Raw genomic sequence first — 72089 nt, 5'->3', positions numbered from 1 at the left:
AGAATTGCTCAATCATGCTTTCAGTGCAATGGTGTTGACGTGTTGAATGGTGTTCCTCCCTTTGTATCTGATTGTATCAATCCCTTGTCAAAAAATTCCTAGGATTCTGAAGTTCCTTAGCCCTAAATGTCTGTGATATTACATAGATTTCACGCAAACAGACTGAAGAGTACAGACATTAGGCTAGAGATAGTAATTCCTATGGGATTCCAATACTTCATTTAAGAATCCTTTAATGGGAGTTTAACTTTTCCTATATTTTCCAATAGAATCCTATGGGATTCTGAATTTGATAATCTGTCACCTCAAGCAACGGGGGTGAATAAATTAAGAATCCGCGGCTTGTGATTGGCTGAACGGAGGTCGGGAGCGCTCTGCTGTGTTGACCGTTCCCGCGTGGTTCTTTTTGGTCCTCAGTGGCACACGTAGTTTACGACAACAATCTCCGACTCAGTAAAAATCATGGCGGCTTCTACGGGCAGCAGCAAAGGAGCAGAGCTGTCCAAAGCTGAGTATCTGAAACGTTACTTATCCGCTGACGATGATGGCAAAAAATCCAAGAAGAAGAAGACTAAAAAGGGACAGACGATTACTGAAAAGCGGTGAGTAGCGGATTGTAGACAGTGCTTACGTAGACATGAAGCTGTGTGCATGCTAATCTACTAGCCTGGGTTCAGTGGTGGAAAAAGTACTCACACTTTTTACTCAAGTAAAAGTATCAATATTCAATACTATAATGTAGAAATACTCTGTTACAGGTTAAAGTCCGGAATTCAAAATGTACTTGAGTAAAAGTACAAAAGCATTGGCATCAAGTATCAAAAGTAAAATTACAACATGTTTGAAAATAGTAGATCTACAAGGTCACAACACGTCACGAGCTTGTAGATTGCTTATTTTCAAATAGCCTAGGGTATAAAATATGGCTAAAGTGGATTAATGTATCTTGTATAATATATCATTTATATCTGCTAAGTAACTAGTAACTAAAGTTTTGAAATAATTGTATTCTGGAGTAAAAGTACAATATTTGGATCCGAGATGTAGTGGAGTGCAAGTAAAAGTATTGGAAATACTCAAGTAAAGTTCAAATACCTCAAAATTGTACTTAGTAAGTACAGTACTTAAGTAAATGTACTTTACACCATTGCCTGTGTTGTTGAACTAAAGTTGTCAGCCCCGGTTAGCTAAAGGAAGGCCTTTCCTCATGTGTGTGTTCTAATGTCAGAATGAGAATAGTGGATGATGATTATGGCTGGAGGCAGATGGTCGCAGAGGAGGACAAGAAGAAGAAGGAAGAAGCTGAGGAGGAGGAAGAGGATGAAGCTCCTGTGGTAAGTTGATGCAGCTAATGCCATCTAGCTACTGGTAGATTTCTGCTATTTAGTTAGCTTTCTTATAGGAGGACTCTGGTCTGCTTTATTACAAACAGTCTTAATGATAGAGATGAATGATACACATGAAATCTGGTAAATATGTCAGGTTTGGAATAAACCAGTCTCGTATTACTTGCTACTAGTGTGCACCAGCCATACGCATTTAATGGTTAAAATATATCTGGCTGCTAGTGGCTACCATTTAAGGTGAGCCTTCTGGTTACCTTATCGGCGCCCTTGAAAATATACCATGTTGTTTCTTGTCTGCTCAGGTTGCTGACGTGATTGATGACCGGCCAGAGGAGGTGAAGCAGCTGGAGTCATTCAGAGTCAGCAACAAGTGGAGAGTGTTGGGAGGTAATAAAAGATTTATCAAGGCCCAGACATCACGCACACAGGACAGGACACGACACCATTCAACTATGTCTATTTGAGTGGCAGTTGGGGCAAAGATTGTGGCGCAAGCGGGATTCGATACCAGGCGGTGTGGGCTAATGATTAGTGAGCCAAGCCACTAAGGCTGAGATGGGGCATTTAGTCTGTATTAGAATATATAAAAAGAAAGAAACCCCGCTAATTTCTGACAGAAGCCCTTGACGGAAGATTTCTCCCTTCTGCAGACATCACACACCAAGCCTACTTGTAAGAACTACCGGCGACCACAGTGTAGGGATGCAACTGTCGATTCTTTTCTTAGCGATTATTCTATCGTTTACTTGGAATAGTCAAATAATTTCTATTGCAATGAATTGACACAAATTTGCCATACAACAGTGTCACACAAATATATTTGTAGATCGGTTCTTTCTGCTATTGTTCTACATTTGAAAAAAGAGAGACCTACTATTCTACTGTTTTACCTACTGTGATAGGAAATAAGTCTCCATATCAGGAGCTGGCAGTAGAGTTGTTCTGGTAAGGAATTCTTATTGCCATATTGAAAAAGCAAGGTGTCTGCAACATTGTCTGAAGAAGACACTCAACACTCAATGCTGTCAATTGACCAGCTCTTTCCTTTTTGATAAAATAAGTTAACTAATGTTGAGTGTTCTTTCTTCTTAGCTGATGAAGATGATAAAGCTACAGAGGACGAAGAGGGAGAGGAGGAGTTGAGCGTATCTCGTTCTCGCCATGACTCGCCAGAGGCTCCATCGATGAGCAGAACCAGACACGACTCGCCAGAGGCCCCATTGGTGAGAAGGACCAGACACGACTCGCCAGAGGCCCCATCGGTGAGTAGAACCAGACACGACTCGCCAGAGGCCCCATCGGTGAAGAGGACCAGACATGACTCACCAGAGGCCTCGTCGCTCAGAAAGGCGCGTCATGATTCTCCGGACATATCGCCTCCTAGGAGAGGTCGTCACAACTCCGGGTCTGGGTCTCGCAGCAAACCTGACCAAAGCTCCTCACCCCCTCGGTCAAACAAACATTCAGGGAGAGCTCAAAAGGGGCATAGCAGAGGTGAGAACTGAGTGATACAGTATATTGTGATGCTGAACTGAGCTTAATTACAATACAAAACTGAGACATTCATTGCAGTGCCTCAATGCATGAAAGGCCTGTTGGTTACGTTAATTATTTTTCTTCTGCAGATGTTTCACCTGTCAGGAGAAAACCTAAAGTGTCATCTGCAGGTCAGAAACATTCACCTGATTCTCAACGGTCACCACCAGCAAGGCGAGCTCAGAACAGACACGACTCTGACTCTGACATATCGGCTCCCAGAAAAAAAACACAAAGGGCAGGTGGTTCAGACTCTGACCAATCCCCTCCAAGGAGGACCCAATCTCCACCCAGGAGAAGGCCGAAGACCAGCCAGGACTCTGACGGAGACCAGTCACCGCCAAGGAGACGAATGCAGGGTGGAGGGGCATCGGGTGATGACCTCTCTCCTCCTCGCAGACCTGGGCAACCACAGGTGAAATAATGACACCTATTCAGTTAGAGGTGGAAGCGTCATTCATCATCGATTTCGGTGTGTAGCCTCTATTTTGAAGGCGGTAAACGGGCATTTGGCCAAAAATGAAACCCCAGCGCCGTGGTTTCTCCGAGTTGGCTCTGGCAGGCAATAAGTAATTTCAATTGGACAACACCAGACATTTTAGAAAATATTTAACCTCCTTGTTATTGCACCTCCCACGACCAATTATGTCTTTAGATATAAAAGTATGATGCACTGGAACAATTAAGTAAAGACTCTTTTTTTTTGCATCCAAAGAGCCTCAGTTTTTCATCCTTCAGTGTGCTAGCACTAGCAGTGTTAATTTCGTCTACTAAAACTATGACGAAACATGTTCGTCGACTACCTGTACCTTTCTTCACCGACGAAAACTAAATAAAAACTAGGAGTGACCTAGGAGTCAGAATGTATTGTATTGCGCCCTTGAAGTGTCTTTAGATAATTTCTAGTGAAATTACCTCACGTGAAATTAAAATTGATTTTCTTTTTCATCGTTTCCAGAGCCAGAGGATGCTCTCAGGAGGTGCGGCTGGTCTGGTTTCCATAGACATCCTAAGGCAAGAACAAGAGGAAAACAGACGCAGAGAGAAAAACAACGATGGACTCGCTGGTCAGCTCAACTTTCCATTACTTTTTTACCACTGAAACTTTAAGAACATTTTGATGGTATTCTCTATCCAACACTGTGTCTAATGGATCCCGCAAGGCTCAGTTACAATTATCTACCATCCTCGGGTGCACTTATGGGCTCTAATGAATGAATAATTCCTGTTTAGTCCTCCTTGATTACAAGCTCATACTGTAGATTTAGGTTTCATCCCATCAACAGCCCATTACATGGCCATTAGCAACACTGTATTTATGGCGTCTGGCTGGCGGAGAGGTCAAAACTCTCCATCCACCACTGCAGAGACCCTGGTTTGGCTTGGCCAAGCAATCCAACAAACACAAATTGTCAGTGTCGCCGGGTGGGAAACCAGCAAGGGGTTGTGTCCTTGTCGCTGCCCTAGCGGCCCCTGCTGGTCCGTCTGGGCGTAGATAGGGTGAACCTCTGCATGTTTAGCTGCTCTTGAGTAAAGATCTTGGACCCCAACCTGCTCTCTGATCCCAACAGTGTAATGTAATGTTACAAAGATGTCGACTTGTGAAGTCGAGTGACGTGGTCTATGGTGCAATATTTTAACACTCTTCCTCCTCTCCAGAGGATTCCCGCAATGCCCAGACTGTGTTCAGAGACAAGAGCGGCAAAAGAAGGGATCTGGAAACAGAAAGGGAAGAACAGAAGAGGAAGGCTGCAGAGAAAGCACTGAAAGATGAGAAATACGCTCAGTGGGGTAAAGGGTAAGATATATTGATACATTACCTCAAGTTGCATACTGTTAATTCTAATGATTCTACATGTGAAATTCATGGAACCATAAACTGTTGGTGTTATCTGCTGTTTTTCTAAACACTCTTCTAAGCCAGTGGTTCTCAACCTTTTCAGGCCACAGCCCCCAAAATAATCATTTTTTAACTGGGGACCCCCACACTTGACGAGCACTAAGAGTTGTGGCATTACATTTTGTATAACACAGTTCTATTGTGAAAATAGCTATCATATCTACATGCTCACAACGTTGTGAGCATGTAGGCTATTTTCACAATTTCTGCCTCTAATATTTGACAATTTGGTCAATTTTTAATTTGTCATTTTAGAGGTATTAAAAAGTCCTTAAATTGTCACTTTATAAATGTGCAGATACCATACACTTAAACGTTATGCAGGTTTGTTTACTGTTGAGTGAGAAAACAATGTTACACATTACGTTAATCCCCTAAAATAATTTGCACAGGTTGAGAACCACTGTTCTAAGTATAGTTCTGACTGTAAACCCTTACTGTGTGACCGTAGCTGAAATATGTGTGCGTGTGCATGTTTCTGCGTGTAGGTTAGTTCAGTCACAAATGCAGCACCAGAGACTGGAAGATGCGGTGCACGAGGCCCAGAAGCCTATGGCACGTCACCGTGACGACGAGGACCTGGACCGCATGCTGCGAGAGCAGGAGAGGGAGGGAGACCCCATGGCGGCCATGCTCAGGCGCAAGAAAGAAAGCAAATCCAAGGCACAGGGCAAAGGTCAGGGCACTAGAGTTTGTAAAACCAGGAAATGGTAACTCTTAAAAGTTGATGCAAGTCTTTTTTATTTAAGTAAATGTTTTAGTTGCACCAACATTGTTCTTGTGAAGTGGACAAACTTACTGTTTGTATTGTTAGCTCCAAGTAGTCAGACGGCAACTCCACACAGTCCTCTGAACAGTTAACAAACATCCACAAGCAGCAGATGAATGCCCAATGAGTATTCCGATATTTGGGGCCAAACTGGGTAGCCCTGAATCTTCTGTCAGTTTATCATATATTACTGAACTACGATTTAATCATTGTTTAACTGTAGGTATGCGCAGTGTTGATTTAAGAGTAGTTTTTTACCTTAAGCTACCACTGAAGATTCTGCAGTTCATCCTAACATTTAACACCATATTTGTATCAAAATCAACACACTTTGATAGTCTTGGATATGTGCTTGAATGTAACGTGAAAACGTATGCAAGCCATCATCAGCAATTAACTTTTTGCAACTTCTTGTGTTGTTTTCTCAGAGAGACCACGATACAAAGGTCCAGCGCCACCACCCAACCGATTCAACCTCTTACCCGGCTATCGCTGGGATGGGTGTGACAGGTAATGTGTGTGCTGTGTTTGTCAGAGTGTGTTTTTGTTTTGCATGCATGTATGCTTGTCTGTGTGTTGGTGTTAGATGTAACTGTATGTCTGGCTTTGTGACACAATGTTTAACATGATCCTGTTGGTCCTGTTTGTGTGCATTGCTTGGATGAGTAGTTTTGTAAAATAAACCTGGGTCTCCAAACATCCATAGATAAAAGTTGTGGGTCTGTTCCAGGTCAAACGGGTTTGAAAAGAAGCGCTACACCAGGATATCAGAGAAACAAGCGGTTGAGGAGGAAGCGTACAAATGGAGCGTTGAAGATATGTAATGAGACTGCAGTCAGAGAGAACTGATGGAAAGGTGTGTTTGTGTACATGCATGCTTGTGTGTGAATGATCAGAATCGACTTGATGCAAAAGAAAAAAGAAGCCTAAGACAAACAGAACGTTTGAAAACGGTTTAAGAATACACAGACTGGGCATACAGGTCACATCCTGGACAATATGGAGTGTTTGAGTAGGAGAGACAGAGAACATGTCATTTATCTCAGTGGTGCAGTCAATGTGAGTGTACAATAATGGATTGATTCAATAACAATATGACTACTGTACATAGAATATAATTAACATCTGTCCTTTTGTAATGATGGATTCAATGTGAATTCCATGTTTGTGTTTTCACTGGGTTATTAAATATATTTTGTAAAACAGTGCATCCTGTATTTCATTTTGGACACATCCAGTAGTGCTTCTATTAACATCTGTCTGTCTTTACTTACTTTCACTTACAAACATACTCTTACTATACTGTAGGCTATATACTGGCACATACAATAAGTGCAACGACAACCTTGTTGTCTTAACTAATTTAATGTTAACCTGACTGAATCCATTTTTACTGTTCGCTGTTTGTGAAACGTGCCATAACTTCAAGTTGCATGGGGGGGCCATAGAAAATATGCTGAGTCCAGCTGGTTTGGAAACGCATGCAATATTTGGCTTTTTAACTTTTATACAGCAGTGTTTCGTTGTTTCACATTTGGACAACAATGACGATTTAGTAGGTGGAACCTTTATCACAACCATAGAGTTATAATAGGTCACAACTCACCAGGCTTTACACAGTAGAGTTCTGTTAACAAAACAAGAAAAACTTTAAATGTAGATCTGCTATCTCCACAATTGTATTAATTTTATTGTTTTAGTAAAAAATGCAACGATATAATATAGGTGGGATCATTTAAAGATGCCTAATTAATTTAATTCACAGGTGAGCCAATCGTTGTTGTGTTTGAGCCCGGAACGTTTTATTTATTTTCACTAAGGTGCATTTGTTTCCTGACGGACCATTATGTTTCGACGCACTCATCAGTTTCCGTTTCGGAATGTTTTGTTGACGTACCACAATACCGATACTTCTCTCTTTGGAGTAACTCGCCTCCTACACACATTACACATCGCCTCTCTTATTTAGAGGAAAAAACGGTGGGGAGAGTGTTGGTTTAAACTCGTCCGTTGTAGTTAGAGAGACCATGAACGAATGGAGTCCAATAGCCAAGGTCTACGACCCGCTCAAAGCGGGCAGCATCGATGGCACCGACGTGGAGCCCCACGACCGGGCGGTGTGGAGGGCGATGTTCGCCCGCTACAAGCCCAACAAGGGAGTGGTGGGGGACCCGCTGCTCACCCTGTTCGTCTCCCGCCTCAACCCCCAGACGACGGACGACAAGCTGTACGAGGTGTTCTCCCAGTACGGAGACATCAACCGGCTGCGGCTGGTGAGGGACATCGTGACGGGCTTCTCCAAGGGATACGCGTTCATCGAGTACAAAGAGGAGAGAGCCGTGGTCCGCGCTCGGAGGGAAGCTAATAAGGTAATAATTAGAACACCAGAGGCAGCTCCATAAATCACATCCAACCCAGATTTGGCTCAAACAAAGGGTTAAAGTCGTTCTCCTGCTATGCCGCGAAAATGTGGGATTCCCTGCCAATGTCCTTAAAGGAGTGTAAATCCCTACCCTCCTTTAAAACCGTTCTGAAAAGTCACTTTACAGGTAAAAAAAAGACAAAGCATATCCTCACCTCCCCCTGACCTTTCTAATACACTTAATTGTATATGTTGTTTTCCGACTGTCTTATGATTTTTTTTGCATAGTACCGTGTTTTATTTGTCATTTAATGTATGGATTGAGTAGGCTACATGGCTACATGCAATGCAAACAAGCCTAAGGGTTTTCTTGTCTCTTGTGTTTCTTGTCTATCCTTTTAGTTGACCTTGTATCAGTGAACTACTGTCATGTACCTTTTCCTATGCGAATTTAATTAAGTTTTCAATCAATCAATCAGGTGGTGGTGGATCAGCATGAGCTGTTTGTGGATTTCGAGCAGGAGAGGACTCTCAAAGGATGGGTGCCTCGGCGGCTGGGAGGCGGGCAAGGGGGAAAGAAAGAGTCCGGCCAGTTGCGCTTCGGTGGGAAGGACAGGCCTTTTAGGAAACCCATCAACCTGGGAATGAACTGCATGCCAGAATGGGCCGCTGGTGGCGGAGGAGGGAGAGACTGGGAGAGAGGTGGAAGAGAGAAGGAAGACCGCCACAGCAGGGACACTGGGGAGTGGGGAGGCAGAGGAAGGAGAGACGACCGTGACAGAGGGAGAGAAAGAGGAGACTCATACAGAGACAAGAGGGACAGGAGCTCTGAAAGAGACAGAGATGATAGAAGACATGCTGATAAGTACCGACACCGAGACAGGAGATGAACACTACAACAACATGAGAGGAACTCATTTATAAATGAAGATTCAAAATAACTTGTTGACAGATACATACCGCCTTAGTAGCGTGCAGTACTCCCACGCCAGTTGTCTTATTAAAGATGCTGTCTGTGGTAATTATTATTACGAGTATTTTTTTCTCCACCTCTCGAGCTGAATTTCTCTCGACCTGGAGAATTTCTCTCGACCTGGAGAATTTCTCTCGACCTGGAGTACTCCAGGTCGTACTCCAGGACCTGGAGTACGCCCACGCCAGTGGTAATTATTACGATTATTATTTTTTCCCCCCATTAAATATGACTTTACCAGTGGATCTTTCCACCCTCTTCTTTTTTCAGGGGGTGTGGGGGCTCTAATGTGTCCTTCGCAAAATTGTTACTTTAGCTGACCTTACCATGCAGGAAGAGTAGTCGAAGTACTAGTCATGTTAAAAACCAGAATGCTACAATAAAAATCTATAGACCATTTCTATCACGGCTATCAAATTTCTAACATGGCAATCACATTTTACAAATGAAGCAAAGGGGTTTATATGATAATATAGTAGAATAATTACACGAAACGTTCTTTTTCTATATTATTTCAGGCACTTTTTGCTTTATTTAAACAGGACAGAGAGACTGACTGGAAGCTGGCGGTCTTTACGTGGTCAACTGATCAATTATAACTCACAGGGGTTGACACTAACGGTTGCCTGACTACACATGGCAAGTAAATAAAACGTTTGGGATGCCTGATGGGAAAGTGCGTTTGAATGGGGAGGCAACCGTCTTCAACTTCATTAATTATTATTGGTTATTCATGAGAGAACAAATAATGCTACCGTTTTACGAGTAGCATTATTTAGCAGTCATTCAGACTGTCAAAGTGACTGTCGCCACTCTGCAGTTATCGATTTAAATTTACTTTTCGGGCAAGCGGGCATGACTTATTTTGGCAAGTAGAATTTGAACTAAGTGCCTCTGAGACATTAGTGTCAACCCCTGAACTCACCGCAGACATCTGCATCATGTCATAAGTGGTCAATATGATTGTGCAAAGCATTTGTCATTAATTTGTCAGTGTTGGTCTACCATGGAGCAGCAAACACTATAGGATAAGACTGGAGTCATTATGGCGTTTCTTATTATAACCTATGAAAATACCCACAGAAAAGCATTTATTTTACAAGTACACTATATGGCCTTTACCAGATATTGTCATATCCAGAATGTTTGGAATTCCAAACTGTGAGGATAGGTTTCACCGTTGCTTTAAGATTCATAATTCATAATTGTGCTGAATGTGGACTGGACGTTGTACTGTTTACTAAGTTGTGAACCCATAGCCTATGTACACTTCAGCAAATGGCAGCCGGTTCATTAATGTATTAATATATTTGTTTTATTAGTTCTGTATCTGGTTGTGTACACCTTGGTTGGAAGGGTAAGTAATGTCAAATTTAGTAAATGTCTCCCCCTAGCATTCAAATATAAGCATGTCCTGTGTCTTCCCTCCTTTTCCTATCTCAAAAAATACATATAAAAAGAGATTTTTTTAAAATAACACTTTGAATACTTCAGTAGTTCTCATAAAATGTAATTTCTACAGAGATCACAAGAACATAAAAAGAGGAATGTTGTTTTGACAATAATTATTAATCAATATTCCACTTAAAAACAATTAAATATATCCAGTTCTGACACAGGGTCTATGCAATTTCTGGGTGTGGTCGTGTGGTTGTTGACTGTTGAATTGTGTAATGAACCATCTCTCAGGAGGTGTTTGGTTTTCCAGACCCAGTGGCTCTCGGCCTGCCATGCCCATGACGCGTGTGTTTGATCACAGGCCAACAAGGGTAAGTCTCCATCTGAACTGTTCTGAAGTCTGTCCTGTGAATTCACACAAACCCAGTTATTTGCACCCATTCTAGCTTAACGTTACTAGTGGACGTCCAATAAAAAGAAAAGACATACTATTAATGATACTTAATAATATACTTTCATTGGCTCTACCAATAAGACATTTGATGACACAGGAAATAAATGTTGATGTAATTTATGTTCAGTTTCATGATGCATAAAGTTGCTGCTTTTTGGCTTCTAAGTCATAATTGACAAATTAAAAAATAATCTCAAGGCCTAATCCAAACAGGCGAATACATTTCCTTGGGAGAATGCCACTGAATGTTAGGATTAGATTATTTCTTTTAAACGTTAAACCTGGTGTTTTCAAAAATGGTAATTTTTTTTGTTTCGTTTTTTGCCTCTAGCCTTGATTGTCCTTGTTTGTTGTGCTAGTAATAGCTTATAGAATCTACTTGACTTAAAATATTAATCACGTTGCTATAATGTTTAACATGGACCATATGCCGTACTGTTTTCAAACTGCCAATAAAGTATTCAATCGATTTAAAAGTTTAGGCTTCCCCTCAGAATGCAGGGAATTGTAGGAACCGTGAACATTTTCTCTGTCAATATGGGTTATATCATCTTCAATAACGTGGCTGATCAGATGAGTCTGATTCAACATGGCTCTGCTCATTCGGCAGCGGTCTGACCTGAGGGCAGGGTTGATGGCGATGTTGTCTGGCTGTGGGAGGGCGGGGGTTCTGCAGCGGGCGACAGAGTGAGCAGGGAAGTCCCTCTGGTACTGAGTCTGCATCGGCATTCTCTCCCGCTGACCTCTTGTTTCACTCGTAGTAGCTACCCTCACCTCTGCTGGACCTCTGCTGCCTCCACACTCATCCTCTCTCCGTTGTGCCAGGCTGTCATTCCTTTGTCCCGTTTGTTCTGAGGTTCTGGAGGCTCCTGAGGATGTAGGGGGGCTGCGGTACGCCTGCTGTGTGTTCTGGAAGGTCCGGTTTTGTCCTGTAGGATGAACATTACAGTACCCTGGTGAGATATTAATACAAGATGTTATCTCGTCTCATATTGCTTGATCTGGCCTTATACCTTTTCTTATTTAGGGTGTAGTAGGCTGTAGGGTGAATGTTGCATTGGCAAGATGTCTGAGTACTGCGACATAGCAGTTTAATAAAAACACACACACACACACACACACACACACACACACACACACACACACACACACACACACACACACACACATCCTCTACAAACCATGACATACACATACAGCTGATCTAATAACTGATAAACAAAGTATACCCACTAGGTTAAGTTACAATGCAGACCTTTGCCTCTCTCAGGCTGGGAACCTGACTTTGGGCAGAAGGCTTCTTGTGACGTGGTCTCCATCTTTGCCGGAGTGTCTGGGTAGAGGAGTAATCCTGACCAGACCAGAGAGTTGCAGGGAGAGGTGTGACACAGAAAAGGATATAAAGGCCCTGAAAACAACTGCCTAGTGCTTACAGTTCTGTAATTTAATACTGAGTATTAAAATTGACCTGTAAGGGTCACAGTGAATTGGACCCCATATGATACGATAACTGTGATGTCAACTGGCTAAACCACAGCGATGCCCCCGAGAGTAGCCTTGCAAAATACCAGTACAAACGTACCTGCAGCTGTTGGTAGCTCGCCCCTGTATGGTCGAGTACGTAAAAACAACATGTGATGGGGACGTGTCTGTGACAGGTTTGCATTTTGGATGAACATTCTGTCCACAGGATCCTGAGGGCGATGTTGGCTCATTTATATCACCAACTTTGTGTCAGTGGTGGTTACCGCCAACAATTGCTGCAGAAATCAGATTAACAAGTGTTAATCTTTGCAAACCCACTTGACCCCCTTTGCTCTTTCTGTGTGTTGAATCATTTAGACTTTTTTGTACACATAGCTTTTTATGCAGATAGCAATTGAATATAGAAGACAGGGCTTGACATTAACATTTTGAGGCACTTGTCTTTGGACAAGTACATTTTCCATTCACTTGTCCGGGTCCAGATACAAATTAGTCATTTGACAGTAATTTCTTTCTTAAATGCATACATAAGAGTCAGACATTGAAGGACTGTAACTATCCCCCTTGCTCCCTCCACTCCATACTGTAGTATGGGCAGTCCATATAGTCTGCATACAGCACAATGCTGCCAGGAGTGTCACAGAAAAAGTGAAACCAAGAGCCTCTTGTCCAACGGGCGAGTACATTTTAATTAACTTGTCCGGGAGGATTTATTACTTGTCCTGGACAACAGGACAAGCATTAATGTCAAGCCCTGTTGAATATATATTTTGTTTTGTGAAGGAACCCTAAGGTATTATTGTTATTGTCTTAATGAGCACTTCAAAGCCAAGGTGATGCAAATCTAGCAACACTTAAATCAGCTGTATAGGCCTATATTTCTTTACATTTTGCCACTAGATAGGCCTATACCAACAGTCCTGAATAGATTGACAGTTACAAAATAAAAATACTAACGTACCTCAAGACTTCAGTGCAGTTGAGAGACTGTCTACATTTCCTTAACCGTGTGTGTGTGTGTGTGTGTGTGTGTGTGTGTGTGTGTGTGTGTGTGTGTGTGTGTGTGTGTGTGTGTGTGTGTGTGTGTGTGTGTGTGTGTGTGTGTGTGTGTGTGTGTGTGTGTGTGTGTGTGTGTGTACGTACTGTACACAGAGGCTCTTTTTGGCTTGTATACTTCAGTTGTCATGGTGCTCCATTATTCTGCGCCGGTGATTGGCAGGTGGTTATTCAGAGCTCCTTGTACAATAAAGCTGTTAGACCACCAACAGAGGTGGCACTGCTTGGAATGGCATGATGGCAGTTCTTCACTGGATTCACACTGAGACCCAAATGTTGTGTAGCTCACGAGGTTATACGATCCAATATGTTAAGTAACATAAAAATAATAAGTGATATGATTTTGGGACCATATGCCACTGGTTGGGAACCAGTGGTGTGAAAAGCGAGTCTCAACTTTTTTCATTTCAAGAACCCCCTGTTTGATATGCAATAGATTAGGCCACGGACCCCCGTTTTAAATTATCTTCTCTGGGACCTCTGGGCAGTGGTGTAAAGTAAACTAAGTACTTTTACTTAAGTACTGTACTTATGTACAGTTTTGAGGTACTTTGACTTTACTGGAGTATTTCCAATTATCAATACTTTTACTATCAAAATATTGTACTTTTACTCCATTACATTTATTTGAAAACTTTAGTTACTAGTTACTTTACAGATATCAATTATAATATTATAAAACATAGGCCTACATCAACCACTTTAGCCCTATTTTATACATATAGGCTATTTGAAATTAGACGATCTACGAGCTCACAACGTGTCGCGATGCAACGCGTTGTGAGCTTGTGTGTAATTGTGTAATGAAAATAGCAGATCTACAAGATCACAATATTGCAATGTATTGTGAGCTTGTAGATCTGCTATTTTCAAATGGCCAAAATGTTTATTGGGTTGAAGTGATTAATGTGTGTTTTGTAATAAACTAATAATAATGGAAATCTACAAAGTATCTAAAGTTGTCAAATAGTTGTAGTGGAGTAATTGATGATCATGCCATGCAGACTTGAGCTCAATAATATTCTTTTGGTCCTTTTCGCATTCCTGAGACATTCTTTTTCTCCCTTTTTTACGTAGAAATGCGACAAAAAGGCCTCACAAAAATTGTATGAGTAATCAATAGAAAAAAAGTCATTTTGGGGTGAACTAAACTAAATGTAGCCTAGGCTACTTATAGTTACTTTAACACACTGCACGAGTGAAAACAACTACACAGGCAGCTTTACTAATTTATTTATTTTTTAGCTAACACTGCTGTTAGCTAAAAAACGATGCTATTTTATCAAGGACATAGTGAGGACCAATTAAATGAAGATAGGTTGAAAAGTGGTGAAATTGTCCTTTTAAAAAAATTACTCGATAAATAGCACTGCTCACTTCAGGCTAGGTGTGATTTATTCAGTTTTATTTGAACATATTGTTCTTATTCTTATTAGTGTGGTTGCTGTAGGTAACCAGACTATTTTTCTAGTTTTCTGAGAACCTTTGTCACCCAAGTGACAAAAGTTTAACTTTTTCCTGTAAAGTTGTATGTCACCTAAAGTCTTCTTCTTAAAGTAAACCTGTTTTTGTTTCATTTTACTGTAACCCCAAAAATCCATTGAGTTCAACGGACCTTTTCTGTCCCTTTTCTGATTTGACAATATGTCCAATCAGATAGATAGATAGATACCTTTATTATCCCAAGGGGGAAATTCAGTTGTCCAGTTGTAGCACAGCAGTATACAGTTATTTACAAAGTTACAGAGAAGTAAGAAAAAAAGATAGATAAGAGGGAAAAAAACAAGAGCAGTACAGTACCAATAAAGAGAAGGTGCATCAATAGAGGGGGCGAATAATATATAAGTATACATAAAGTGTCTTACAAAAAGAGACCGTAACAGTCAATGCTAGTTAGTGCAACAAGTATCTCACTGTCATTGTTAAACAAAGCAAAATACTCAGAAACTACCAACACAACCTAATAGTGCAATGTCAAAAATCAGTGCAAAAAAAACAGCTCAGAGAAGAATAAACTAGGAAGCGTGTCACCGCAAGACGCACATGAGCACTCTCCCTGGAAGGTCCTTAGGGGTCAAAGTCAATACAGGATTGTTCAGGCTTCACGTGACATCATCACAATATCTAATATAGGCCTATACGCAAATGGTAAGACAAAAGTAATTTCCCAGCAGATTCCTCACTACTCGCGCCAGTGCAACCACACCTTTCTAGTTTTTTATATTATACAGATTTTATTTTAACCTACTTGATTTACTACTCACAAGAAATGCTGTGAGAACACTGATCATGGCCAGGGGATATACAGTAACACTGTGACTTACAACATTCTTTGGAAGGTTGTCCACAGTGACTTGGGGCCTCGGGCTGTTTTCCAACTTACCAGTTGTCATGGTTTTTCTTGTGAATTCGAAAACAAAAGCGAAGTGTTCCCACTTCCCAGCACTTTAAATGAATAAACAAACAGCCTACACAAGTGGGTGATTTAAAAACAAATCTTTTCTTTACTGCAGCCATGTTTCCAAGACATTGTTCTGTCCCTGGCACCTCCAGTGTTTGACTATCACCAGTATTGCATAACTCTTGTAGGCTTGTAGCCTACATTTATAGCAGCCAGGGGACTTGTTTTGACCTGTACAGGTGAATTCCCTAACCATAAGATTCTTGTAGTGATATGTATCACTATGATAATGTTATGTAAATCATGCGAAGAGATAACACATTTCCATTTGAGTATTTTCTGTGATTACGGTACACACACACACACACACACACACACACACACACACACACACACACACGGCAAGGTCGTGCCATCTGAGTTGGCCATATACTGTATGGATTCTGTTAGTGTGGTTCTCCTAACAGGGCATCATCTGGGAATACCCATATCCCTTTTATGCCCATATATGGAGATCCCTGCTCTGAGTATCTGACATAACTGTGATGTCACCTGTGATGTCACAGTGATGTGTTCCACAATCTCTTGTATGCCCATATATGGAGATCCCTGCTCTGAGTATCTGACATCACTCACTGTTAGGTCATCACAGTGTCAGGCGCTAAAGAGATATGGTCAAGCTGTGACGGTTCACATACTAAACTGTGACTTACGGTCGCAATAAATAATATATAGACCTATTAGGCCTGCAAAAAGGAAAATAATGGCCTACTTTACAAATAGACAGGCAACTAAAAATGTCCCACAAAAGAAATACAATTCTACAATCATTTAACATTAATTAGAGTGAGATTAGACGATAAATTAGATAAGATGCTGGGTGAGGGGGGGCGGGTGACAATTATGGAAGGAAGGTTAAGACGATTCCTCCCCCTACATCTACTTAATAGATTTCCTAATAGGCGTACTGACTGTCTGGACGTAAATCCTCAAATTACTTGGCAAAATACTCTCCCAACGCCAGCAGGAGTCTCTCGTCCCCATAGTAACAAGCAGTGCGAACCCCGTGATCGAGAGCCGTAGATAGACAGAGTTGAGATCGTTGAATTGAAGTTTTCGGTGGCAGAGCAGGCAGACAGGCAGGCAGCTAGGCAGGCAGCTAGTAGATAAAACCTACACATCTGTTTGTTTTAATACCACTTAACTTAAGAGTAAAATTTGGAATCTCACAATGCCAATGTCATGTTTACTTTAGTCCGGGATAAAGTCACTGAACAAAGTGTGTTCAGTGGTAGGCCTAGAAAGTAGGCTAACTATATTTACCAGTAAGACTCCCTAATCGGGAGATAAGCGACCGTCAGGTCGTAGCGTGATTTTAGGGCAAAATGTGTAGGAGATGTGTCCAAAAAATGTGTTTGAAAAAATCAGCCTGAAGGTGGCGCTAAATGGGACAGATCCATGTTGATGACATGAGTCTAGACCTACTGTGTATGTGTACCGATTTGCGTGATTTTAGGGCAAAAATTGTAGGAGCTGTGTCCATAAATGTGTTTTGCTAGAATCGGCCTCATGGTGGCGCTAGAAGAGGGTCATGTGAGAATTGATGGGTGGAGGTAGTAGTGTTTTGGCAGCCAAGGAGTGTGTATGCAAAATTTGGCATGGAACGGTTGCAGACATATGAGCAGGGCAAAAGTGTGACGTCGGACGGACGGACGGACGGACGGACTGACTGACTGACTGACTGACGGACAGCTGGTCAAGGTTTTGATAGTAACTGCAACCTGACGGTCGCAACTATACAACTATATTTACATAAGTACTGTATAGGCTACTTATAAGAGGCCTACAATTCTGAGGTATTTGTTTTACTTTACTGGAGTATTTCCAATGTTAAATACTTTTACTTCCATTACATCTCAGGCCAAATATTGTACTTTTACTCTCAGCTCTCTCAAAGTTACTTTTACATTTAGATTTTTATTCCAAAACACATTACCATTTGGAAAATAGCATATCTGCTATTTTCAAATAGCCGAAGTATAACATAGGGCTAAAGTGGTTTATCTGAAAAGTAACTAGGCCTAGAAGCTATTAAAGGTTTTCAAATTTTGTAGTTAGAGTAAAAGTAAAATATTTGTTTCTGAAATGTAGTGGCGTAGAAGTGAAAGTATTAAAAACTGGAAACACTCAAGTAAATACCTAAAAATTGTACTTAAGTACTGTACTTCAGTAAATGTACTTAGTTACTTTACGGGAGAGTGTTTTCTGCAGGTCTTTCAGTCCGAGTGTATCAAAGGGTGCGTTCGGAAATGCCCACCGGGTGTGTGCTCAGTGTAGTGACTGAGTGCCTAAACCTAATCCTAACCCTAACCTCAGTAAAACTATGCCTAAAATTAACCCTATTCCACACCCGGTGCGCATTTCCGAACGCACCCTTTGATACACTCGGACTGAAAGACCTGCAGAAAACACTCCCCCGTTACTTTACACCACTGTTGGTGACTCGTCATGAATGATAACAACAGTCCCAACCCTGTGTCTCCACGCCTCTGCCTCTGATCCACTCAGTCTGGACTGTCCGGAAGTTCCGTGGGAAAACCGAGAAGAAGAGAGCATGAAAGAAGAAAAAAGAAAAGGAAAAAAAGAAGGGAAAAGAAGGAGTTGGAAGAAAGTTTCACTCTTAATATTCACCTCCGAGCATTGAAATAAACGTTTCCGTGTTTTGTACCTCATTCATTGCCGAGGATTTTAATCAGAAGAACACAAAGTGCATCATCATATTTATTCAGCGATGGGTCTGCCGACGCTGGAGTTTAGTGACTCGTTCGTGGACAGTCCAGAGTTTAGAGACAGACTGCAGTGCCATGAGATAGAGCTGGAACGCACCAACAGATTCATAAAGGACCTTATCAAAGATGGAAACATGCTCATATCTGCCCTGAGAAGTAAGTTAAAAGGAGAGTAAAAATGTATTTTTTGTGGGGGGTTTTGGGCGTCAAAAACAAGCCTGCTTTGCTTGGAGAACCTTTGATCTCATTTAATTACCTGTGATAACTATCACAGTGTTGGCAAATCAATGCCATGATGCCGAAAAAGGCAAACAAAAACAACCTTTAGTTTGAGACTTTGACTTTATAGATTGTTGCTTACTTCTATTTGATTTGATTACACAGGACCCCAATGGAAGCCATTGTGCTTTCTTGGCTTTAATCCTTTTAGAATCATTTTGTATAGAACTGTACCTTCTTAATGCTATAGCAATCAATCCATCATGTTATCATTATTTTATTATTTGTTTTATCGTGTAGCTGTAGCAGTAGGCCTCGTATCATACACCTGGTAATGGACCATAATAGAACCTTTTGACTGAGGGCTCTTGTTTTTCGACTGTTGAGAGACAGCGTAATAATATGCTTTGGCATTTGCAAATAACGGTGGTACTAATATTGTGGCCAGACAAACGGTGTTGCACGTTGTTATTACAGTGTCACTAAGTGAAATATGTCTCCTAGTGCAATTAGCATAATCTCTCTGGAATGTCATGGACTCATAGATCGCAAGTTGTCCACAAAGAAGGAACCAGTTGCTTCCACAGACTCCCAAATCAAACAAAAGCACGATGTAAAACCACACAATATGCATTATAACGTTTAGTTTGTGAAGATTGCACTTTTACCCCAAGTTAACTTAAACACAGGCTTACTGCTCTCTCAGTTAAGAGGTTTAGGTCAGTAGACCCTATACACATGGACCTAGATGATGCAGAATCAAATTATTGTAGCCTACTGTCAAGATGGTGGCTTCTACATCTGCTTAGGCCACCTCTGAATTGGGTCAGAAAAATGTGTTGTGACTTGTGAGATGGTCTGAAAGGGAATGAAGACATACTTTATGATAATATATTATGTCATGATGTGCTTGTGTGCTGTGTTGTATGAATACAAATGTATATATGGTTCAAACTTAGATATTCAGCATGGATTCATATTGTCACATTTGGTCAAAACATGTTTTAAATTAATAGTTATCTGGTATTATTTAAGTGTCACAAAAATGGGGGGAAAGTTTTGCGGTGCAATCCCTCCATATTATGTGAAAATGAGAAAGGCTTTGAACCTGCACCTTTAGAAGAGTTTCAACTACACAATTCTCCCAAAAAGTTTTGTTACATACTTGACTTGATAAGTACTACAGTATATGTAGCCACATTGATGCTGAAATAGAAACAATGCAGTGGTGAGGGGTGGTGCGTGCGTGCGTGTGTTAAATTTCATCTTTATCTGTGAATGCTTCACTTACACTGTCGCACTTCGTGACACAATGCTATCAGTAGATCAGTTTGTGTAAGCAAGTGATACCTAGCGGCTACAGTCCTAGCCTACTTACAGAGTTTACATCAAGTTATACTATCCTTCCTTTACACAGGTCTGTCTCTGGCTGTGCAGAGGTTCTCTCAATCTCTGAAAGAGTTCCAGTTTGAGTGCATTGGGGATGCTGAGACTGATGATGAGATGAATATAGGTAAGTAATGTGGCAAAATAACAAATTGAACTTGCTTGACAATCTATTGAACTGAATGGTTTCATTTTAACCAGCAGTTCTTTTCGCATTTTCCTTTTTTGCGTCATCCTGTTTCTGTCCAAAACTACTTCAGTAAAGTCCAAAGGCTCTTTTTTCCCTCTACACCAAACCTCGTTGCCAAAAATAGCCGATCTACAAGCTTGGCTATTTTTGTAACAGGGAGGCTAGGGTTCAAGTGGTTAATGTCCTGTCACAAGTAGATTTGGTGGCCCCCCTGCAGTATCTCTGAGGACCCCCTATAGGGTCAAAGACTCCCTGTTGAAGACCCCTTACTCTATTCTATTCCCTGTTCTATTCTAATGGCCTTGTACACTGTGTGTTGCAGCCCAATCCTTAAAGGAATTTTCTCAGCTTCTGAGCACTATGGAAGAGGAAAGAAGACGATTGGTAATTATTTTTGTGGTCTGTGTGAGATAGAGAGAGTGAGTGTGAGAGAGAGAGAGAGAGAGAGAGGTTGTTTCACTTTGTGTATAATTCTTACATGCTCATATATATGTATGTTTGTGAGGATATTTATAAAGAGGTGTAACCGGCAGCTATAGCTGGATAGTGCAGTCAAACACATAATCACAGCATCCTCCCTGGTTCAGTTCTGTCTAGAGACCAGGGTTGCATATTATCATCATTACCCCTCTGTGCCCTCAACTTCCTGTCTCTACACTTTCCTGTGTAAATCAAAATGAAAACAAAAGCAACAAATCCCAAAAATGTAACAATAAAAAATGTCATGATCCTTTTAAGGTTTAGTTTAGTAAAGATGAGAGTCACTATCAGTGTAAAAATTGAACTCTAAAGGTCTTTGCACACTGCTGCGTTTTGTCGGCCGAATATTGGAGCAAATTTCGGAAAATTGTAAATGTAAATACAAAAATCAACCTCACTTTAAGTCAATCATTATTAACAGTCTATTAACACTGAGTATATGTACAAACTATCAACAATGTATATGTGTACAGTCTATCAACAGTGTATTATGTGAATTAATTGGATGTTAAAGACGCTGCAGCAGTTGAAGAATATGACTCACAGTGCTCTGGGCATCTCCAGGTGTGTGTGTGTGTGTGTGTGTGTGTGTAGACTGTGGGGGTTCACTGGTGCTGGCCATTAGGGACCAAGTGAGTGGCTGCCCTGCTGAGCTCAGGGGATGGGCTCAGGGTCTGCGCATAAATACATATAGTCCCAATCTTCCAGAAGGTGGTATACTCGTTTCCTGTTCCGGTTCATTTCCCCATAGTTTCATTTGTTTGGCACGGGAGCAGTCAATCAAATTAGTTAATTTGGTATGCCACCTTATGTAAACCTGGGACTACAGTAATTCACAGAGCCTATCTATTGGGTAGTCAAACTTCTTGAATTGTGGGTTCAGCTCAGGGTGGGTGACAGCACTGTCATCAGTCTATGTTGGATTCATGTTAATGTGTATTTTAAGACATTTAACCACATAAATCGTCGATATTTTGTAAACCTGACCTTTCACTATGTACTTGGTCTGCTCTTTTTTTTCTACACCAAACCTATTTGCCGAAAATAGCCAATCTACAAGCTCCCAACGCTTTGTGTTAGATCTGCTATTTTTGGCTAAAGTTCTCCTCGGAATAGGGATGCGAGGGTTCAAGTTGTTAATTTAAAATTTAAAAGAATTATCCTATCACACAAGGATTTGGTGGCCCCCCTGTAGTAATTCTTAAGGACCCTCTAGGGGTCCCGGACCCCCTGTTGAAGACCCCTGATCTACAGTATTAAGATACTCTACCATACAGATTGGTTAAAATAATGTTTTGTTAATCAACTAAATGCTTGAAATGTACCGTGATTATAATAACAAATAAATTCAGCTGACTACTACTAGATGCCAAACATTGTCCTTCTTGCTGGCAGCTAGTCTTGAATGAACAATGTTGAACTTGGATGGAGCAGTAGTCCATTCAATACCAGTTTGAATGAAGGGAGAGATGTTTATCAAGGTCAAAGTCACTTACTTCCTGTGCTTGAAAATTAATCATCTGTGATGTGCACTATGATACGGTTGTATGACAGTACAGTTTAAAACAACAGAACAGCTGTTGTCCACAAGTGACAATTGGGCAATTTGATGTAAAAGTGGTGTCATGATGGTGTGGACTGTGGGATAAGGTTTTATATTCCCTGTTAAATGTGTCCTTCCTTGCTATCTTGTTGTGTATTAGACTGTGTGTCGTCTTCATGTGAAGATGTTATTTGTCTTTCTCCTTGTAATAATAATATTATTACAAGGAGAAAGACAAATAACCTCCTCATGTGTTATGTCCTAGCAGTGTGTCAATATTCCAGGATGCTACTGTCTGCTGGCCTGGTATTTCTTGTATTTCTTGTTATTATGAGTACAGCTTGGCTCTGTGGTGTGGGCCCGTTATCTAAGTGTATAAATATGGTCCTATCCCTGCTGTTAAACAGAACTACTTGACCTCTGATCGGTGTGTATCATGTTCATGTATGAATGACTTCCATCATCTTGGATGAGGCTAACAGGGAAGCAACAGAGAGATAGATCATTTGGGCATATTTACATACCCCATTGAAAGATTTCATATTGTTCATTAAAATATATTTCAATCATGTTGTTGAACTCGACATACTGTCCAGCACTACTTGATGTATCCTTTTTTTTTATCAACATAGCTCCTTAGTATTGTATTTCTTATTTGTATTGACATGGGGGGGGGGGGGGGGGGGGGGGGGAATACATGTATTTAAACTGTATTTAAACTGTTCAAACAGTTTGGGGAGGTCAGAATCCCAGGGGCCTGGGGTGACAATACCCTTGCTTCCTTCAGTGTCTGAAGGCTTCCTTGGCTGATAGATAATATTTTTCATTTGATAACCAGCCAGGTCCAGTGTACCCATTGGGCCTGGTATCCCAATCCCAAGTGGACCCCCTACAACAGGCCTCACCTATGCAAATTAAGAAACTACGTGAAACATGTGGGCTCCATAGTGAAGTAGATTTAAAGACCCCAACTCAACCAGAGGGCTTTGTGTACTGTAGGAGTGACTGGAATGTGTGTGTGTGTGTGTGTGTGTGTGTGTGTGTGTGTGTGTGTGTGTGTGTGTGTGTGTGTGTGTGTGTGTGTGTGTGTGTGTGTGTGTGTGTGTGTGTGTGTGTGTGTGTGTGTGTGTGTGTGTGTGTGTGTGTGTGTGCGCGGCACATGCATGCACATGCACTAGGGTGGTATAAGAGATGTGTGTGCGTGTGCATGGACTGGTTGCAGTGAAAGCATGTGGAACCTATTCTGCCAATTCCCCTATGAGACTTAGGGTCCAGTCTGGCATGGGAAAGACTATAAAAGGAGCCTGTGTGTGTTTGCCTTCAGTCTCTCTCTCCCTCTCTCTCTCCCCTCTCTCTTTCTCCCTCTCTCTCTCCCTCTCTTTCTCTCTCCCTCTCCTCTTCTCCCCCCCTCTCACTTGTTCTTTTTCATTGAGCAACCCTTAATGAAGGTTGTGCATGGGGTTGAAATGATTAAGCCTGATTTATCCATAGTTGCCGCCTGTGTTGATCTACAAGCGCACACTGCGACAAGTTGCAAATCTTGTAAAACTTGTGCAAATGTGCTATTTTCACTTCAGCATGTGACACCTCTGTGCAGTACACAACTAAGTATACATTGAGCATTTAGTCAGACAGTTGAAGTGTCTATTGTCATATTAATACTGAACCTAGAGAGTGTACGTGTTGAATAAACCTGAGCCTGACTCGGTCTGTCTCCCCAGATCCAAAATGCGGACGACGTACTGATCTCACCCCTGGAGAGGTTCCGTAAGGAGCAGATAGGAGCCGTCAAGGTATAATATGAATGAATGAATAATTACATTTTCGTGTCTGGCTGCCTTTCACAGCTCATCCCTTACGGGACACACTTTAGAAATAACAGTATTTCCAGTGCCAACATGCTGACACCAAAATAATAAACTAAATAAATAAATAATACACACTGTATAGGCCTACATGAAAGCTTGACATGTACTCTCTTGACAAGCTTCATGCTCACTAAATTAACTTCATTATACATTCAAGTGAAATATTTCAAAAAGTATAAAACATCCCGGTATGTTAATAGAAATGAGTGGCCTACTGGCATTGTGAACAGGAAATGTGCCGCTGATCGGTCCAGTGACTTGCGAGATTAGCTCCGAACACGCACGCACGCACACACACACACACACACACACACACACACACACACACACACACACACACACACACGAGCCAAAATAGATGAAATAAATGTTAAAATATATTGGATGGATGGGGCTTTACTTTTTGTCATTGGACTATAATAATGTAACTAAAATAGTACTGGTGGCATCAATCCAATGGGCAGGCATGGCATGGTGCCTTAGCTGGGGTTAGCTACAGTCTCTGGAGCCGTGTGGCCAGTCAAAGTGTGCTTGAGCTGGACTCTGAACTGTCAAACAGCTTGCTCATAAACCCCTCAAGATATGCGTGTCATCATCTCATCTGTAGAGAACAGAACGTGATCAGTAATGAGCTCATAGCTGCTAGTCTTTCTCCCACAAAGTGGTCAGAAAGTCCAGTTTGGCCGTCAGACACGCGATGGGTCACACTCCTGTGTCAGTAACAAGGTCATGGGAACGGACATGATCTGAGCGAAGAGAGAGAGAGAGATACTGTAAACATACAATGTGGTGTCCGGTTTCAGCAGCTGTCCCACATGTTATTGTTCAATCCATCCCTCTCGTTAAGAGATATGAAAAATAGAAGCAAGTATTCGATGAACAGAATTTGGCACGATTATGTTCGGCTGAACGGAGGAGTTCTGTTTTAATTTCTGATGATACATGATACTGGTGAATTGAATGCCTCCTTAGTCCATAGAATGTAACAGGGGTGTGTGAGAAATATGCTCTTAACACACACGCGCGCGCAGGCACGTTGCACACAAGTGTGCAGTTGCACCCACAGACACAAATGATTATTTTTCCATAAAATGACAGCAAATTATGTTTTCTGAGCTTTAGCTCTTGAAAAGACTTGTGCGGGTTAACTTTCCTGTTTACTTTGGCAGCATTCCATCATTTAAATCACTCTTAAATTTCCTTATGTTTCCATTTTTCTGTCCTAGTACAGTATCTCAGTCCTATAGAAAATATCAATTTTCTGTTAAATAAATAAATGTGAAACATATTTCTTTCTATAAAGATTAAGACTTTACAAATGTATTGACCTTTGGCCACGGCATAAAACAGTTTCCATACGCGTCTATATTTTTGCTAACGCTAATTTCCATATTTCTCAACCATTTCTACTGTAGGAGGGAAAGAAGCAGTTTGACAAGGAGACAGAGAAGTACTACTCTGTGTTGGAGAAACACCTCAGCCTGTCGTCCAAAAAGAAAGAGTCACAGCTGCAGGAGGTACTGTACATACACCACAAAGACAACCTCTAGATTGCCGTGATAATAATGCCTACTCGGATTTAACCATATTCTGCGTTTTCTGTCCATCTGCAGGCAGATTCTCAAATGGGTAAGGACCGGCAGGTGTTTTACGATGCATCGCTGCAGTATGTTTTCAAGATCCAGGAAGTGCAGGAGAGGAAGAAGTTTGAGTTTGTGGAGCCGGTGAGTCACACAAACCTTTCATATCCAACTAGGACAGTGATTCTCAACCTTTCTAGTCATTTGATACATAAATTAGGCCATGGATCCCATTTGATATGATCCTTATCTCTTCCAATCTAAGAGAATTGTAGACATGATTTGTTCTGATATGGTGTCATTTGGTCCAAAATGCCTGTCTATGTACCGTACTATACATATACTGTATTATGTTAACTGTGATTATAACTGTGATGTAATAATGGTGAAGATTAAGTATTCTTAGTCAATTTAACTGGTGTAACACAACCTCACCCCTCAGTCTCCCCCCTATTCTTTTTAATATATTTCTTTATGGCATTTTAATATTTATTCAAATGTAGCTGACATCTTTAGACATCTTTAGACCAAGAATGTATTGTTTTTGCAATGTTTTTTTTATTACGTTTGTCTAGATTTATTATGATTCAGAGAGTAACCCATATTGAAGAGAAATGTTATTTGTAATTTCTGTGTGGGTTGCTTTCTGTCACCGAGCCTTGGCCTATAGTAGAGAGAATGAATGATGAGAGAATGTTTTGAGACTGCAAGATTGCATCACAGAAAAATGCAATGGAAAATTCCTCTTTGCTGTGCATGTAAACAGCCTAATGAAGCAGTAAGCATAGTAAGGACATTAATGAACACATACTGGCAAATATCACTGAGTGAGGACACACACACGCAAGCTCAAACACATACCGTCCAATGATAATGATATTTACATGATGCATATCAGTTGAGCCCACTTCCTGCTCCCTCACTGGCACTTCCTGTGTGGGGATCTCCTCCGCCTGAAGCGTAATTTATGCGCCGTCGCTCGGCGGTGTCGCGTGCCGAAAATAGCAGACCTACAAGCTCACAGCATGTCGCTTCTGAGACACGTTGTGAGCTTGCAGGTCGGCTGTTTCTGACTCGCGGCACCGCTGGGCAGCGAAGTATGAATCGGGCTTCAGAGAGGGAGTGAGAGAGACAGAATCGTTGTCGTTAAATAAACAACAGCGGTAGCAGACAGACACCGCTTACTGGCAAACCAAACCAAAGGACAAAGCTTAACTGGGCTTACACAGTCTGTAGCAATTTAATTTCATTATTTTCATTTGATCTGTTTTGCGGGAACCGTTCATTTTTTAACTTCCTTTGACTACTGCCCTCCCTTTCCCCACCACTTCATCACATTTCTCATCGTGTTCCTCCAGCTGCTAGCGTTCCTACAGGGGCTGTTCACGTTCTACCATGAGGGCTACGAGCTGGCCAGCGAGTTTGAACCCTACAAGCAGCAGCTCCAGTTCAACCTACAGAATGTAAGTCTGCCATTCAGTACAAGCTGACCAAACTCTCTGTTAGTAGAGATATACAGTATGTTGAATATATTAAGTGTGTGCGTGTGTGTGTTTTGTGTTTAGACACGTAATAACTTTGAGAGCACCCGTGTGGAAGTCGAGCGACTAATGAAGAGGATCCGTTCTGCAGAAGCGGACTTCAAAGCTCCCGGCAAGTTCACCATGGAGGGATATCTGTACATACAGGAGAAACGTAAGAAAACCAGTACTCCCAGTATACCCACATGTTTGAGCACTAATCCATCGTCAGTGTGCAAAAAAAATGTATAAAATATATATATATGTTTGTTTGGTTTTTGAAGTGCACAACACGATGCAACTCTTGTAGATCTGCTGTTTTTGCATTTTTTTTGCAATTTCTTTAGGTTAAATAGAGTGCCAAAGACTGCCTGACGTCAATCCCATGCCCCGTGGGTCACATGTGTCTTTACCATTCAGAATCCCATAGAAGTTTTTTTACGTCATATAAGATCAAGTATTTACAGTGTATTTGATACAGTCCGTGTTTTGGGAGAATTACATTGATCCTGCACCGGTATCCGGAAGTAGAAAAAACGACATTCAAAAATCATGTGATTAACTGTCAAAGTCAAAAACATTTCTGAGATTCCTTAGATTTTGTGACATTTGTTAATAATATGTGTTATTATTTAGTTGGTTTGATGAAAAAACTGAGAACTGACAACGCTAGGCTTACTCTCCTACCGAAAAACTTTGGTAACCGTCAGTTGATGCTTCATAATCATAAATATATATATATATATATATATTTTTTTTTTTACACCGTTCTTATATGAAATGATGTTCAAAAATGGGATTTAAAGGAGCTATAGTTAACTTTTTCTTGAAAAACGGATGCTAAAATAAAAATAATGTTTCGAAAATATGTTATAAAAAAATAAGCTTCATATATGTGTTTATATTCAAAAATGACCACAAAAAGCGTAAAATAATCATAAAATAATCATTTTGGCCATTGTCAGACCAACACTTTGTTTACATTCTAGTCTATAGACTAGGATGTAAACAAAGTGTCGGCCCTACAATGAAAAAGTTAACTATAGCTCCTTTAAAAACACTTCTGTGACTCAGGGGGCGTGATCTTTTACATCAGGCTTTAGTCCTCTATAGAGGTTGATGGCGGCTGGTGGTTAACCACACTCTGCATCCAGCAAATGTGAATGTTTAGAGTTTTGGTACCAAGCTTAACAATCAGGGACACACACAGCGTTATAATTACCTTTAGTTACGCACGCACGCACACACACACACACACACACACACACACACACACACACACACACACACACACACACACACACACACACACACACACACACACACACACACACACACACTATTTCTCGCCCCCTAAATATGCATCCTTAAAGGAGTAGTTCACCCCCAAAATGACTTTTTTTCTATTGATTAGTCACGCCATGGAGACTAGAGTTCAATAATATTTTTAGTTTTTTGTCGCATTCCTAAGACAAAAATGTGATAACAATAAATTTACCCCCATTCGTTCCGGATCGGGACCAGTTTCGAAATGGGTCCCCCGGTCCCCATCCGGAATCAATGGGGGTAAATTTACTCGAATCAAATTTTTGTCTTAGGAATGTGACAAAAAACAAAAAATATTATTGAACTCTACTCTCCATGGCATGAGTAATCAATAGAAAAAAAGTCTTTGGGGGTGAACTACTCCTTTAATACATAGTTCTACAGAAAGAAAATATGAACAAAGCAATGACTGTTTTTGATGAGATTTTGTCATGTTATTCAGGTCCGCTGGGCTGTGCCTGGACAAGATACTACTGCACCTATGAGAAAAGCTCTAAGATGTTTACTATGAGCAACACAGAAACCAGGCCATCCAGCAGACAGGTGAGATGGTACCAACAATAATATATTTGATCAACTTGGCAAAGAGATTGCCAGAGATGTTCATGTTGTAACCGTGTGTTAACAGAACGGTGTGGTGGGTGGGGGTCCAGAGATGTTCAGGCTCCGCTCGTGTGTCCGGCGGAAGACCGACTCCATCGACAAACGCTTCTGCTTTGACATCGAGGTGGTTGAGAGGTGAGAAGGTGGAAGGATGTGTGTACTGTACTCTACTGTGTGTTTGAAGCAGTGTATGTGAGTGTGTGTAGCATGTCCTGGAGTATAGTAAGAGTAATGCTGCGTTCACAGTCACACAGGATGTCAATGGTCAGCGACAGACTGCTAATAACTGCCATTCACTTTCAATGAAAGGCAGTGACATGAAGATGATACAAACTAACGCCTGACACGTCGATGACGTCGGCGAGCATGTTGAGTAACAATCCAACAGTGACTCGGCGACAGTGTGTAGGTGACCACGCTTGGTCGCTTTGTTGTTTCTGTTGCTGATAGTGTGAATGCAACATAATGCCTAATTCATACTCTGTCGCACACCGGTGTCACTTGCCCACAAGAACTGATCTCCAAGCTAACACACAGTATAAATACTAGAGCTTCAAAGAAGAAATAATGTATGATTAAAGGAGTAGTTCACCCCCAAAATGACTTTTTTTCTATTGACTACTCATGCCACGGAGACTTGAGTTCAATAATATGTTTAGTTTTTTGTCGCATTCCTAAGACAAAAATGTGATTCTTGTAAACTTACCCTGACGGTTTCCCTATCCAGTGCCGTGCATTTGGGTCCCCATCCGGAATCAACGGGGGTACATTTACTATACGGTAATCACATTTTTGTCTTAGGAATGCGACAAATACAAAAAAATATTATTAAACTCAAGTAGAGTATCGAGTTACAACTTTGCAATCCATAATGGAGCCAAGATTGAGATAAGCATTGGAGCCACGCTGTTCCCAGGTGGATCCTGAGATCCACATGATTCAATTCTTTAAATTGTCATGGTAGAAGCCATCTTTTCAATGGGTAATTTGACAGCTGTAGATGTGTGGTGTGGATTATGTTGCTTTGTGTTGCAGACATGGAGTCATCACCCTTCAGGCTCTCTCTGAGTCCAACAGACGCTTGTGGTTGGAGGCCATGGATGGAAAGGAGCCCGTATGTCATATTCTACTATATATCATTCTCACTTTTCATATCAGTATCTCTGCCTTCTGATTATGGTGTGGCTCTGTAGGAGGCGAGCCATCCAGACAACAGTCTGACTGATCTGCACCAAATGTTTTGTCCAGGCCAAGGAAGCACCTCAATGCATTTGTGGTTTATATATTTAACTTTAACTTAACACAGTCGGTGCCATATGTAAAGTGGGACCTCTTATATTGCTGTTTCGCCACCAAAATGGTACAAAGGGTTAAAAAATAGTGTGCACGCTGGTGCACGAATTCGTGCACAGATCATGCACTACACATGTGCATGCTTTTCACAGCTTTCAAACAAAAAAATCTGCTTGGAAATCCGTTCAGGCATTCATTTTTGCTTTTTTTTTTAAGACGATAAAATACGATTGGCAGGGAAGGCGAAAGACGATTTTATTATAGAAATCGTCTTTTTGGCATGGTATGAGTTTTAATATAAGTCAATGAGGTCAGGTTAGGCTGAAACCTTAACCAAATTCAGAGTCATACATCATAGATACGTCATAGACCTGCCATGTGCAGATAAGATTCATTTTATCCAAGTAGGCAGGCTCTATTAGCTCAATGGTAAAAGCTTCAGCTCTTGCGCAGGAAACCGGGTACAAATCCGGGGTAGAAGAGGAAAGTTACATAATGCAGCTTTAAGTATTTCCCTTCAAAAAGTTGCTTTGTGTTACAATTGATAACTTCTGGAAACTGACTTGATATACTCCAATTGGGCTGAGATCCCATCAGATATTGTTTGTCATCTGTTTTGATTTAAGGACACTTTATTGGGAACATATAGTTTTATCTGATCTACAATATATAACCAAAAACATTTTACAGTATGAAATACCTGATTATGTATCTATTATTTTATTCAGATCTACACTCTACCTGCTTTGCTCAGCAAGAAAGAAGAGAGTAAGTATGGCAATGTGTAAGAACGTTTGCACCAGTATATTCAGCAAAATGTGATTATTTTTGTAGATTCATTGTAAATTATATTGTGTGTGTGTGTGTGTGTGTGTGTGTGTGTGTGTGTGTGTGTGTGTGTGTGTGTGTGTGTGTGTGTGTGTGTGTGTGTGTGTTTGTGTCTGTGTCTCCCTCTCTCTCTCTCTACAGCGTTTCTCAATGAGGCAGGGTTTAACTTTGTGAAGAGGTGTATAGAACTGGTGGAAACTAGAGGTAATAATCACTTTTAATTTATGCCTAGTTTTAAAAAGCATGCCAGTTTTCACTTTTTGCCAATAACAATTAAAAATTAGTCAAAATCCATTAAAAGATGTAATATACATGTTTTAATGGATGTTCCCCACCTTCCATATACTGTCCAAAATATAGTTTTGAATTTGAATTTTAGATACTGCCAACAATAACCTTCGGCCCGATGTGGGGGTGGGCCCCAAATGACTCTGCGTCGTAATAGCCTTGCGTAGCCAGGCTTACTCATCTTCGAAGAGAAAAGCCTGGGATAGATATGAAGCAGAAAGAGTCTGTTCTACTTCACCCGCTCCGTCAGTTGCGCTCACAATAAACAATATACAAACAAAAACATCGATTCGGACAACGTTACACCTATTAACTCATTTCCTGCCATTTTGAATGCCATTTTTTCAGGCTATCCCACCAGAAGTCTCCATAGACTTCTATGTAATTTATAGTGCACGGATCATGCACGCCCATGCACATATGATGCACCATGTGTGTGCAGGATGTTCACAGCTTTCAAACAAAAACATCCGATTGGAAATCCGTTCAGGCATTCATGAGAAACCAGCCATTATGTTTTACATGTTATGTAAACAAAGATGGCTGCCCTGTTTGAAAGATGGGGTTGTATGGAGGTGAAACATGCAAAATCGCGATTGAAATCGTTTTTTTTTTTTTTTTTTTTTTTAGGTCAAACTCGTCAAACTCGTCATAAGCAGAATGGACCCATAAATATAACTCGTCAAACTAGTCATAAGCAGTAGATGAGTTAAGAGCGAGTTAAGAGCTACAATCTATTTGTGTTTCTTTTGCTGGGGGATGTAAACAAGACTACAACGCATGACGTAACTTCCGTTAAACGCAGCACTTCCGCCACTTCAGCTAGAACGAACCGGAAGTCATATCGTGCCCGGGTGGCGTCGAGTTAGTTAGGCCCCTGACTGTATATGTAACTAATTTCTTCTCTGTGGGATGTGACAGGTATTAATACTCTGGGGCTTTACCGCATTGGAGGAGTCAACTCCAAAGTTCAACGGTTGATGTCCACTGTGTTTGGTAAGAAACAGACCAATTACTGCTGCTTTTCTTTATCATCAATTAGATAATTAATCTCATTCACCTGGTGTCCCAGCTACCTTATTAGATTCCTGATCAAATATGCATTGAATTACGATATAAAATCTTCACTCTTTGTGTGGTGGTCTACATTGTAAACACATTATAGTTGAGCATAACAAAAGGTTGCACTGTGCTGAATTGAATTGAGCTGAATTGAACAATCTGATTTGAATTGGATTGAAATGCATGCAGTTTAAGGGAATGAAATGTAAATTCTTGTAGTCAGTAGATTTTTTACTATCTAAGGCGCATTACAATGATTGTGCATTATATTCACCCCTTCACACACACACACTGCTCAATGCTCATCGTGAGCAATTAGGAGTTCATCGTCTTGCTCAAGGACACTTCGACACTAACTCTGGGGGAGCCTGTGATTGAACTGCCGCTCTACCTCCTGAGCTACTGCCGCCCAAATGTCGCATAGAGACTGACATACAGTAACTTCTCTGCATTGTAGCTGCCAGCTCTCCTCCTGACATGGTGCTGGATCCAGACATCTGGGACAATAAGACTATCACCAGTGGACTTAAGAATTACGTCAGGTAACACATGCTGTCACTGTCACCCATGAATACACTTGTTCACTCACTCTCTTAAAACCCACCCATTAAAACCGGGACACAAGCTTGTGCATCTGCTATTTTTTGCAACATTTTCAAAAGAAAATGTGACGACTACTGATTTAGAAGGGATTTGTAGAACCGGCTTCAAGTCTTAAAGGGTTTAACTCAGGGGTTTTCAACTGATTGTAAACATGGGACCACCACTCTGAATAAGAATAAACCTAGGGACTACTGTTGTGTTGGGTGGGGAATGGGGATATGAACAAAGATTAGTGCTTTGGTAACACTTGCTGTTATTCAACTGTTTCTCAACAAATAGTCCACTGACTACTAGTGGTCCATGGCATAATTAAGCCTGCAAAAAATAATTAAAATGTAAGCGACAAAGCTTGCAATTAAATGATAAAAGCTTGATTTAATTTGTTGCAGGATAAAAAGTTGAGAACCACTGATCTATTCCTATCTCACAGTTACCCGTATCTCATTCTCTTACTTTATCCAACCTTCCACTAAACTCATATTTAACTGATACACTGATTCCTATCTTATGTACTGTATGAGAGAGCAGACACGTGATTATATGAGCACATTTCCTAATAATGATGACTCAATCAGTCAATCCGGTAGGCCTACACTCCCCCTTCTTGAGATTTTCTGTGGAATTTCTTGACCTCCGACTGACCACATTCATCATCATATTGTACTGTAGGTCACCAGGTCATTTAGTGGAAGAACATTTTCACTCTCACTTTCCTACATTACTAAATGCTTGGTCAGGGACCACATACAAAACCTTTATGGAGCACCAGTGGTCCATGGACCACTTGTTGAAAACCCCTGGTTCAAGTCATATATTCATATTCACTCACTCTCTCCCTCCGGCCTCGTCCACTCAGATGCCTGGCAGAGCCGCTGATGACCTACAGACTGCACAAAGATTTCATCAAGGCAGCCAGTAAGATGAGTTTTTCCATGTCTGTCTGATTGATTTTCTTTATTTGTTCTTTTAAAACACACACACACACAAAAGCCGCCCTGCAGGAATACAAAAACCACGAATGGTAAAAACACAATGAAGCCAAACTGCTTATTTACGTTGTGGGATTAGGGGTGGGGGGTACTGGGGCGTACAAATAGACATTAACCATCTTTTTAAAACACGACTTGAAGACTCTTACTGTGGCTTATTCCATAAAACTCCCAACTGCATACAAAAAAGAATTGCCAAACCTGCCTGGAATTACATCTGTCTGTCTGCCTATAGTGGTAAATCAAGTAAAAGTTATTATATTTTGTCATAATGATTTGCTGTGTCAGAAATCCCATAAACCAAGTCAGTACTTTTTAGTATGTGCGAAAGCTTAGTAGCTACTCGAGAGTTTGTGGGAATGCATACTAGATTCAGGAAATATTACAGTATGCACTGAATGTCCCACAATGCAATATGACACCATACCAGAATTGACATGGGGGCTGGGCAGCGACCAAACATCTGGTGTAACATCAGTTACTCATCAATGAAACACATCTAGAATGTGGATGTGTTCTTTGTTGAATCAGGACATGTACAATAAACACTGCTATACACAATGTTGAAACAGGAACATAAAATGTGTAGTACTTAAGCTGACCTCCAGATTCCATATGGTTCGATACCACATGATTAGTAAGTCCGAAATGAAACATAATATTGTGGATGCACTCAAAAGTATGTTGAAAAAAGTATGTACTGTAGCATATAGCTCAGATATCAGACGCTGCCATAGATTCCCCTATCCTCACTTCCATGGTTGGAAGTCTTTGTCTCTTGATTTTAGACCGAAAGACTAAAGACCTATTGCTGGACAGACACATTTTCACTCTGACTTACTGTTCAAGGTCTCTTCAACAACTACTCTGTCCTGATGGGACATAAGGACAGCGGCGTCATCAGCGTACAAAAATAGATGTGTGGAACAAGCTGATTTAAGGTCATTAACATAAAGCACACTGCCTTGGGGGTACCTCACATTTAGCATTTGTTTTCTTCATGTGAGGTAGCACGTCATCCAAGAAACTACTGTAAGTGCATTGCTGTCAAAGCCAGTTGCCTTTACCTTTAGCAGCCGTATCGGATGGTCAATGGTATCAAAGTTTCTTCGTAATTCCAGTAAGACTATTCCACAGACTTTTCCCCATCCACTTCCTTTCTAATAGTATAGTAAAATATAAGTATATGTGGAGTGACAGTTCTTGAAGCCTGACTGCAAGTCATACAGTATATAATGTTAAAAAACAATTGTGGATTTGCTCATGTATAATCTGACTGCATGTCTCTCTCGTCTGGTTTCAGAGTCTGATGATCAGAGGTATCGTGTGAATGCAATTCACGCTCTTGTCTACAAACTTCCAGACAAAAACAGAGAAATGTTGAACCTGCTGACCAAACACCTTCTCACGTGCGTGCTTCTAAAAACTATTTTGTTGTTTTTTATGTCTTTAGCATGCAGAATGTTTCTTGAGCTAAGAATAGAAAGCGAGCTAGTTTTTATTCATCTGTTTATTTTTTTCTCCAGTGTCTCCACTCACAGCAATCAGAATCTGATGACTGTCTCTAACCTGGGAGTGATCTTTGGTCCCACGTTGATGAGATCACAGGAAGAGACAGTGGCAGCCATGATGAACATTAAGTTCCAGAATATTGTGGTAGAGATTCTCATTGAAAACCACAATAAGGTACACACACACACACACACACACACACGCACACGCACACGCACACGCACACGCAAACACACACACACACCCCTTATCATCTCCATCTCTCTGATTATCAGATCTTTGGTGAAGCCCCGGACCTCTCGGTACCGCTCACTCAGGCCCCGTCATCTCGATCTGCTCCACGGAGGAACAAGGCCATCTGTCTGTCATCTGGGAAAAGGAAGGCCCGCCTCTACCCTCCGGCTCTCTGCCTTGCAGACAATGACAGTGAGTCCACACACGCTAAAGTATCATTAGTATCATTACGCAGAATGTTTTACAAGTTATCATATCTGCATTTTATGTGTCAACAATGACATAATTTGCAATTCATTTCTTTTAAAAAAATCTGTTGAGATTAACCCTTTTTTTTATCGTACGACAATCAAGTGACAAAGTATTAACTTACCTTCAAGCTTCAAGTTGATAGAAGAACAACATGTGACACTTTAGTGAGATGCAGAATTTTGATTCATACAGTAATATTCAGGATATCCAAACACCTTAGGACCACAGGAAAGGTTCCTCCAGATGGTTGCATCCTCACTTTCCTCTAAGTTATCTCTCTAAATGAAACAGAAAATTATCCCAAACAACAGAATGTGACTCATGTTTCATCTCTATCTCCTCCAGGTGACACGTTCAGCAGCAGCCCCAGTACGACTCCAATGGGCAGCCAGGAATCGCTGTCATCCCATTCCTCCGAAAAGAACGGACTGTCCCAGACCTCCCCTCCTCTCTCACCTGCTGCTGTCCCAGACTCCTCTCCCTCGGCCCCCAAGACTGCAACTCCTCCCGCGCCATCGTCCTCTTCCTCTTTGTCCCATCCCTCTTCCAATGGGAAGGATTATAAGGGACAGACGGACAGCGTCCTCTCTCCTCAGCTTACCCCCTCCCTGCCGCGCACCTCCTCCAACCACTCCCTGAGCCAACACCAGAACTCCTCTGTTCGCTCCTCCACATCCACCTTACACTCAACACTGGAGAGGAGTCCACCTGCGAAAGGAAGTATCTCCTCTTTGTCTTCTGCGAAGGAGCCCAGAGCGGCCGCCTCCGTCAGAACCTCCTCCCTCAGCAGACCCGTCCAGAGAACCTCCTCCGTGGGTTGTCTGGAGAACCAGCAGTCTGCGGAGCAGAGAGCTGCTGTGGCGGCGGAGGAGGCCAGAGCTGCAAACGCTACCTCCACCACCACCACCATCACCACCACCGCCACCCCGTCTAAGGAGCGCAGGGCTGCCTATAGAACTGTCTCCTCCTCCTCTTCCTCATCTTCATCCCTGTTTCCCTACCATCTGTCCGCGTCTTCCTCACTCACATCGCTGCACATCTCGGAAGGTGCGTGCTTCTCGTGATTGTCATATGGCTTTTCTTTTTCTTATGCAATAGGCAAGGAAAGCCAGCTGATTGGGTGAATGCTTATAGAGGCCTTTCCCAAAATGCAGATCTAAATGTGAATAGTAGTCCTCATTTTTATTCTTTTAGTTCTTACCGTCATGCTTTTGATGTACATTTCAAAACCAGGAAGTAAGGGTTGTTGCAGCTTTCACATTCCAATGACTGGACGTTTTAGCTCAACTTTGGTGGCGTTTTAGAGATACATAGAAGACTGCTTAGTTTGGCACTTGAGCAGTGCAACGGTAAAGTTCCTGCCCACCATTGCAGAGACATAGGGTTTGAATCTTCCATGGTCAGAATTTGGTCAGAATGTATTGAAAGGATGTCCCCTTGAGATGCAGCATCTCATTTTAGAGGGGTCCTATATTACACATAAGTAAAACATTACATACTGGTGTATCATCGTATTATTATACATTTTGTAGCATTACATCTTAGAGACGTAAACAAATGAAAGAATGATCCGTGATTACAGTGTGGTTCTGATTTCTGCTTTCTGTGTCCAGATTACAAGAGCTGTCACGGTTCGGTACAGAGTCTGATGTCACTGGACCATCGCGACACAACGCTCACACGTAAAGGCACACACACTCGCAGCGGCTCCGATGTGCTTCCTAAACACAGACCAGTGGGTAGCAATGGCTACCAGACGCCCGGGTCAATGTAAGTGTCTCACACGTTAGAGAGTTTTATCTGCATTCTGAGGGAATGTGTTTTAAGCTCAGTGTTTTCTGTGTGTGTGTGCGTGTGTGAATGCTTGGGTTGCAGGTTGTCATCCAGAGCTACTCTGTGTGACAGTGCATTATTCTCCTCAGCTCTGGATATAAGAGGAAGGTAAGTGAGATCTGCTGTTACGTTCATAATATCTGACATTGGTCTAACTCAGTGGTTCCTGACAAAAACTCAGATCATGGGGGAAGTGATGAAAACATATTATTAGTTAAATGCTAACATTTAAGCATACTGCATTGATTTAGTTTTTAAACAACATTTGCTGATAACCATATTGTATGTTGTTTACTGGTATGTGATAACATACATTTATTTGTCTGAGGAAGAGCCTTTCTTTCAAAACATGTTGCTTGTTTATCCTGAGTGCACTAACTGTCTCACTGTTTTTTTTTTTTTTATTGCATAAATGCGTTATCCTTTCTTTGGCTTTTAATTATTACAAAAATGGCTGTAGAATGTCAGCTGTCAATCAATTAATTGTCAATTAGTTATATAATTTCTACGTTGTTTTGGGTCACGATAAGCATGGGTCAATATTTCTGCATCATCGGGCATGAAGAACTGTCTGATTCTCCACTTTCCCAAATGTAAACGATTTTCACCACAGGATCAGTAGTCGCCATCGCGGTCCCTGCAGGCTATGGGATCGCCATCGCGGTTAAACAATGCTAAAATACAAAAATAATACAAATACAATTATGATATAACAAAAGAAGGAAAGGAACATTCCCCGGAACATTGAGTGATGGATGGAATTGCCCTTGACTTTCCTTATCGCTTGTGGCTGTGGTTCACTGTCTGTATCATTATGTCTTTGTGTGTTAGAGAAGCGAAGGCCCTGTACTCATGCGAGGCGGAGCACAGTCATGAACTCAGTTTTCCCCAGGGGGCGCTGTTCTCTAATGGTGGGTACACGCACATAAACACACTCATAGACACCTCTGAGCTAAACTAAACTCAATGTCCTTCCCTAACCTTCTGGACATAGTTAACCATAAGGCCTGATTTTATACTTAGTCGTACGACTCTGTCCCGCGTCAGTAATAGCCGATCTACATTACAAGCCTACAGCACATAGATCTGCTGTAGGACACCGTCCTACGGCAGCGTATAAACTTGGTATGACAGACCTGATAACAGGCACACGCACACATAGACATGAAAGGGGGCTTGAGCCCCTGCCCTTTTATCCGTCTGTAAAAAGTGCCCTCTCCAGACCATGAATGCAGTTTTTACTATGGTGAAAGAAATGCAAATGCCCCCCCTTTCCATGCCATACCTGAAGGCAGCGTTCAAGAGAATAGCCTTGTCCAAACTCTCCTGAACTTGAATGCAGCATCATACAGTATGTTGAAAGAATATTCCTTTCTGTGTAGAAATCCATGCCGCACGCCACATCTCCAGTACTGACTTGATAATGCTTAGTTCAGTGTGGTATCAAGCACCGAAAATAGCCGACCTCCAAGCTCACAACGCGTCGCAGTGCGACGCGTTGTGAGCTTGGAGGTCTGCTATTTTCGATATTTTCACCAAAAGGCCCTTTTAGAAATTTCAGCCCCTGCCTCTCTTAACATTCTCTGCTCGTCCCTAGCTGATAATAACCTCCAGTCTCTGTGGTTGTGTCGGCAGTGTACCCCTCGGTGGAACCAGGCTGGCTTCAGGCTACGTACGGTGGCAGGACTGGCCTTGTGCCAGAGAACTACATCATGTATACCTGAGGACACAACAGACTCCGGTACACGCATAACTGCAGTGGTGGGAAAGTAACTTAGTACATTTTACTCAAGTACTGTACTTTTAGTACAATTTTGAGGTACTCTTGCTTTACTGGAGTATTTCTACTGTACTTCTACTCCACTACATCTCAGAGACAAATGTTGTACTTTTAATCAACTACAATTATTTGAAAACTTTAGTTACTAGTTTCTTTGTAGATTTGAATTATTACATACAATAACCACTTGAGCCCTATTTCAACTTTGGCTATTTGAAAATAGCCGATCTACAAGCTCACAACGTGTCGACCCGTTGTGAGCTTGTAGAGCTGCTGTTTTCAAAACGATTTGAATACATTTCATACACAACGAGTCCTTGCGAAACAGGACATTCCGCATAACGAGTACTTTTACTTTTGGTACTTTAAGTATATTTTGATACCAATACTTTTGTACTTTTACTCAAGTAAATGTTGAATACCTGACTTATACTTGCAATACTGATACTTTTACTTGAGGAAAGAAATGTATAACTTTTTCCACCACTGCATAACTGTATAACAAAGATCTCTTTGGTAATCTAGATTGTAGGGGTCTACAGTGCATACTAGTATACTGTGCTGCTGATCAAAGATATAATATATTTATAGCAAACCTGTGATTGTTATTAATGAACACTTATGTACTGTATGTTGAGATGTGTATGTTTGACTGCTGTAGCTGGGTCTAAATGAGCAAAGACATGTACTGTATATATATATATATCTTGGACTACTTTGGCTTAGAAACCGATTGATTAACGTAACGTGGTACTAATCTATACCAATGGCTCTGAACTTGTTGCCCCTACACTGTCAAATCCTGAGTGTGAATTTAACTCTGAAAGGGTCTAATAGACCCGTATAAGGTGTAGACTTAACACTTCTTCAACCCCATTAACCCTGGTGTCCCTACAAATATCACAACGGGGAAAGGAATTGCAAAGAATATGCATTCAAAAATAGCATATCAAATATCATATGTTGCCATTATGAAGTACAAGGGCTTGAATGGCTGAGAGCAATCAGGAGTTTATTGTGCAGAACCCAAACGTCGTCCTCCTCTTTGAAGCCACAACCCAGACTACAGTATAGCGTTGTTGTCGGATGGAAACCTTGAATGTCCAAAACCGTTCGTTTTGTATTCATCATTAAAAAAAATGACTTCGAATAATGAAAATAGCCGATCTACAAGCACACAACGCCTCGCACAGCGAGGTGTTGTGTGCTTGTAGATCTGCTATTTTCACTAGTTTTGTGCGACAGTCTTGTATGATGAAGCAGGGCTTTACTTTTCAAAAGATCGTACACATTTGAAACTCGGAGATACAAGGTTTCTGCTCGACAGTGACAATAGGTACGTTGTTTTTGTAGCATGGCCTTGTCCTTGTGAGATTGACTCACAGGAGCCATCAGTTGAGAAACACTGGATGAAGACATGATTTGGTCTAGTTGTAGCATAACGTATAACCAGAGGTTATACTCTTTGTAGCCGACTGTTATTCCATCCATATACTGTATGTCTGTTTTACCCATTTCCATATAGTCTGTTGGAGCAACATTCTCTATGCCAAGTTTCCAGGCGTCTGGGTTGTGGTTTTCTCTACATTTATGTCGATTTAGAGAGAACAGCACACTGTAAAATCTAGTGGTAATTTAACAGTGAGATGAGTGGATGTGTAGAACCACATAGACCCTTACGGGTCTTTGTGGTTCCACTTGTACATCTCAAGAGTTAAAAAAGCACCATAGGTTTTACGGTGTAGTTGCTTTACTAAGAGGTTTCTATCCCAGCAGTGTCTGTAGTTAAGCTGCTGTGCAAGTCACTTGTGGTCATTTTTATTTAACCACTTACGCCCTATTTTAGACGTAATCTTACGATGGTGTCATGGCAGAGAAAATAGACGATCTACAAGCTCACAGCGTGTTTTGAGCTTGTAGATCTGCTATTTTCCTCCTATAATAACATGCCCCAAATAGGGACACCAGGTTGAAAGAGGTTAAAATGATGAAACAAAGTATGTGTGGGCCCAGAACTGGTGTAGTGGTGTATGAACCTGCCTTGGCCTGGGGCGATAAACCCATACTGTGTGTCATTTATTGTCTATCAGCGCGACAAGAACAATCATTTTGACATCATGGAAATTTGTTAAAAACATTCCGTTGTGTAAATTAATAATAAAAAGAAAACAGAAAGTATTTTGCCTCAAAACATTCTCTGAAACATCTGGGAATGTCTGCTGAAAGTTGCATTCATGTATCAAGTTCTCAGCCTCGGTCAAATGACTGATTCCAGTCATTTTGATCAAATGAAATGATTAGACCTCTACTATTGCTAGTAGAGGTCAAGCTAGCAATAGAATACATGTTTAGAAGCATCTTCCATATACTGTAACCCCAGTTGTCTCGGATGTTTGACACACGCAAACATTAAAGTTTCAATCTGTGATTTCTTCAACTGGTTGGGTGTATGTAGAACAGCAAGAACATACTTAGATTTAGATTGATTTTAACCAATTATTGTGTTAATTGTTTAGGAAACAGAGCACTAGTGTGGAGGACTCCTTTCAAACCGTTTTGACAAATCTCAGATTGGGATTGGCCTGACAAAAATGTTCACTGCTGAGAATTCCTTTTGCTTTAATCCTTGTGCATTTATACACAGTAATATCCAGAGTTTTAACCCAGTGTAAGACCTGAGGACGTTTCTACAAATTTCTTCTAAATCCTTGCTTTATCAGAATATTATATATTGAAGGATTTGGCAAATATATTTCAATTATTCCTAAATAGCAGATCTACAAGCTCATAGCACGTCACTCTCTGCTGTGCTATGAGCTTGTAGATCTGCTATTTTAGAATATCCAAAGTGTAAAATAACCAGTAAGACTCCCTAATCGGGAGATAAGCGACCGTTGGTCGCTTATCTCCACAAATAGGCCAAAAGTTTGTTTTACCAATTATTACACTCTATGTGAACATTTACATCAACAAATCCCAAGTACTATGCAGAACGACCCATTTCAAGTTTTTAATGTACAACAATATTTAGAAAATAGGTCTACAAGCTCACAATGCTACGCATTGTACTCGTCCCTTATATTCCCATAGGTTATATGGAGATCTCAGTGTTTGTCAGTCCTTGTTCATTTATGCCCATATATGGACATCTCTATATCTACTGTAACAGTCCTTGTCCCTTTATGCCCATATATGGAGATCTCTTAACTGTAAGTCCTTGTCCCTTTTATGCCCATATATGGATATTCCTGATGTCATCAGTATATGAACATATATGGGCTTTCTGATATGCCCATATATGGAGATCTCTTAACTGTAAGCCCTTGTCCCTTTTATGCCCATATATGGATATCCCTGATGTCATCCGTATATGCCCATATATGGGCTTTCTAATATGCCCATATATGGAGATCTCTGTATCTCCATATATGGGTATAAAAGGATACTTCAGGTCTGACATCAGGTTTGTTTATATTGGGTTGCTAGGTTTGACATCACAAACTCCATGGGCCATCTGACCTAGAAATCTATATTTGGGCATAGATGACTCATCGTGACCTCATCATGATTTCAATCGCTATAAAAGGACTCTGTGACATACACTCTCCACAGATAAAGCAGTCAACCAGCCTACCAGTCAACCCATTCTTTGATTACTTTGTACAACTAGACTAGGGTAAAAAAATGGTTGCTATGGTAAACAGTTGGTTGCTAGGGTAAAAAAACATGGTTGCTATGGTAAACAGTTGGTTGCTAGGGTAAAACCATGGTTGCTAACGTACACTAACAGACCAGCAACAACAGACTGTTGCCACAGCAACGTACACAAAGGTGTGTGTACACATGTGGTGTGATGTCATACTGATGCGGAGATATGAGCAGGGCAAAGGTGTGACGTGTGACCGACCGACGGACGGACGGCCGGTGGAGGTTTTCATAGTAAACTGCTCCCTGACGGTCGCAATAATGTGGTTAAAATCTAAAATGACACACAATGCTTTCCTAGTTTTAATGGGTTAAAATGAACACAAAACCTCCCATTACACTAACAGCCATCAATTATATTATTTAACATGATTTCACATACACAAATTATATATAATGATATACCTTTACATTATAACAATGCAACCACACCTCCTCACAAGCAAATTGTTGTTTGAATTCCATAATCGAGTGCTAAAAATACTCCACAATTGAGTACTTAAAACTTGTGCTCAAATAAGGGTAAAAACGGAATCCTAATATATGCGTATATACTCGTCCTTGCCTGTTCGAACATATGTGCTCAGAATTATGTGCAGTTTGGGTTATGGGGAGTTCACAATATATGAGATTGAATGTAGGAGTCTCGGAAGTAATGAGAGTAATGTGAATAAAGTAATGTGAGTCCCAGACGTGCCAGTGATGTGAGTCATCTCCAAATTTGGGCACTATTTCAGCATGCGTCTGTTACCATGGCGGCGGTCCGTATCAGTGATGTCAGTCATCTCCAAATTTGGGCACTGTTTAGTATCAGTGATGTCAGCATGCGTGTATATCAGACAGACATCGGACAGACAGACATTAGGTAGTGAAATAAAATGTTGTCAACCAATCATCAAGGATGATGATACACGAAAGAAGAAGAATATGCCTGCTGGTCAAGGAATGACTGACTGTCTTGTCCCAGATTCGGACTCCCTTTTGTTCTTCCTACATTCTCAATAAATTAAAAAACTGGGGACAGGACCGCCCCACTCTCCTTAAAGGGGGCCTGTCACCTAAAGGGTTACTGTCACTTTAAGAATCATCTTAAAAAACAAGTTAATATTTTTATGATGTCATTGTGGGGGTGTGCAATTATAAGCCAATCAAATTAATTGTCTGTATAGCCTGACTGTATGACTACTTACTGTACTGGTCAGCTGTTGTTGGGCAGATTACACTGAGACAGTTTCCCACTGTTTCAGGATGCACACTGGAGAGAGACCACATGAACTACTGTATCATACTATTATAATTTCGGGGCGTGTCAGCGGACCTCATTGTATGCTCTGTCCTGATATTACTGATAAAGTAATATCAATGTACAGAGTTTTTCCCTACTGTTTTGGGTGCTTATTACATGGTTGGTATCACAGAAGAAACTTATAGGAGTCGTTCACCCCAAAAACGACGTATTTTCTATCAATTACACTCACCAAAGCCAATAATTTTATTGTTCAATGCATGTTGCTCTGCCATTTCCGGTGCATAACACTTGCATGCAAACCAAGTTTAAACCAGGCATTAGCAGTCAACAGGAACCTACTGTCAAAACTGCCCAAGAGCAAGGCACTCCCAGAGCCAGACATTGAACCCCCATTTGCTACAGAGCAGCTACCGCAGGAGTGTTAATTAACCTTACTCTCACAGTAAATTCAAGATTTTACAATGTAGTAAATAATGCACAATTGCTCACAGATACTGTTAGTGTTATTGTGAAAATGAAGGAAACAAATCTCTTTTGTGTATGTACGTAATATGTACTGTATTATGTTTATCCACAAGTCATTTTCCATGGCAAGACTTTGCTATTAGGATAATATACATCTGGTGTTCTAAAGGTTCCAAGCTTAAGCAAACGCTTCAAATGTAAGCAATGAATGCAGAGTACAAAGAATAAATTATAGCTACTGTCATTGCAAAAGGAAAGTTAAACCTGGTCTGGCTCCTGGCAGCGATTCAAACAGTGCACACTTCCTGTACTTGCCAGGGTTTAACATCACTGCATCAAACGAACAGTCAAGCTCCCTTCCCGTGAAAAAATAATCCTAGTGATGGATTACTGTCTCTCATCAAGCACATAAAAGGAAAGTGGCCCCAGTAATAAACAGGAACGACAAAAGGGCTGTTAAACAAACAGAAATCTATATTTTAATACTTTGTTCGCGTAAATACATTTCAGTCATCCTGTCTAATACAGGGATAGGCACAGGTATTTGTTTTGTCAGTGTGATTTTTCATACGTACAGTATGCTTTGCTGGTGAAGTGTGGTACTGTGTGAATGACTGACATTCGAGGCATTTCGGTGTCTCCTTCGGCGATCCGTGTACTGAAGAGAATCTGAAACGTTACTCATGATGACCATCACGTTAAGGCACTTTGGTGACACTTTTCCATTTTGTGATCTTCAATGACTTCAGGGCTGTTGTTTTCTGTCCTTGCTACTGGTCACTACTAGTAGTTGGTGTACAGTATCAATAACCCAAACGTATTCTGTCATGGCATGGCACCCATTCTAACCCACAAGACCTGAGGCCGATTCTACCAATGCCTTCTAAATCAGTAGTTCTCACACTTGAAAGATTTTTTTTTAAAATAGCTGATGTACAAGCTCGCAGCGCGTCACTTTGTGCCGCGCTGTGAGCTTGTACATCTGCTATTATGAAATAGCCAACGCTAATATCAAAAACTACATGGATGCTTTCCCGGTTTTAACGGGTTAAGTCCCTCTGTATAAGATTAAATGCAAATGTAAGGTGTGTGTGTTTATATAATCATATATATTTATCATTATACCCAGCCTTTATTTGTACTGTGGGAGGGGAGTAACAAAAGGACAGAGAGCATGATAAGCTTGTACTGACTGTTCAGCTGCCCTCTTCCTTCTACAGGGGTCATAGTGCAGCTGAACAATGGGCACAACTAAAGTGGTGTGCTGGGATGTACAGCACGGTTCCCCAATTAGTTTTCCCCAAGGGCCGAATTATGTCTAGGGTACCAAGCCGAGGGCCACAACATTGCAGGGGGCGACGGTGGCGTTCCCGCTACTCCAGCGATGGTTTTCGACGTTGTCGCGTGAAAATCTTGTATGTCCAAAACCGTTCGTTTTGAATTTATCATTTTAAAAATGATTTAAACTAGTGAAAACAGCCGATCTACAAGCACACAACGCCTCGCATTGCGAGGCGTTGTGTGATTTGGGAAAGATCGTACAAATTTGGAGATACGAGATTTCCACCCGACAACGACGATATACTAGTGTTGTTGCTGCTCTTATACCACCATTATTACTGGGGTTGGTGTGGGCCCCCGCGGGCCGCAAATGGCCCGTGGGCCGCCTATTGGGGAAACCTGATGTACAGTATATCTCCTATGACGGTTCCTTGAGTCTCCTCAGTAGACCCTCCAGTGTCTCCATGTTTTCAGATTTCTCCTCCAGCAGCTCATAGCGCAGACTGGAGATGTCCTGCTTGATCTCCTTCAGCTCTCCTAGAGAAACACACACACAAAGTGGTTTTCAACTCCAGTCCTCCTGGGGACTCTTTACTGTAAGTCACTGCTTGTTTTCTCCTCCTAGTCGGCTGTTGTTTTTCAGTCCGGGGATAATTTGACACCATGACCTTTCCTTTAGCACCACCCTCAGTCCACCAAAGTTATCTCAAAATCTAATGGCCAGATGGAACGTGCTGAGTGCTTTCATGCCCCATGATCTACCCTCTAGTCAAAAGCCACTCTCAGACCCAAATATCTTAGTAGATTCCAGGATGATCCCTACTGATTTTGGTGACCCTTTGACCTTTCCAGCCTTCAGCCAATTTCCAGCTGGTTTTAAGGACCAACTAGGGGCTACTAGTGGGGCTTTTAAGTCTTGTACTTCTTGAATGTCATTTGATAGTAATATTCTCCATACGGCTCCTAACTCTTCTCCTTTCATGATCGTTTCATGATCAAGGCCCATTTGGCTCTGAAGTCTAAACCATGCTTGCTTGCATCTGAAGTTTATGCCTCCTTTGCTCTCACTGTACAGCAGGTTTCTCTGGATAAACGGCATCAATGAAATACCTGAATGGATTATGTCATGTTTCTGCAGCCACATTTTGAACTCATACCTTCAGTAATCTCATCACTCTCTCTGTCCATCTGGGCTTTGATGATGTAGCGCTTTATCAGTCTCTTCATGATCTTCTGAAAAAAATGTTCATCAGCTTCAGTATACAGTAAGTGTACATAATTGCATTAAGTGTACTAAATGATCAAATAATTACAGTATATGTGACACACACAAACACACACACACTCGCGCACACACACACAATTTAGTGTAACTCCATACCTGGTATCGACTATGGCCACTGGAGCCGCTGAATTCTGAAGTTTTACTCTCTCCGAGCTATAAAATATTGTTTTGGTTAAAATTGATTGACCAGAATGTACCTTCCTCTGACAATGTGCAAGTTTAACTGTACAAGAGCCTGTCATGCAATAGTATAACCACTGGGAGGTGCTCTCAATCACACAACTAAATTATCAGGTGATGGTGTGCCCCTTGACTGACCAATAAAGCCTAATCTATCCTTCATGGTAAGACTGTGTGGCTCTAAAAATAAAAATAAATATCTCAACTGATCTAATATTTGAACTCAACCACCGTTGTTTTAATAGGTTTTTGTGGCTCTGCACTTTTACATTTACATGTAGAGCTAAAATAGGAGGGGGCCTACAGAGTCCCAGGGACTCTGTAGGCCCCCTCCTATTTTAGCTCTACATGTAAGCCCTAGGGTTTAAGTGGTTGATTGTTTTTAATCCAGGTCCAAGAAAAATGACAGATTCCACTACCTGGCTGAGCTGAGCCCCATCTATGCCTTTGCCACGTCCTGCTCGGTAGTGCTGGAGCAGGGACTTGATGCCAGTGGCCAGTCCCAGCATGGCCTTGGGGCTTGGAACCAGGTTGAAGGGCACCGGGAGGGTCCTGCCCTCCTCAAAGTAAGAGAACCACAGTTTAGCCCGAGCGAACTTCCACTCCACATCAGCATCATCCTAATGGACAACAGATGATTACTCTGAAAGATGGTTTTGTAGATAGTGTTAAAATAGCTGATCTACAAGCTTACAAAGCCTGTGTGTGTGTGTGTGTGTGTGTGTGTGTGTGTGTGTGTGTGTGTGTGTGTGTGTGTGTGTGTGTGTGTGTGTGTGTGTGTGTGTGTGTGTGTGTGTGTGTGTGTGTGTGTGTGTGTGTGTGTGTGTGTGTGTGTGTGTTGTGGACTTGTGTTTCTAATTTCTATACTTGTGAGGAGTGAGGACCAAATGTCCAAAAAGTGTAGCAGAATTATTTAAATCAACATTGTGAGAGGACCATTTTCCTGGCTCTCACAAGAGAAATAGTTGTTTGGAAAAGGTTCAGGTTGGGGTTAACGTTAGCCGTTAAGAGGTTCGTTTTAGTGGTTGGGGGTAGAGTTATGCTTGATTTACACTTATTTACTATTTTTCAGCTTTAGGGTTAGGGTTAAACGTGACACACACACACAAACATTAGTGAATGCTCCAGTGCTGCTACGGTAAAGGTAAGGTAATCCTGTTTAGGTCGGCACTAGAGTGACATACCTCAATCTCCTGGAAGGAGCTGTTGATCATGGCAATGAGCATGTTGAGCAGCACGATCACCATGGTAACATTGTAAACCCCGTAGAGCACGTAGCCGATGTTCTCGATGAATTTGTGTCCGTTGTTGATCACGACGGACTTCACCTCTGACAGTCCAAAAATGGCCCAGAACAAAGTCTTGAAGCTCTCCTCCAGGCTAGAGGGACAGAGAGATTAGGAAAGATTGAGATGTCAAACTAGTAATCTAATTCATTGAATTTACTTCAAAGGCTCCTTTGCTGGTAGCCAAAGCTAAACAAGAATACTTGCTATCCATGTTAACCAAGAATATTCCCCTCTCTGTCCATCCAGTTCCTTCAATTCCAATGATGCATTTTGCAGGTGCAACCCATTCAAGCCTGGGCTGAAATGAAGGGCTACTCTGCCACACCTTTTGATCTTTCTCTGTGAAAATAGCTTATCTACAACTACAAGCTGACAATGCGTTGCATCTCCGTTTGTTTTTGGCTGCTATTGACCCAATCCAAGCCACGTTATTAATTGAGCACATTTAAAACAACTGTGTTAAACCAAAGTGCTGTACACTGTACAATAAACAGAGGGGGAAAAAAACAGAGGGTGCGACATATAGGAACAATGCCTAGTGGAAACTAGCAACTCTCAGTCTGAATCATCGAACTCCAAGGAGTACAAGTGAGTTTTCATACATGATTGAAATAACATTAGCCCTACACCAAGTAGAGATCATGTTGAAAATGGTGATGGTGTATAAAAAGAAAGAAAATGGTGATAGTGTCTCTTTGATTAAATGATGTCTTACGTGGTGAAGGCGTCATTCTGCTTGGCTCCCATGTAATAGGAGTAGAGGTTGAACATGCCAATCATGAAGGCCAGAAAGACCAGGATGAAGATGACCATGAACTTGAAGATGTCCTTGACTGTCCTGCCGAGTGAGATCTGCAGGGGCCCGAAGCTCTCGTTGGCAGGGAGGATGTAAGCGATCCGAGAGAAACTCAAGACCACAGCGACTGCGTACAGGCCCTCGGATACCAGCTGGGGGTCTGATGGCAACCAGTATATACGTGCTGTGAAAAGAGCGCTGCGCTTTACTTTGGCTCTGCGTCAGTTCATATGATTTTGTATGTGCGTGTGCAAGCATTTCCCTGGTTAATGGTGAGCTGATTAGAACACTGTGGGCAAGGGTAAATTAAGTGAAGCTTATTCTTCTCCATATTAATGGGAAACCAAAGCCTAAATCGGTGTGAAGCCTGACATCTATGGTGAAAAGCAGAGTACTGAACTGGCCATCTATTGGTGCTTGTTGGTGATGTCACCCTAGAATGCAAGATCACCTGGCACCAAAACCAAGCAATAGCTGATGGCCAGTTTCGGTTCACCATCACATATCAAACTTCAATCAGATTTGGGCACGGTAACACTTAAAAAAAAAGTGAGTTTTTGATGTTTGTGTTTGTCTGTTTATATGCTTACCTAGTGTAAAGTAGTGCACCTCAGGAGGCAGTGTGACGTTGACAAGCGTGGTGTAGTGTGTGCGTACGTAGGTCTGGGCCACCGTGGCGTGTTTTAAAGCGGAGACGCGAGAAGTGAAGGAAGCCAGGAACATGGCCAACATGCCGAAGTCCAGAAAGTTCCACGGCTCCATCAGGTACTCCCCTGGACCCTGACACCACATCTCCTTCACCTCTGCCCAGATCATACCTTCACACAAACACACAAGACCAATGAAATCAGGGGTCTTCAATGTTTTTACACCTAAGTATCCCTCAGCCAAGAGAAACTATAGCGTTAAAATAGCCGATCTACAAGCTTACAGCGCCTCGCCTAACAATCTCAGGCATAACGATAGATAGACGTTGTGATCTGCAATTTTTCTATCTAAAGTTCTCCTCAGAATAGGGATGCTAGGGTTCAAGTGGTAATCGTATCACACAAAGACCTGTAGTAGTAACTCTGAGGACCCCCTAGGAGTCCTGGACCCCCTGTTGAAGATGAACTCAATATAAAAATGTATGTTTCTCAATATTCTTTCTGTTGACATGTATAGTATACACGCAGTCACGTGCACTCATGACTGTGTTTGTGTGTGTGTGTGTGTGTGTGTGTGTGTGTGTGTGTGTGTGTGTGTGTGTGTGCGTGTGTACGCGTGGAAAATGGACAATATGCACAGGCAACATGGAGGACTATTTTATTATGTGGATTGTGTGGCAGATGCTGTTGTGTTGTGATCATGTGGGGTAAGTATATATCCCTCATTTTGCCTCCCACACACTTGCAAAGTAAGCAGATCCACCTCTCCTGTGGGAATTGGCCCCTTACGGGTGTGTAACTCTGAAATTGTACTCTGCATTTGTACACTCAGAGAAATTAAAACGTTTGGGAACAACTATGCTACACTAAACGGAACAGAGACTTCATTAGAATCATTGTTAATGGTAACACCTGAAAGAAGTAAGGAAGGGGCTTTCCATCATGGCTGCGGTGCATAGATAGACCCCGTTATGGATGTCTCTTCTACCATTAAGTGCCTTCACCTGGTGTCCAGGCAGGTGATCAATGCTCAACATTAGACATTGATTAGACAGGAATAATTAAAATCAGTAGAACTGTACTGGTAGACACTTTGTAATGTTGATACATTTAACAGGAAATTGATGCCATCATTAGAATCATAACGGAACAGTGTATCGTTTTAGGAATTCATCTTCTGAGTCGTGACATGGGACACATCATTACCATACAATATAAAGACTAAACTCAAGCCACTGTGTAATGCAGTGGTTCTCAAATTTTTTCATGTCAAGGACCCCCAAATTGACACTTATTAGCCCACGGACCCCCATTTGAAAAGATATGCCGGCTCTAGCAGTGATTCTCAACCATTTTAATTTCAAGGTCCCCCAGTTTGACATGCATTAGGATACGGACCCCCATTAATGGCATTTCTATCTCTAGAACCCCAATTTATATTGTAAAATCGTTAGGATCCATTTGGTTCCATTTGTACACTCTCTGAGTTACAGACCTATAAGGGTCCATTTGGTTCCTAACTATCATTTAGCTGGGGGACCCCCTGGAACTCCCTGAAGGACCCCTGGGGGTCCCCGGACCCCACTTTGAGAACCAATGGTGTAATGTGTATTCGTACAGAGTGCACACGCTCACCCACGACCCAGGATATGATGAGGGTCTCCATCCAGGTGAAGGGCGTTGTGGTCATGCGATAGAGCAACAGGGGGTCCAGATCCCCGAGCTCAGGGCCAGAGTTTGACTGGGCCTGTTGTTCCCTTAGATGGTGGTGAGTCATGTTGGCCAGCAGAGCGGTGCCTGCGAAGCGGTCGGCAGCGTTCAGGACCAGGAGACACAGGAAGATGGAGAAGGACGAGGCGTGGGCCACAAACTTCATGAAGGGGCTACGCATGACTCTCCCCACCTGACAGAGAGAGTGGAACAAGGAGACGATGAAAGATAATGCTGGGAGAGAAAGAGAAAGTCAAGAATAAGGTAGATAATAACAATACTTTAACAACTTGTGCCAATCGACGATTGGCAGAGAAATAGAGCATTCCTCTTTTCCTTTTTTTCTCAGCCTGGGGAGAAAAGACAGGGGTCTGTTTTCTGGTCAGGTCTAGTATTGTGTAACTGTTGGCTATGAGAAGCCTATGAGACAGCAACAGTAAAGTGTTCATGTTATGCATCACTCTGGCAATAAAGCTCATCTTAATGTAAACTGCACTAAATGTGTGTGTGCGTGCGCGTCCGTGTGCACATGCGCCTGTGCGTGCGCCTGTGCCTGATTGGGCTTCTCCAATGCACTTCTGCACATAACCATGTCTCCAGGTACTTTCATTGATGTTCATTGTCTTGTTCATTATCAATTGTCATTGTTTCAATGTTCTTGGAATAGCTTAGCGCAAAGACAAAGCCAGAAGATAACCAAAGACAATCAGTTATCTATCTGTTTCTTTGACACAGGGGGTTGGAATCAGTTGTAATGTATTTCGGAATAGTATAATATTTAAATAAAGTACATGTGCCTACATCTCACTTAGTGCTTGACAATGAAAATAGGCTAAATGGCTAAAAGGAGTTCTTCTGTCTCACCTGGGGTGTGGCCATTGCATAAGTGTAGTGGGGTGGGGGGGTGAAATGATGCTGATAAAGTGGTGAACTATATAGCATCGGGTATCGGGTTGACTGACTGATTGATTGATTGATTGATTGATTGATTGATTGATTGATTGATTGGTTGAATTACTCAGGCCTATGTAGTTCATAAAGGGAAAGCATACATACTCTGCTACAGGGAGCTACCCAGTAACCCAGAGCCAGCCCAGGCAGTCCTACAGCCACTCCCAGGACCACCAGTAGTTTGATCCCAGTGGTCTGTTGTCTCAGGCCAGGCAGGTTCTCATACCAGATGCTCAGCAGCTGCTGCTGGCAGTTGGGATGTGCCACAAACTGTAGTGAAACAAATCAAATCAACATGTAAATGTAGTACCCATATAATGGAGACCCCTGGTACCCATTATATGGAGATCCATGTACTGTATATGGAGATATGCTGTGAGAGCCCAAACATGCTTACTCAGTTATTTGTTATGTGAAAGTCCTATGATGTCTATGACGTCTGACATCAAATATGGAGTTGAGGAAATACATCGATTCTGGGCAAGGTTTCAGCCCATTCCAACCGCTCATTTCAATTAAAAGAATAATGCGTGGAGGTATAGTATTTCCGAGGCCTACAGGCAGTGTGCACAAGAACCTTTCTGCTGATTAGTCCAGCGGTTTGCAAGATTAGTCTCAGACAATTAGATGGACAAAGAAACATTTGAGTGTACCTTCAAGCCTTTTCACCCAGCCACACATAACACAGTTCCACTTGTAAGACGGCCGTATAAATAGATAAATCATAAAGCCAACATGTGCATTGGTAAAGCTATTCCTTGGTAAAGAAGGGATGTGGTTAAACAGCAGAGTCTCCTGCTTAAAGGAGTAGTTCACCCCAATATACTTATTTTCTATCAATTACACACCCCATGAAGCCTTGAATTAATGGAGATTTTTAGGGTTTTTTTCGCATCAAAGTCAATACTTTTATGACCAGTGATGACTGGCTGAGTCTATCCCGTAGGAGACACAAAGAGGCTCAAAGAGTCTTGAGTCAAAAATTAAAAGAAAATCTCCATGAATTCAAGGCTTCATGGCGTGTGTAATTGATAGAAAATAAGTCATTTTTTGGGGGTGAACTACTCCTTTAAAAACCATGAAGAGAGAAAAGCAGAGACATATACAGGCATTGAGGGGTGAAGAGAGCGGAGGATGGGAGACCAACAAAGTAGGGGGAAAGGGAGGAAGGTGAGAGAGAGAGAGAAGCAGATGGAATTTCTTGCTACAATGTTTATTGGTTCTGTCAACTCTACATACCCAACATAAACAGTCTACACAGACCCAAAATCTTATCTGATCCTATCTTTGGTGGAGGAACAGGTCAAAGAATATGTATGCAGACGAGTACTCTCGCTCCTATTACACACAGTGTACAGTAATAGGGGGAAAAATCGTCAGTGTTCATTTATCCATTTGTAACTCTTTAGAGTGTACAAATGTACATTTGTAATACTCTCAGAGTTAAATGAACACTGAGGATTTTACTGTGTAGGTGCAATGGGACGCAGATGTGATTATAATCTTGAACAGAGAAAGATTCATTTTGTTCCGCATGAACATTTTACCAGAGATGAATACACATCTGGTTTTCCTTCTTCATTGTTGGCCATTACAGTTAGGGATGGGACGATATGGAAATGACATGTCACGATTATTGTGGCCAAAATAATTGCGATTAACGATATTATCGCGACAATTAAAATATTTTTGGGAATCTATTTGTGAGGTGTGAAATAATTAGCGTACCACACGCGCTCTTTACAGGTTTGTTTTATCAAATACTCAGCGTTTAAGTGGTACTGAATTTGCATCCTAGTGTATGACGGAGGACAAATTCACGATATATGTCCAGGATACGATTATTGTGAGCGTTTTTTTATCACGATAAATGATAAAAATGATTATCGTCCTATCCCTAATTACAGTGTTTTTGGTGACCAATATGTAATTATAGGCGTCCATACGCTGCTAAATATAAAGTTATTAAGTGAATAATATGTAAAAAAAACAAATAATTATTAGATAAACTGAGTTTCAGAACTAAAAAGGAGGGTAAACTGAGTTGATCTCGTCCTTTATTGATTGACGGATGTGCTGACCTTCTTGAGTTCGTACTTGATGGCTAGTTTGAGACGTGTGAGCGAGGGTCGCCCTGGTGGATCGAAGGTGTCTTCACCGTCATTCTCTCCGCTCAGTATGGCCTCCACCTCCTCCGTGCTGCGACACAGATCCAGCAAACCCACCACATAGTCCTTACACTGGCTGGACAGACGGCAGTAGTCGTTCTGCAAACAGGATAAAGGAAAGAAATGTATTAAACTCAGGGAGACCGCCTCCAGCTACCGCAGATGTGTTAGTTCTATTCTATTATCTCTACCATGCAGATTGGTAAAGATTATGTTTTATTCTCTAGTAAAACAACTGTTATGGAATTACAGCTTTAGAGTCTGTGTAGGGTTCATGTTAGTCATTAGAGACTGGCATATGGAAGTAGTCAACAGAAGTCAATCAAAGGTCAAAATCCATGTATTCTTCTGCCTACACATACGTCATGTCCTAGTATGAGCGAATAGGGGAAGGGGATTAACGTCACGTGATTCCCTTGTTTGGCCCGGCAAAAAACGTGCATGTGTGTCTCAAAGAATATGACTATTGGCAGTATTACGGACATCTTTGAATATTTGGCCGTCCCGTTTTAATTTTCACTAGATTGGTGGTTGTTGCAATTAGCCAGTAGCTATGCCCCTCCCCTAAAAGCTTTTGTCCAATGCTAGCGTAGCAACCGGCAGCTTGCCAAGGCTGTTGCCAAGGCAAACCTTGGCAAGCAGGAAGTTATTCTAAGCTAGCATTGGACAAAAGCTTTTTGGGAGGGGCATAGCTACTGGCTTATTACCTGCACTACATTACTTCCCCATATGTGTTGAGCTATGACGTTCCGTAATGCAATTCCAATGGTGAAAGCTGTGTTGTTTCACCCGGAGAAGAAGCATTGGCGGATTTGGCCATGCCCCGAAATACCTGTTTGCACGTCTCAAAGATTACCTTAAACTCTTTCTCAATGTTAGCCAGCATAGCCAGTTCATTGCTGAGCTCCAATGCCGCCAACACTGGGTCCTCATTGGACAGTGAGAGGTAGGCGGGACTAGCGAGGCCCCTGTAGGCATTGATCCTGGACCGTGAGTGGCTGAAGGAGTCGTACTGCTGCTGGTAGTTGCAGGAGTCACAGCCACAGAAGTAGTCGTGCGGATGGTCAATGCGTGCCCCTTTACCCAGGAGAGTGTGCACTATCTCATACTCCTGGCAGTGCGCTGCCAGGATCACTGGGGTCACGTCATGGGAGAACCTACAGGAACGTATCGAAACGTACAGTGAATAATATACCAAGTACACAGTAATATCTGTTACTTTATCCATTTGTGACTTAGAGAGTGCAGAGCACTAAAGTAAATTCCTTAAGAACTACCTCAAAGAAAGAGCCAGGGTTCCCACGGTCATGAAATTCCTGGAAATATTTTGAAATTAGAAAAATATTTTTCCAGGACTGGAAAAGTTTTGGAATTGATCAAGGGTCCTGGAAGGTCCTGGAAAATAGCTATGCATTGTCTTTGGTTATTGATTTTGTTAATACCTATGAAATGACAAATTCAACATTGGCCAAATTGTCAGATATTAGAGGCAGAAATTGTGAAAATAGCAGATCTACATGCTCACAACGCCTCGCAACGCGAGGCGTTGTGAGCATGTAGATCTGCTATTTTCACAATAGAAACGTGTTATACAAAATTCCTCAACTCTTAGTGCTTGTCACTTTAACTGGGTCCCCAGTTAAAATATGATTATTTTGGGGGTCACAGCCTGAAAAGGTTGAGAACCACTGGCATACACTACCTGTCTTTAGGCATTGCACGTAGGAGTAAGCGACTCGTTATTGAGCTGAATTATTGTTAGTCCTGGAAATCAGGTTAAATATTCTGGAAAAGTTTTGGAAAAGTTTTGGAAATTAATTGGTGAAGATGTGTGGGAACCCTGAAGAGCCACCCTTGTATCATAAACGTTGTTTCATTACAGTACCTGGTCCCATCTTCGTCATAAGCATAGAAGTCATCCAACATGTCTGCCTGGGCAGGGCTGGCCGTAAGCCGACGGGTGTCTCTAAAGGAAGGGTGCCCCAGGAGGGCCTCTGTGATACGGACGTAGCCCTTACCTAAATAACACATTAGAGCAGAGGTTTTCAACCCTTTTCATGTCAACGTCCATTATTTATTCGGCATTTGAGCCACGGACCAACACTTGATGACATTTAGCGTCTCAGACCAAAAACTTTGAATATTTTGTTGTCGTATCAGATTTTGTCCACAATCCCATGCTGTATTGATGTGTTACCATATTGACGGGTTTCTGGTCCACGTTACAATGATAAGAACTAGATGCGTGCGCAGGGTCGGTACCAAAATTAGCCAATGAAAACAGCGCTCCCCAAAACAACAGGTTTGGGGATTGTACGGAATTGATTACATGATACAGTCACCTGTGCATTTTGTCTCAATGTTTGTAAACAATAAACCAGTCTATAGTCGGGGGGATATCTTAAAAAGTCCTGGAATAAATTCCTTACCAAATGATTTCTTCACCAATGTGTTTGTAAAGGTGTCTAGTAAGAATGTTTTTCATGCAAAACAAATGCTTGCAATGGATTCAGAATCATGAAAAAACCCTAGTTTGACCCCTCACATGCTACTTAAAGCATATTTATTTTGGTGTGTTTATCCTGTATAGTTAATTTAATGGGACCCCAACTTTCAGCAGCTGTCAAGGATTCTCCTAGGGAAACTGAATTTCAGTCTTTGTGAGATGTGTTACTAGACACCTTTACAAACACATTGGTGAATACATTTTTTGGTAAGGAATTTATTCCAGGATATGACACTATTTCTGAAGATATCCCCCGACTATGTTGATCAAAATAACAATTCTACATCAAACATATAATTTTCCAAATGTCTGTCTGAGTGAGTGTCTGTCTGTCTGTCTGAGTGAGTGTCTGTCACAGCGTTTCTCCTCAGTTGCTGGAGCAATTGATCTGAAATCGCATCACCATTAGCATATGAACACACCTGACATAACTGTGAAGCCCGTTTGTCACTTTCACAAATCATATGCTGTATATTAGCATTTTTATGGTGTATCTATATCTATTCTGCATCTAGCTTGAGGCATATCTATTCTGCATCTAGCATGAGGCAACATGTTTAACCAGCTGTGTGTGTGTGTGTGTGTGTGTGTGTGTGTGTGTGTGTGTGTGTGTGTGTGTGTGTGTGTGTGTGTGTGTGTGTGTGTGTGTGTGTGTGTGTGTGTGTGTGTGTGTGTGTGTGTGTGTGTGCGTGTCGTTTGTCTTGCCCTGTTACAGATTTTGTCCAAAAATCATGCAGATCGGTACACAGTATCTCTGTAGCCATTAAACGAAACGGATATTTCTTACATTGATGCCCCTACATATTATCATGCAAGCACCAGTTAAAGTTACTTTCCATCCCTCATATACTGTGTGCACAGTGCACATCCCATAACCCACACACTGCACATCATTTCGGAGCTCATATCTTTGAACGGGTAAGGGCTAGTAAATTAAGTAATGCAGATGTTTAACAATCATTTAACTCTTGAAGCGTACATGGTTTCATTTTACCTCAGTTCAATTTCATCAACATGTGTGTTAGTGTGTGTTCATTTAACACACACGCACGCGCACGCACACACACACACACACACACACACACACACACACACACACACACACACACACACACACACACACACACACACACACAGAGAGAGAGAGGTGGGGTGAGAGAGAGAGAGAGAGAGAGAGAGAGAGAGAGAGAGAGGGCAAGACAAGACATACAGAAGAGACCTGCACAACACACACACATCTTACTGATGGCCAGTAGGAGGGCGTCGCCCACTCTTGCCAGCTCCGCCCTCCCCAGCAGCAGCTCGGTCACCTCAAGATGCTCATTGGCGACGGCCAGCTGAAGTGCATTCTGGCCCATGTAGTCTACGGCGTTGACGTTCAAATTGGGCATCTGCAGCAGCATGCGCCGCACCTCTGGAATGTTGCCATATTCGGCCGCCTCCAGGAAGCGCTGCTCGACCTCCGATAGGCTGCTGGACGGAGCAGAGAACATGTAGGCGGGGCCTCGTAGAGCCTGCCGTCTCTTGACGGCGGTGATGCGTGCCATGAGTTGTCTCTCTGCACTGCTGTGGCTGGCACACACACACACACACACACACACACACACACACACACACACACACACACACACACACACACACACGTGACACAAACATTCAGCCTTTACTTTTAACATAATACAAATGTGAAGAGAATTCAATTAAGGGCACCGATACCAGACAGTGGTATAAAAGGTACTCACAAGTACCAAAAGTAGAAAGTACTCATTATGCAGAATATCCCATTTCACAAGTTCGTAATGTATATAATTATTTTGAAACTGGATGTGACACATTGTGAGCTTGTAGATCGACTATTTTCAAACGGCCGAAATATATATAGGGCTGAAGTGGTTGATGTGTGATTTGTCATAATGATAGAAATCTACAAATTAACTAGTAACTAAAGTTTTCAAATAATTGGAGTAGAAGTAAAAGTATTGAAATACCACAAAATTGTACATAAGTACAGTACTTGAGTAAATGCACCGGTAGTCACTTTACACCACTGACCAAAACCCAAACAGGAAATCTCATGTTTGGTTTAATTATGTTAACCTTTTGTGCTGTATTTCAACCCCATGCGAAGTTGCCTCTATAACCCATGTTATCTCTCTTACCAGTCTGTAAAAGTGTATTTATTTATTTTACTAATGCCAAATAAAGGTTTATAAACAATATATTACTCAAGAAATATTTCGAAAATTGATGTGAAACATTGCTAAATTACATTAAAGCAGCAACAACCCCTATTTGAACCACACAGGTCACAAATGCCTCTATACAGTAACACAGAGGTTTTTGTGTAGTTGTATATATTGCAATAATAATGTGTGGTTGTCACAAAATCCCAAGGCACACCTGACTTACAGTATCTCATAGCAAGCCATTGTGCCATGGCACACCAGTTGGGAATCACTGTGTACTAGGCTACTATTAATTTAAAATGTCCCACATTCCAGAGCAGCACTTTGTGTCTGATACATGTACAGTATGAGTCATCATTACCAACATGAATACCTTTATGGTAATCCTTTCCACTATCAATCACACAGTAAGTCATTAAAACTTTAGAACTTAAAACAGTCTTTAAAACATTTATAGATTTACACAGGAACTTTTATTGTTATATATTAATGGCAAGGTAGCTCATTTTTTTTAATCTAATCAACTAATAAAGAATTATAAAACATATTATTTTTGTTCAACATATAGAGTAATCTTTAATTTGTTGCAGCTGTTGAGAAATAGATTACTCAGACATAATAAGGGAGGATTACATTTGGGAATATCTGATAAAGATATTGGATATGCACAGATAACTCACCAAAGGCAGTGTCCGGGAACGCAGTTCTCCTCGCCAAAGTCATCATACATCAGAAGGTTATCTCGACTCCTGGCCTGTCTGTTGGTGTAATGTGTGGCTGGAGTGTTGTGGTTAGACACACGCCGGTGGTTCATCTCGGTGAGGTTCAGAGGTTCGTCTGCCAGCTCACATTCTTAACTCACCAGTACAACTGCATTTTGGCATCTCCCTCTTCCTCCTTCCCTGTCTCTCTCTGGCTCTGCCTCTCTCTGTTTCTCTTTCTGCTCTTCTTCTATTTGTTTTCTTCTCTCTCTCTCTCTCTCTCTCTCTCTCTCTCTCTCTCTCTCTCTCTCTCTGCTCTTTTTCTTCCTCCTCCTCTCTTTAACACATCTCTCTTCACTCTCTGCAAGGCTTTCCTCTGGAGAGGAGAGACCGTGGTCTTCTGGCTCCTCTGACTCACTCAGATGATGGCAGATCTGAGGGACAGGTCATAGTTGTGTGTAATGAAAGATTGGCAGAGAATTATACTAGAGCATTCCTCTTCTCCTTTTTTTTCTCAGCCTGCATGGGGAGAAAAGACAGGGGTCTGTTTTCTGAACAGGTCTAGTATTGTGTAACTGTTGGCTATGAGAAGCCTATGTGAGTTAAGAGCAACGGTGAAGTGAACCTCTTCCCCAACAGTAAAGTGTTCATGTTATGCCGACAGTTTTATCACTCCGGCAATAAAGCTCATCTTAATGTTAACTGCACTAAATGTGTGCGTGCGTGCATGTGTGCAAGCGTGTGTGTGTGTGTGCGTGCGCGTGTGCGCGCTGCGCGCGTGTGTGTGTGTGTGTGTGTGTGTGTGTGTGTGTGTGTGTGTGTGTGTGTGTGTGTGTGTGCGGGCATGTAGTGCCATGTCTGAGTGACCTGGCTGATGAACAGCAGATGAGATTCCTCAGGGTCTAAATTCCCAGCAGGCATCGCTTCCTGTGTGCTCCTGGGATCCCTGTCCAGTGTGGGAAAACCACTGCTCACACCATACGCTTTACACACACACACACACGCACACACACACACACACACACACACACACACACACACACACACACACACACACACACACACACACACACACACTCAGATATACATGCTGCTCATACTGTACACTGACACATACGTGTGTGCGTGTGCGTCACAATCACATAGTACATAGTATGTTTTTACATATTTTGTGTTTATTTGTAGGCATGCACATGTTCAATCTCTTTTCCATTACCATGAGCATTCCATCTCTTGTACAACTCTTGTCCATCTCTTGTCTACACACACACACACACACACACACACACACACACACACACACACACACACACACACACACACACACACAAGCACATTTTACATGCATATATCCTTCCTTCATGGTTGTGTCTTTGCCCTTCTTTTTGTTTAGTCTAGTTTGATGTAAGGTTTTACACACGGCACAGCACTCTGCTACAGCGCATGCCATTACTTGGACATGATATAAGGATGTACTTCACAGTTTCTCCATAATTCTGAGCAGAGAAAATGACCATTTAAGGCCCACATCGCTCATCATGATCAGCGCCTTTAGGCAAAGGCTATTCTAAGGGCTAAAATAATAGCTCATTCCTCTTTTTTAGGAAGTAATAAAAAGAAATGCAAGAAAAAAGAAGAACTTTAAAGAGTCTAAAGCAGCAATGTATGAGTTTTTGAATATGGCAGTAATGTCCGTTACAAGAAGGTGAACTTGATAGAGGCTGCAGAGCAGGCAAGCCAAGGTGTCGCCTACAAACTGAAATGAAAAGAAAAAAATAAAGTAAAAATGTATAAAATGTTAAAAACAGCAGATCTATAAGTTCAAAACGTGGAGCGAAGCTTGTAGATCGGATATTTTCACTACTTCTTAAACATTTGTTTTCTAATTTATGGAATTTCTTAGATTTTTCATGTATTTTTAATGAAAAATCTTGTGTCCCACAAATGGGTCCTGAACCACTGTTTGGGAAACATTGTTGTAAATGGTCAAAAATATCGTTGTTGTCGGGTGAAACCTGTGTATGTCCAAAACCGTTTGTTTTGTATTTATCATTTTAAAAAATGATTTAAACTAGTGAAAACAGCTGATCTACAAGCACACAACGACTCGCACCGCGAGGCGTTGTGTGCTTGTAGATCGGCTGTGACGGCCTTGTACGATGAAGCAGGGCTTTGCCTTGCGAAAGAACATACAAATTTGAAACTTGGAGATACGAGGTTTCCACCCGACAACGACGATATGTTCTTGCAATATAGGACTTATTTTATGGGGAGGCTGGCCAGAGGAAAGTGGGTGTGGCTGACTTCTCAGGGTTGAGTTTTTGTTGTGTCTTGTCCTCTCTGTACAGATGGAACAGAACACAGTTCTAAATATAAACACTGTCAGTCCAAACATACACAGTCTGAAGGAGGGCATTTATTTATGCTATTTATGTGTTCCCAATTCCCATGCACCTGAATTTACGTGTGTGTGTGTGTGTGTGTGTGTGTGTGTGTGTGTGTGTGTGTGTGTGTGTGTGTGTGTGTGTGTGTGTGTGTGTGTGTGTGTGTGTGTGTGTGTGTGTGTGTGTGTGTGTGTGTGCCATTGAGTACCATCATTCATTAACATTGGCATATACACACACGAGGGACCACCCAAAGAGCCACTGCTCCGTCATAATCACCATTTAAATCAGTAGTAATAAAGTAATGTCAGACGATGACTAATATGCAGGCTCATACACGCACGCACGCACGCACGCACGCACACACACACACACACACACACACACACACAAGTATCTGTGTGTGTAGAAGTGGAGACATAGCGCACAGCTAAGATAAGGTTGCTATATGAATACATGACGCAGCTGTCCTGTATCATGTATCACAACTGTTAAGCAATTCAGCAAGAATTTATTTATTTATTACATGGTTTGTTACATACACACCATTTTTGGTCAAGGATGTTCCAAAATGTGGTACTATATATACCGGATATCATTTTTCAATTCATCTTCAAGCTCAAAGTGCAGTTTTTGGCTTGTGTACTTCAGCTACACACACACACACACACACACACACACACACACACACACACACACACACACACACACACACACACACACACACACACACACACACACACACACACTCCACATCTATGTGAAAGAGTGCTTATTGGTACAGTATGACCATGTTTACAGCACCACCTTCTGGAGTAGGTTGATACAGGATGGCAGACCGAGGTCAGCACTTGATCCCTAAAGGACCATTTTTTTAAGATGACCAATGATAGTTCCACTCAGGTCATCCATCCACCAGCTGCCTCTAATGCAGTTATGTAACATTCTCAGCAGTGAGAGGTCTGGGACTACTCTGCCTTGCTCGGCCAAGGGGATTTCCAGTGGGATGCAGATGGTGTTTGCTCTAACTAAAACATAGTGCCATCCTTCCAAAGATGGAGTAGCATCACTTCCCCGAAGCTCGTAGGCATTGTGCAACAGGGAAACAGCTTTAGCACAGGGATTGGTATGGTGATGATGACCCAGCTGTATACACCCAGCAGAAGTTTGTATAGCGGAGTAGTCCTGCCTGAACACCAGTAGCCTAAATATATTCCTTATTCAAGGGGGGATTCTAGCCGCTCTAATACGTGACTTTGTGTGTAATGACTTTGTGTGTAATAAGTAATAAGTATTTGATACACTGTCCATGAGTAAGTATACAGTATGTACCACCTCTATCCGTATGTTTCTTTTCTGAGTGGACAATGGGGCTGTTAAGTCTGACATCATTTTGTAGGCAGAGGAGAACTTTTGGGGCCAAAAGGCCCCAGCGCCCGTGAATCTTTTTACTATTTTTACTATTTACTAATTTGTCTTCTCTTTGTTGTTGAAAGGAAAGTGGTAGAATTATACTAATAGTCATTATTTTTGTCTCGGATCTATTGAAATAGCGAGGGACAGAATTGATAATAAATCTGCTTGGAGGTCTGACTACAAAATGATGTCATGGCTTAAAAGCCCCATATGCCCCCTGTGACATCATGGGTCTATACATCATCATCATCATACACTAATCATATATGTATACTCGAACCCACACTGTTTCTTAAGGAACAATATTTTCTAGTGTGAAGCACCGCTCACTTCACACAACCAAGTATAAGTATTACCGTTATATTACAAAGTAATACACAATATATTTTTGTTATCATATGGAGTCAACAAGTATTCAATCATTTGGTCAGATATAGGGACCCTTATGGATCTGAGGGAGGTGAGTTTGAATCAGAAGTGTTGGATTAAGTCTGATAGATGTGGACTTATACAGTATACTGTCATGGTGGTGGTGAGGATATTCTTGAAAATGCATTTGATGCACTTGCATCAAATATCTCCTCAAACTGTATAGAATACAGGGCGCCCGCTGCCCTACTTGTCCAAGTGCATACTACTTGGGCATTGCCACATTGGCATGGATGCCTGGCGGCTGCGCCAGTTTGATTCCAGATCCGGACGACCTTTGCCGCATGCCACTCCCCATCTCTCCCCCCATTTCTTGTTAGTCTACTGTCTTATCCAATAAAGGCATAAAAGCCCAAAAACAAATCTTGGAAAAAAATGCATAGCCATGTCATGTGTGGCCGGTATTTGCATCAAAACTCAGACTCAAACGTGTAAACAAGCAGCTTCATGAACAAATGTGATGGGAACAGCATGTTGATGAGGTTTAACTAACTGTGATTATGGATTGAGTATAAGACTGTATTATTTACTGCATGTGAAAATAATATTTGGTCTAAGTTAGGCTAATGGCAGCAGTGTGCGCAAGAGATGTAACATTCTAGCAGTTTACAAGATCAGCTCAGGAGAAAGAACAGACCAACACACTGTCCAACCCTCTTATAGTAATAAAATAAAATGATATAAATAAAAAACACATCATGTCCCTGAGTCCAGACACTTCCCCGTCCAAAGACATCGTCTTCCTGAGTTTAAATATAGTAGTTGTAAGGGACAACTTTTACACTATCACAATAATTACTTAATTAACACATTTTGTTCTCCTCCTCCTCTGCTTTATGTGTGTCTAACGAAAAAAGAAGTAAAGAAGATCAGAACTGTCAAAAGAAAGTGATCAGAGAGACACTGGGAACAAAATGTCAGTTCTCTTTTATTATTATACATATACAGTTTGTGCATAAGATACAGTGCAATTTGTACCATACCACTCTCTTATCTCTCTATTGCTCTCCTCTCCCTCCACCCCCCCCCCCCCCCTCTCTCTCTCTCTCTCTCTGTCTTTCCATTTCTCATCAATTATTGGTGGTAATCCTTCTGATCTTCATAGTCACAGACTTGATGTGGTGGGGAACTCCGTTCCGTGTCCAGGTTTCCCAGAGAAGGTGCTGTGTGTCCTCTCCCCGGCTCTGCTCCGGGTCCTGTGGGGAGCCGTTGAGGTTGGCCAGTCCACACTGGTTGAACCACCAGCCGGTGTGGTTGTGCTGAGCGCTGCAGCTCTCCACCGTGCGGTTGTTGATGGAGCAGAAAGGAACGCAGCCGTCGTTGTCCACGTCTGACGCGCTGAACGGAGCCGTGTCCTGGTTCTGCTCCTGCTCGTAGCCACGGAACGCATCGCCTGCAAGGAAATACAGGCTCTTAAGTATGTACTGTATGGTGTAAGTTCTGGGGAGTATGTTTTGGTCCCTGTGGGGAGAGAGGAAATTGCTTTACAGCTTCACCTATAGCTGATAGCTGCTCAGTTGGCTCTGATGACAGAGCCTCACAGAGGGTAGCTGTTAGAGCAGGGGTTCTCAAAGTTTTTTAGGCTGTGACCCCCGAAATAAACATATACTGTATGAACTGTGACAAGCACTTGGAATTTAAGGTATTACATTTAATGTGACTCAGTTCCACAGATAAATATTGTGAAAATAGCTGTGCGACAATGTTCGCCTCTTGCTTACTTAATATTTGACCAGTGGCCAGTTTGGTATTAAATCTTGAAAGTCCTTAAATTGTCACTGTTTATAAATGTGCAGATACCTTGTATACACTTATGTAGGTTTGTTTGACGTTGAGTGAGACATTCTTTTTTTTTTTTACATTAAGCTAATCATCTGGGGACCCCACAAAATAATTTGGGGACCCCACTTGGGGTCCCGACCCCAAGTTTGAGAACCACTGTGTTAGAGGTTAAGTGTTGTACTCAGGGACCCAGATGGTCTCCCTATCCACTCATCTACGGCCAGGGTTACGGTTGGGATCCTTTAGGATTTTAACGATTCCTTTAATGGTTAATGGTTCCTTAAGGATTCCCTCTAAACGGTCCGATTCCTTAACAGTTCCCTTCAGGGGGGGGTTCCAAATGGACCCTTAGGAGTCAGTAACTCTGAGAGTGTACAAATGAAACCAAATGGACCATTAGGGGTCCATCTGATTCTATTTGTACCCTCTCAGAGTTATGGTGGTCCTTGAAATTAAAACATTTAAGAACAACTACTAGTATTGTAATTGTATAGCAGATACACATGCCAGCTCTGACAGTGTGATAAAAAAACAGTTACGGAAACAGTTCCAAATGTAATGTCAATGTTGGATCTGTTTAACTGACACACTTTGTTCTTTGTGTATGCATGGAAACTCTCCTGTTTCCATGAATGCATGAGACTAGTCTTGGGGTGTATATTTGTACCTGCGCTGCCTGCGTATCTGCCCAGCTGTAAAGTGTAGAACTGTGTGTCGTTGCCCAGGCTGAAGTCATCATATGAAGCGTAGGCCGTTGTGTCGTCCTGTGAGACCAGAGCCACGTGAAGCTGGAAACGAGTCTCCTTCTGGTTCACTATGTGAAAGATCTTCCTCAGGCCCAACCAGTGTTCTCCTGCACACACGCGCACGCACGCACGCACGCACGCACGCACGCACGCACGCACGCACGCACGCACGCACGCACGCACACACACACACACACACACACACACATCCCAACACATGAAACCAGGGACGCGCAGGGAATGTTAGAGAGGCAGGGTCTGAAATTTCTAAAAGGGCCTTTTGGTGAAAACATTGAAAATAGCAGACCCACAACGCGTCGCACTGCGACACGTTGTGAGCTTGGAGGTCGTCTATATTCGGTACTTGATACCACACTACACTAAGCATAAAAAGGCAATAGTTGAGATGTGGCGTACAGCATGGATTTCTACACAGTGAGGGCAATTATTTCAACATACAATGCTGTATTCAAGTTCAGGAGAGTTTGAACAAGGCAATTCTCTTGAATGCTGCCTTCAGGTATGGCATGGAAAGAGGGCATTTTCATTTCTTTCACCATAGTAAAAACTGCAGAGGGCACTTTTTTACAGACGGGTTAAAGTGCAGGGGCTCAAGCCCCCTTTGATGTCTATGTGTGCGCTGCATGAAACACAGCCAGGCACAAACACGTATGCAAACACAAAGTACTGTATGCAATATGCCCAAACCCAAACTCACACAAACACACAAATAATCACATGCATGCAAGTCCACACACATAAATACAACTATATGTGTTTATAGTACATACATAGTACACATAGTACATGTACACAAACTTTCCTGCCCACATGTTTAAACACATGCACCTATTATTACGCGCTACCTGTACAGTACAAAGACACAGGACATTTAACCATTTGTAACGCATTTGGTTACATTTGTACTCTCATATATATTTCCCATCTCTACAGCTCTTTAAAATAAATCAGGTGGGTTGCCAATTTCATCCAATCGGGAGAAAGTACCCATTTATCTGCTTCAAGCTCCAGTTCCAATTTTGTCTGCTCACTTCTTTGTGTCATCACTTCCAATGCCACTTGTTTAGGCTATCTTGTATCCTGTACTCTATGTGAAATTGGTATCCTGACCTGAAAATGCATTTTCTGGGAGACCCTTGTTACAGAACAAACAAACAAGGTGGGTGTGTATCTCCATAGGTGTGTTCCAAGCATGGTAGTTGTAGTGAATTACGTGTACCTGGAAGGTGTCCAAAGCCATCAACGTAGTCTGACCAGGGGCGTTTGAAGTCAGTCAAGCCATCTGTCCTCCTTTGCATCACTGTCCATCCACCACCCATGTAGTCCATCTCACAGAACACCTGCAGTAGGGACCAAATCAGAATGCTTCAGGTTGGGCGATATATCCGGGTGGAATGTCTATGTATAATAATAAGATAAAGTGTCCAGCACCTTAGCTACTAGTATAGTCTTACTTTAAAAAAGAAATACTGTATACTCAATAACAATAGTTCTGTACAAAAATAGGTTTATGGGATAATACTGCCCCAACACTGCCAGAGTTATCCACCTGGAAATATTCTTTGTTGTGGTGATATCATGATGATTTGATCTCTATAGTGGTGGTGGTGGGGTTGAGTGAGTGAGTGTTTTACCTCAAAGGTAAAGTCTGTATTGTCTGGGTGGACAATGTAAATACCACTGGGGATCTTGGGGACCACGGAGATCAGATTGTCCTTGATGTCACTGCAGTCTCGCCCTGAGAACAACATACACGTTTTCATCCATTACCACCCCTGTTTGTTTGCGGGAGTGTGCATGTGCACGCACGCGTGCGTGCGTGCGTGCGTGTGTGCGTGCGTGCGTGCGTGCGTGTGTGCGTGTATGTGTGTGTGTGTGTGTGTGTGTGTGTGTGTGTGTGTGTGTGTGTGTGTGTGTGTGTGTGTGTGTGTTTACAGTAGGAGCGTACCGTGGGATTGCACAGGCTTAATGGAGTACATTTCTGTGTTACTCCTCTGCACCTCTGAGCTGAGAGTTTGCACCTTAGTCATCAGCTCTGTTACCTGGAAATATAAATATAAAACAAATCCCGGGTACGTAAAAAGATACAGATTGCAGTTTTAATTCACACTTATAAACATGCCTTTACAGACTACAGACAGAAGTGAGAGTGACATTTTATGCTTAGTGGACGTAGGTGGTTTTCCTTCCTGTGAAACAAATGTAAGAGCAGTGGTTCTCAACCTTTTCAAGCTGTGACCCCCAAAATAATCATATTTGAACTGTGGTGATCAGCACTTGGAATGTAGATGTGGCATTCAATTTAGTTTGACTCGGTTCCACAGGTGAACATTATTTTGTATTTCTTATAGTACAATATTTGGCCAATGTTTGACCTGTTTTTATAGTATAGTTTTTCTTTTCTTTCTTTTATTTTTTTAAGTATTAAAAAAGGTTTTAAAAGTCCTTAAATTGACACTTTTCTGGGGACCCCCCTCCAAATCATGTCGGGGGTCCCGACCCACAGGTTGAGAAGCACTGACGTAGCGGAGCGCTTCACCTGCGTGGTGAGGAAGTCCAGGGACCGCTGCTGCTCCTCCATCACATCTCTGACCAGCTTCCTGGTGCTCCTCAGGTATGCCAGCAGAGACTGCTGGAGATGGCCTGCAGGGAAATGCGCGTGTGTGCATGTCATTGCACACACCAGTGGTGGGAAAAAGTACGAGTCACATTCCTTCCTTAAGTAAAAGTATAAATACCGGAATTATAGAAGCACTCTGTTCAAGTTAAAAGTATGGTATCAAAATGTACTTAAAGTACCAAAAGTAGAAAGCACTTGCGCAGAATGTCCCATTTCACAATTAAGTTTTCAAATGTATAAAAAACTTTTGAAAATAGCAGATCTACAAGCTCACAATGCGACACATTGTGAGCTTGTAGATCGGCTGTTTTCAAATGGCGGAAATGTATATCGGGCTGAAGTGGTTAAGTGGTTTTGTAATAATAATCAAAATCTAAAAGTAACTATAATAACTAAAGTCATTAATAATAATAATAATTAATTAATAATTGTAGCAGAGTAAAAGTACAATATTTGCCTCTGAGATGTAGTGGAGTAGAAGTAGAAGTCTTTCCAATTGGAAATGTACTTAAATGTACTTTAAAAATTATATATTTTTTCTTACATACTGCACAGTGCACACAACTTCTGGACAGTGCACTCGTGGATAAGAGTATCAGCTGAACGCTTCTTAAACATCATTAATATGAGGATAGCGATAATGCTGAGCATGAAAACGATCATTTACCACAAAGTGAATGTTTCTCATCTCTCAGCAGCTTGGCGGTGACGTCACAGGGGATCGTACATGCTTCCCGAACTTTAACCCCTCCCGGAGGCTTTGGGATTTTCACATGGGCTTCAGTGAAGTCATCGCTGAGTGTCTCTGATTGGTTAAAAGTGGCAGGGCCTCCTTTGTCCTAAAAAAAACGATTGCATGAGAACCACAACCAGCATGAGGCAATGATTAAGTAACCACACAGTGTAATTAAACAAACCATCGTCATCTCTTATTCCACATCTCTTGGTTGTTAGTTTGACATTTCTTTTAAATGCCTTATTTCTGAGATAAGACAATGTAGAGAGACAGGAAACCAAGGGCAGATAGAGGAGAGACATGCGAGACGGAACTCCAATTACTTTTTTGACCCAAAATCCTCTCTTCGGGATAGCGTACTGATAATTCCCACTAATTCACTAATGCCCACTTGTGCTATGTATTACTGCAGGCACGGTAATACAAAAATAAGCAGTAATCAATGCAGGATACTTTGAAAGATGCAGTTGGAGTAAAAGGTTAATTGCAAGTATTTATTGCTTAGAACATGCATTTTATTTTACTAGATCTTTATTTGTGACTTAAAGGTAGGGCAACAAATAAGGGACAACTTCAGATATTTACCAAATAGTCCATATCTAGAAAGCAATATCAGTTTTTCAAAATAATGATATGGAAATGAATAGAAAAGTGTTTTAACTGTTGAAAAAGCAGTTGGAATATGAAGAATCATGACATCATTAGTGGAGAAAGTTGCTGTAAAGTGACTGTACTTGTGATGCGTTTACCAGAGTGGATTTTTCAGAGCACAAAAAGTTATTTATTAGATATTTTCTGAATGGGTTCTGGGCACATGGATCCGCACGCATCCGCCTGGGTGACAGCAGACTGCTGGGCAAGCGTTGGCGCTTTGGTATGGCATCAACTTTGACCCAAAAAATGCACAGACCCGGTTGGTTGTTTACATTGAACAAAATGTGGCCAAAAGAGGCCATATTTTCCCAAATATGGAGATGA

General features: G+C 41.7%; 5 protein-coding genes across 5 annotated transcripts in view; 3 read left to right on the top strand and 2 right to left on the bottom strand.

The window, feature by feature from the left end:
- Nucleotides 1-462: 462 nt before the first annotated feature.
- On the top strand, nucleotides 463-6754 carry bud13 (BUD13 homolog; the record flags this gene model as incomplete). Its single annotated transcript, XM_080749032.1, has 10 exons — nucleotides 463-602; nucleotides 1229-1334; nucleotides 1649-1733; nucleotides 2439-2840; nucleotides 2972-3297; nucleotides 3841-3949; nucleotides 4542-4680; nucleotides 5271-5458; nucleotides 5980-6061; nucleotides 6282-6754. The coding sequence occupies 10 exons, from the start codon at nucleotides 463-465 to the stop codon at nucleotides 6373-6375; spliced, it is 1671 nt and encodes a 556-aa protein (XP_080605158.1). The 3' UTR covers nucleotides 6376-6754.
- A 710-nt stretch (nucleotides 6755-7464) lies between these two features.
- snrnp35 (small nuclear ribonucleoprotein 35 (U11/U12)) lies at nucleotides 7465-8817 on the top strand. Its single transcript, XM_080749122.1, has 2 exons — nucleotides 7465-7920; nucleotides 8393-8817. The coding sequence occupies exons 1-2, from the start codon at nucleotides 7579-7581 to the stop codon at nucleotides 8801-8803; spliced, it is 753 nt and encodes a 250-aa protein (XP_080605248.1). The 5' UTR covers nucleotides 7465-7578; the 3' UTR covers nucleotides 8804-8817.
- Nucleotides 8818-18317: 9500 nt separating this feature from the next.
- On the top strand, nucleotides 18318-41072 carry arhgap42a (Rho GTPase activating protein 42a). Its single transcript, XM_080749819.1, has 24 exons — nucleotides 18318-18625; nucleotides 20106-20201; nucleotides 20587-20648; nucleotides 24009-24080; nucleotides 25571-25672; nucleotides 25769-25879; nucleotides 27094-27198; nucleotides 27301-27430; nucleotides 29024-29124; nucleotides 29210-29319; nucleotides 30220-30298; nucleotides 31206-31245; nucleotides 31447-31509; nucleotides 32515-32589; nucleotides 33113-33197; nucleotides 34115-34173; nucleotides 35551-35656; nucleotides 35774-35933; nucleotides 36035-36185; nucleotides 36591-37292; nucleotides 37859-38015; nucleotides 38121-38186; nucleotides 38910-38989; nucleotides 39714-41072. The coding sequence occupies exons 1-24, from the start codon at nucleotides 18472-18474 to the stop codon at nucleotides 39800-39802; spliced, it is 2955 nt and encodes a 984-aa protein (XP_080605945.1). The 5' UTR covers nucleotides 18318-18471; the 3' UTR covers nucleotides 39803-41072.
- Nucleotides 41073-46976: 5904 nt separating this feature from the next.
- trpc6a (transient receptor potential cation channel, subfamily C, member 6a) lies at nucleotides 46977-61090 on the bottom strand (the record flags this gene model as incomplete). Its single annotated transcript, XM_080749310.1, has 14 exons — nucleotides 46977-47095; nucleotides 47716-47791; nucleotides 47940-47996; nucleotides 48443-48643; nucleotides 49208-49403; nucleotides 50028-50292; nucleotides 50699-50926; nucleotides 52391-52658; nucleotides 53522-53686; nucleotides 55498-55683; nucleotides 56441-56741; nucleotides 57470-57602; nucleotides 59334-59662; nucleotides 60957-61090. The coding sequence occupies 14 exons, from the start codon at nucleotides 61088-61090 to the stop codon at nucleotides 46977-46979; spliced, it is 2658 nt and encodes an 885-aa protein (XP_080605436.1).
- A 5186-nt stretch (nucleotides 61091-66276) lies between these two features.
- angptl5 (angiopoietin-like 5) overlaps nucleotides 66277-72089 on the bottom strand; it is a gene marked incomplete at both ends in the record, with an annotated part of 6775 nt that continues 962 nt past the window's right edge. Inside the window, 7 exons of the mRNA XM_080749307.1 lie at nucleotides 66277-66599; nucleotides 67656-67841; nucleotides 68975-69095; nucleotides 69390-69493; nucleotides 69704-69797; nucleotides 70295-70398; nucleotides 71043-71214. Of these exons, the coding sequence (XP_080605433.1) occupies nucleotides 66277-66599; nucleotides 67656-67841; nucleotides 68975-69095; nucleotides 69390-69493; nucleotides 69704-69797; nucleotides 70295-70398; nucleotides 71043-71214 (1104 nt within the window). The remainder of the gene's footprint in view (nucleotides 66600-67655; nucleotides 67842-68974; nucleotides 69096-69389; nucleotides 69494-69703; nucleotides 69798-70294; nucleotides 70399-71042; nucleotides 71215-72089) is intronic.

The sequence above is a fragment of the Nannobrachium achirus genome, assembly GCF_963921795.1.
Source record: "Nannobrachium achirus genome assembly, chromosome: 19".
Classification (NCBI taxonomy): domain Eukaryota; kingdom Metazoa; phylum Chordata; class Actinopteri; order Myctophiformes; family Myctophidae; genus Nannobrachium; species Nannobrachium achirus.
Note: the sequence above shows the minus strand (reverse complement) of the source record. Positions and strands in the feature narration are given on the sequence as shown.

Coding starts and splice junctions, on each gene's coding strand:
- snrnp35 (XM_080749122.1), top strand. CDS start 7,579: ATGAACGAATGGAGTCCAATAGCCAAGGTCTACGACCCGCTCAAAGCG. Junction 7,921..8,392: donor CTCGGAGGGAAGCTAATAAG/GTAATAATTAGA, acceptor TCAATCAATCAG/GTGGTGGTGGATCAGCATGA.
- arhgap42a (XM_080749819.1), top strand. CDS start 18,472: ATGGGTCTGCCGACGCTGGAGTTTAGTGACTCGTTCGTGGACAGTCCA. Junction 33,198..34,114: donor GGACTTAAGAATTACGTCAG/GTAACACATGCT, acceptor TCGTCCACTCAG/ATGCCTGGCAGAGCCGCTGA. Junction 35,934..36,034: donor TCATTGAAAACCACAATAAG/GTACACACACAC, acceptor TCTGATTATCAG/ATCTTTGGTGAAGCCCCGGA.